Source organism: Canis lupus, chromosome 17, assembly GCF_011100685.1.
Source record: "Canis lupus familiaris isolate Mischka breed German Shepherd chromosome 17, alternate assembly UU_Cfam_GSD_1.0, whole genome shotgun sequence".
Lineage (NCBI taxonomy): Eukaryota > Metazoa > Chordata > Mammalia > Carnivora > Canidae > Canis > Canis lupus.
Window position 1 is genome coordinate 17,557,461 of NC_049238.1, and position 72,089 is coordinate 17,629,549.

General features: G+C 40.3%; 2 long non-coding RNA genes across 7 annotated transcripts; one reads left to right on the plus strand and one right to left on the minus strand.

Moving 5' to 3' along the window:
- The first annotated feature begins 8,356 nt into the window (after positions 1 to 8,356).
- On the plus strand, positions 8,357 to 33,792 carry LOC102155194. 5 transcript variants are annotated; one of them, XR_005372200.1, is made up of 5 exons: positions 8,357 to 8,755; positions 13,591 to 13,754; positions 25,447 to 25,627; positions 26,967 to 27,108; positions 31,967 to 32,085. It is a non-coding gene; the product is annotated as an uncharacterized LOC102155194 (long non-coding RNA). The 5 variants fall into 5 exon arrangements; XR_005372197.1 differs by having other exon boundaries at positions 8,360 to 8,678; positions 26,967 to 27,122; positions 31,967 to 32,087; XR_005372198.1 differs by lacking the exon at positions 31,967 to 32,085 and adding an exon at positions 32,185 to 33,792 and having other exon boundaries at positions 8,361 to 8,678.
- LOC111090526 lies at positions 31,390 to 42,700 on the minus strand. Of its 2 annotated transcripts, XR_005372202.1 has the most exons (4): positions 42,566 to 42,700; positions 41,679 to 41,722; positions 33,428 to 33,503; positions 31,390 to 32,593 (listed from the first exon to the last, which is right to left on the minus strand). It is a non-coding gene; the product is annotated as an uncharacterized LOC111090526 (long non-coding RNA). The 2 variants fall into 2 exon arrangements; XR_005372201.1 differs by lacking the exons at positions 31,390 to 32,593; positions 33,428 to 33,503 and adding an exon at positions 35,706 to 35,922.
- Between the last annotated feature and the right edge of the window lie 29,389 nt (positions 42,701 to 72,089).

Consider the following 72,089-nt stretch of genomic DNA (forward strand, 5'->3'; position numbering starts at 1 on the left):
GGTCCTGAGCTGCAGTTAAATTCTCAGTAAGAAATCAAAAGCAAGTTGACAAATGAAGAAAAAAATGAAAAGAGGGGAGGCAGACCACAGCAACATGTCATGGCTGACCCTCTTGGGGGACAGTTCACCCACCTGCAAGCCTAGCCTAGCAGGTAACCTTGCCTCCTCCCTATTTTCACCAAGGCTCTTCAAATCTATTATTGTAAAGGACAATAATTCCATGGACTCTTTGACTCCATCTCCTAACCCCACATGTTGCCAGAAGATAAAGAACCCAGCGTGTTGGGAAGGCTTATGTGTGGATGCACAATTACAAAAGACCTAGAGAGGCACAGGGGGAACACAGGGCAAGACTAAGGAAGTAGAGGAAGTAGAGAAAAGAGATGTTCTTATAAAACACTAGTTCAATGGAAGAAACGCTGAGGGCAGCAGGTCAAGAGTAGATGAAGTCACAGTACAAAGCTTCATTTCTTAAGCCTTTTGGCCCAACACTCTGCTCTGCAAAGCCTTTGTACCCTAGACCATATCTAACAGCCTGAAAGCACAACCTATTCCATCACCAGTGTGAATTGGGTTTTCTCCAGAAAGAAGGAGGCAGCAATGCAATCTGGTGTTTGTATAGAAAACACAACAGCAGAGAAAGGGAGGTACACACCAGAACATCTGCTCAGAGACACCATCTGAGAAACAGCAAGCACTCACAGGATGGAAACATCTGTACACTGCTCTGCATTCCAGGAGCCTTGAATTGCAGAACAGGAAGCTAGAGAGAGGAGCATGACAGGAGGGACTCAAACTGAAAGGAAGTCTGAAATTAAATGGCTCAGATAATGTAGAAGAAGATGCTGAGAAGAAAGATGCAGAGGATAGGGAAGGAGAAGTGTCTCTGGACTGCTCTTTTGGTCATCTTTTGGCACAAATGATGAACATGGCTCTTGTGAAAGAATCGGTACACTGCACGCTATGGAAGATCTTTCCAAAGAGTTCCAAGGAACACCAAATACTCACAGTTTACTGCTAAATGGTTAGACAAGCTACTTAAAGTTACAGATTATAAGCCGAAGCTAGGGAAATCCAGGTCTATCTGATTCAGCAACCATGCTGGTTCCTTAACACAACCCTTGAGTTTTTTTCCAGCATTTACAGTAATAACTATTCTCTCATTCCTAAAGAGTTCTCCACTGGCCTCTAGGTCTCCTCTCTTTGGGTTTTCTTCTTCCTAGTCCTCTGCACAGTTATCCTCAGCATCCTTCTCCAGTTTTTATTTATCCCTTAAATATACCCTATGCCATTTTGCCCTTCATTAATATTAGCCAGGGATGTAATATTTTGCCTAGATAATATACCTCATTCACTTCTGCTTATACATTTATGCTGATAACTCCTAAACTTCTGAATTAAATCAGACCCTTTCCTTAGCCTTAGATCTATATATAACCAATACTCTTTTTTACTTCTTCACAGGCACCACAATCAATATTTCCCAAAATAAGTTTGGCTATTTGACATTTCCAGAGGCCAGCCCTTCCCATTCTGCTCTAAGCTGCATGGCACATGCCTTTATGTTCATATAATTTCCAAAGCACAGTGTTGTTATAGTTCTCATCACAGAACACTTGAGTTATGGGTTTACTACTCTCCCTAACAGACTGTGAGCTGTTCAAGGATTGGAAATGTCTCATTCAAATGGATCTAAATATAAGGTAGGCAGTTAATGTTTCTTGAATGAATAAATGCAGAGCCTGGTCTAGTTAGAGGTACCACCACAGTATGTCACACAAGCATTCCTTTATATTCAAAAGGAAGTCATTGTAAATGCTTCATTTTCTCTCACTCTCAAGTCTAAGTAGCCAAGTTATATATTTACTTACTTCCTACATAACTTGTGAACATGTTGTCCATTTCCATTTTTAAACAGTCCCCACCCCCTGCCACACAACATTCACACTACCTCCACCCTGTTTCAACTGTAGAAGATTGAAAGGCAATTAGTGAGTGGAGAAAGCAAATTAAAATACTTAACTCTTGAATTCTGAAAAAGCCAACCAAATCCCTCTTCCTGCCCAGGGTAGGAAAAATTCCCAAAGCAAAGGAGAAAAGAACTATTAATTTTAAATAAATATGTAGCTTTGATTACTAGTGGGACTGGGCATTCTAACTACAATTAAGATTGTTTGGGGGACTAGACTGAATTAAGAATGCCAGTTCCTAAACAGTGACTCGAGAAGCCATAGAACTTTCTTTATGTTCTGCCTAAAGAGAAGGGAAAGAACTAGCCCCACAGAACAGATTTGAAAGGACAGATAAAGAATAAAGCAAAGTTGTTATATTGTTGTGTTACAAGTTCTGCTTATTCAACACAACACTTCTCTAATTTGTATGAAACTATCTTAGAGTTTAGTTGAGCTGTAGTTAACTAGTTAACCTAATTCCATGGTTTATAGGCATTTAATTAAAATAATTTTTATTTTGACTTGGCAGCTTTTCAATTATGAAGCTAATATTTCTTCTCCCCCATGTCTCAAACAATTTGAAGGCCATTGTAAAGCTAATGGGCCCTAGGCATGTGCCTGCAGAGCCTAAACAATAAAGCTTCATTGACTCTTTATATTCACTCAGCCAAAGTACACTCTTAGAAATGTAAATCTGATCATGTGATTCCTCTATCTAAAATCCTTCTATTAATCCTAGCCACCTACTGGATAAGTCCAAATTTCCTAATAGGCAAGCACGGCCTTCACAGCCTGGCCCTAGTTCCCTCCAGTTCCATCTCTTGTTAGGACATGCCACCATGTTCTACCTTCGCTGGAATTTATGCTAATGCAGGCATGAGGTTGCTTTCAACCTCCACAGTTCTGAACGTTTTTACATTGTCTGAAATGTCTTTTCTGTCTCATTATCAAGGGAAAGTCTATATTTTTAAATAACTTTTGAGAATATCACTAACTCTCTGAAACCTTCTCAAATCTCTTTCCCTACCCCTCGTTACAGTTTATCAGCCATTCCCCTATAATTGCTTGTATCTCATGCTCCTACCTAAACATTTGTTACATGGCTGCCTTAGCATCTAGACTTGGAGCATCTTGAAGGCAGGAACTAAATTTTGTTCAAGTTTGTTTCTCAAGCTTTAAGACTTAAACTTGTCATGTATTAGACACTAAACTTTGGTTGAATGAATAAATTAAAAGATGTAGTTACCCATGGTAACAGTGTAAATTACAATGATTTGCAGCCATATAGTAAATACTATACATATTAAAAGAAGGAAGCTTAGGCCAAATTAGGTGAAGAAAATTTAAGAGGAAAAAGACCTTCAATTATGAGATTATATTAGTGACTTAAACCACAGAAAATGTGAGAAAGACATAGGTGATTACAGAAAAGCAAATGTTATTCCAGAGTAAAGAGAAATGAGAGAGATACTGGAATCCAGAGACAAATTATCTTGATATCAACCCCTGGCAAGATTCCATAAAATATTATTTAATCAATTATGTGTGATTCAAAAGAATCTGTAGAGGAAACAACAATTACTGGGAGCTAACATTTCTCTCCTAAAAAGAAATCATGTCTAAAATCACTACTTATTTTTGCTCTCTTAAAGTTATTTCTCTGATAATTCAGGACAATGAGGTAGCTATAAGTGAAAATTTGTCAAAATACTTATTTGCATCATCACACTTTAAACAAGAAATAAGAGATACTGAGATATGACCTAATTCAAGTATTGTCACATAAAGGAACTCTCCTCCTCCTATCTATACCATAGGTCTAACCCAAAGTAAAAAGCAATAGAATTCTCCTATCTGGGTAAGAGGAGGAGAAACACCCTTTGTTGTGTGTTTTTATTAACACTCCTGAAAGCTAAGGGCATATCAAGAACACTAAGAAAAAGCCCTCAGCACCATTCTGTATATAAGACACAAGTAAAAACAACCCACACTAGAGAATTTTGAGGGCTATGTTACACCAAAAGTACCATGGTATAACAATTACAAAAATTAAAACCTAAAAAAAAAAAAAAATCCAGTTGAAATATTTACCAGATTGATTCTATCAACCACAGAAGATGTGTCCATTTCCTTTTGTACATAATATTTACTTCAGTCTCTTCTGTTCTTCAACATACCATCTCTGACATTTAATTACAAATTATGAGACAAACAAAAAAAGGAAAGAACTCATTGTCAAGAGATAAAATAGTCAGTATAATGAGACTTAGAGATTACTAAAACTATCAGACAGCGATAGTAAAATAACTGTAATTAATATTTTAAAGGATGTAGAGCAGGGATCAGCAAACTATAGCCTACAAGGTAAATGCAGCTTTCTTCTTGTTTTTGTAAATAAAATTTATTGTACACAGCCACATTCATTCATTTATGGCTACTTTTGCTGGCCAATGGCAGAACTGAGTAATGAGAGACTAGAGAGCCCACAAAGCCTAAAATATTTATTACCTGGCCTCTTACAAAAACAAATTTTGCTGACCTCTGGTCTGATGGAAAAATTTGACAATGTGTATAAACAAATACAGAACGTCAGCAGAAAGAAGGAAACCATAAGAATCAAATGGAAATGCTACAGATAAAAATTAGATCAGAAATGAGTAGTTCTTTCAGTGGGCCCTTCAGTGGAGTGAAAACAGCATGAGAATACATTAGTGAGCCTTAAAAAGAAAAACGATCCGGATAGAAATGCCAATAGAAATGATCCAGAAAGATAAACACAGAAAGAGAAAAAAACAAAAGAGAGAGAGAGAAAAAAAAAACCCAGAACAGAATATCCACAAATAGCAGGACAGTAATGGAAATGTATTTATAGTCCCAGGAGAAAACAGAAGAGAGAAAATATTTGAAGTGATAATATGAAAGAATTTACCAACATTCATTGTTACATAAACTTACAGCTGATTAAATGATCATGCCCTATAATCTGGAAGACTAATTAACAGAATAACATAACTTGGATAGAGGACTTTCATAGTATACATCAGAGTCCTAAATTTCATCCTATCCTTTAACATCTTTGCTCATTTCTATAAAAATATAAGTTTACTAATCATTTTTTTGATTATACTGATCTAAGTTAAAAAAAAATCAGTGAGTGAAAGAAGCAGAATCGATAGTGTCTAGATGGCTTCCTGGTGCAATGGGCCAAACTATAAGTATAACCACAAATTTGAAATATATTATACAAACCTATAAAAGCAGATGAAAGAGGCTTGGCTTAATTACATTACATAACCCAGACACAATGGAATTACACAAAATCAGGTCTAAACCAAACAATATCTGTATTTGATATAACCCAAATAAATGCATATACTCCCAAGATACCACTTGGTATCAGCAGAGGTACAGATTCTGAGGCAACTAAAGTAAGAGTCTCTTTCTAGTCTTTGACTAGCTTGTTAAAATTGGTGGAACATTTGACAATTGCATTCTTTATAGGTAGACAAACTACACTGTGTTCAAAATGTAAGTGGCCAGAATAAATGAGAAGACTTTAAATCATGCCAATGGAACAAGAAACGTATAACTCAAGTAAAGCCAATGCAGCCAAGATATTCTCACAAGTGGAAGAGAAATTAAACTTACCTCATATGGCTTCAGGAGATAGAATTGAAAGATGAATAAAAGTCAGATTCTAGTTCAGTAAGGCCCCAAAATGGAATAGGCTGGCTTATAAAGAAATAAGCCACAAACTTGAAATATATTATACAAAGCTATCACTACAGATGACCACATAAAAACTTGATCTTGCAAATGAGGCACAAGTATAGGGTAGTGGTTATGTACACAGCTTTCCCACCTGGACACTTTACATTTCTGCAATTCTGGAAAAGAAAGCCACATGGAGAAGAGAAGAGGGAAATGATAATGATGGTAGAACCAGTAACTAAAATAGGACTATATTTAGGAAAAAACATCTCATATTTCATTTTGGATGTGCTGATTTTGAATTGCCTGACAGATAACATAACAGAAATGTTAAGTTGTTAATGAGTTTTATTGTTTGGAGTTTAAAGGAGACGTCTGAGCTAGAGATAAGTTTGGGTACTTTCACTGCAAAGGTCAGAATTTCCCAATAGAAATGTAAAATTAGTTTTAATAATATACTTTATTTAACCTAATATATTCAAAACATTATAATGTTAACATATAATCAATATAAAAACTATTGGGATAACTACATTTTTGCTGTTGTTTGTTGTTTGTTGAAATCTGTTGTGTGTTTTATATTTCTAGCACATCCTAATTCGGATACCTACATTCCAAATACTCAGCAGCCACATTTGGCTAGTGGTTACCATACTGGACAATGCAGGCATAGATTGTCATTGAATTTTTTTTAATAAATAAATATAGAAAAGAAAAATGGTTAGGAATAAGCATCGAGAAAACCAAACAAAAGGAACGAAGATAAAGCTGACAGAGAGGAAGAATCTGGAAAAGCATATCATTATGGGAGCCAAGAGAAGAAAGGGAAGATGTGTATGGATAGTTATGTTTAATTCTGATGAAAGTTCAGGACGGAAAAAATATCTTGTCTATTTAGTGTTGTAGAAGGACTGGGTGCCATTAGCAGGACTGCAGCCATATGACAGTGGATTGAAAAATGACAGTTTGTACTCCACTCTTCTCAGAATGAGCAGTAATGTGCTCAAACATTGTGGTTCTCTGCCCAGTCTGCCAAGGGCTTTGGATCTCTGTTGGATAATCTATTAAAGAGAAAGAACAATTGGCAGGCTTCAGGGTGCCATCTCAGGAGACTCCTGTGCAAGGCACGGAAATGAAACAGCTGCAATGCCTCCCTTCCATGCACATCATCTTCTTTTGTAGTGGATTCTTTCAGAAGATGTAAGCTTTCTTCCTATTCTTCAGTCACAATCCAGGATAAAAATTGTTCAAAGCATAAAATAAGGCATTTCATTCTTTAAAAGAAACATTCTCTGGACATATTTGGGCAAAAATGGGATGAGGGAGCATCTTTGTGCACAGAGTTGAGATTGATGATGACTCTTCAGAACTAACAGATAAGCAACAGGTGCATGGATGACCTTGTGGCAGTTACAGGGGGAAAAGGCCATGTGAATAGATGACTTGATCTCAGCTCCCCGCTCAGGAAGATCTCTCCATTAAAGCAATGCTAAGCCCCGTTTATAAGAAACTATGAAATAAATCCTATCTGCCAACCACAGCAAGGACAAAGCAAGGTTCCCCAGTGCTCTCTCTTAGATGCTTTCTCATTGCTATCTGCAGAGCTGCCTCCGTTGGCTGGGGGCCCCCACCCTACCACCATCACAAGGGAGCACATCCTTTGGAGAAGAAATGGGATGAAAGAAAATGACATTTGCAGTGATAACATATCTTGGGTCCAGATCCAGTCTTGGTCCTGAATCATTAGACTTCTCTGAACAAAACTTCATGTTCAGTGGGTTCAAATAAACAACACATAAAGATTCTATTATATGACCAATTTGCCTGCAGTTGACACATGGCAAGTCTGTGTGCTCACTCGTTTACTTATACACCATGTTGCAAGGAGAAAAGAGGCCTGGGTTCTAGCTCTGTGTGATACTGAGCAAAACCAGCCTCTTTTCTGGGCCTCAGTCATCTCATCCCTTCTAGTTCTGACACAGTCTGGTCCCACCTCTATTGGTTCAATGGTCTCCAGTTTCCCTACTACTCCAGGTCCCCCTAGGATCTCTGTTCTCTCAAAAGCATTTTTTTTTCCTGCTCGCTCACTCAGAGGATTCATGATGACTGCGGTTGCCATAGGAATGATTCATCTATCATAAAGGTGGCTGCATGAGATCACAAATACTCCAGGGAGAGCTAGAAGTGGGGGAAGTGGTATTCAGAACCAAGAGATAGATCGGCTCTGAAAGTAGATGGCAGCTTAATGAGAGGGGGAGATAAAGTGCGGGCATTTTCTATAACTCTCATGTGCCTGTGCACTTTTCCGAGAGGCATAAGTGCAGATCCACTGTCAGATTTGTCTCCCGTGATCCCTCCCATGCCCACTCAAGACACCTTTCCACAAAAATAGAATGTAACATGTAAGCTGCAAGGAAGCCCCCTCCTCACAGGCCAGTTGATGAAACTGGAAGGTCGAGAGAGCCTGGAGCAATCCCGAACACCAAGTCCTGAGCATCCACTGCTGGCTGCTTATGATAATTCACTTGTCACTTACAAGAAAAAACTGGAGACAGTTTTGAAAGATTTAGTTTTCTACATGGATTGTTGATACTCGAACTTACCATTTTTATTCTTGAGGTCAATCATTTTTATTATAATTCAACTGCCAATACTATAATGATCATTTCCTTCTTTTCTCTCCCTAATAGGACTTCACAACAACCTAAACCCTAATCCCAATCCTAAACTGAGTATTAAAACTCAGTGGTGAACCAAATATCCTGCCAATCCTGTCTATGGACCGGGCCCCCTATTCTGGCCATAGATGGCCACTCTCTCAACCTTAGCCTCACACAGAACCCTAAGTCAGATGACAGTCAGCCCTTTGTGTGGCCAGGGAGTGACCACTATGATGGAGAACCAGTCATCTCACAATGACCCCACAAGGGCACAGAGGAGAGGACAGGTGGGAGGTCAGTGCAGGTCTGTTCCACAAGGTGCCTCAACTCATTGTACACGTCTTTCCAAGGATAGGTCAGTGGCATTTTTATTATGAAATATGATACATTCATTTCACAGTTTCCTAGCAACAGGATGCCAATCAGCAAACGGTAATTCAAGGATTTATCTTCTTTGTTATGAAGGAGCTAGGAGCTAGGAGCGGGGGCGGGGTGGGGGACAGGGAAGAGGGGGAGGTGGGGGATGTGCAGGAGGACTTCCCAGCATAAGGTAGATCTGAGAGCATGGTTTGAGGATGAGGAAACCAGGCCTGCAGAATGAGGAACGTCAGAGAGTCTGCCTTTCTTCTCGCAGGCTCTTTGAAGCAGGGTTTCATCATACTGCGTACTGCCGCAGCTGCTGGCTTCCTGCTTCCGCATTAATTAGTAGTGTCAGTGGGTCCAATTTTAAATCATATGGCATGTTCTTGAATCACACACAGAGCCTGTTCCATCCACAAAACATTGGCAGCAAAAAACAAATCAGGACAGAAACAATAAACCTTCTCGGCTACTTCCCCTAGCTGAGCTTTGGAAATGCTGTAATCACTAAGTCAGGTGGTTAGGTCGCTGAGACATTATCCTGTGGCTCATTCCCACTCTTTTTAGCACCTGCAAATTTATTACATAACATATTATTTTGTACTCAGTTTAATTAGTTAGAACTATTTGTAGTCATTTGAAATACACTCCATGTTGATTAAAATAATTAGTGTAGGGCTACTAAATATTTACCTAAGATATGAATCCAGGGGGAATTTGATAAATTTAATTAGCAAGAACTAATTATTGTTATGATAGGAGTTAGGGTTTAATAAATATAATTACAGAGCACAAATGACGGTTTCTTAATTAATAGATACTAGTTGCAAACACAAGAGCCATTATCATATTTTCATGCAGGACATGCTATTCAGCACACCTTCCAGATGTCAACTGTAACAGCAGTGGTGACTTCCAATAAGAAGAGCTAACACTTATACTGTGCTTCTGCTGTCAGGCACAGTCCTAAGTGCTGTTAGTACATGAACTCATTTAATCCTTACAACAACCCTACTATTGTCCACATTTTACACATACAGAAACTGAGGCACAGAAAGGCTAAGGAATTTGCCCAAGATTACACAGGTAGGAAGTGCCAGAGCTGGCATTAGATCCCGTGCAGTTTAGTTCAAGAGCCCACGCTTTTCACTACTCTCTGTAGCAAGCAACAACAAGCAAGCAAGCAACAACAACAAAAACAAAAAGAGAAAATGTGTGATTGTCAAAAGATCAGCAACCAGAATCAACCCCATGTTTGCTATTCAAGAGATTTTTGGTATTTGCAGATAGCATTTTCATGATTTTGGAGATTCTAAAGAGACCGTGAAGGCACCTGGCCTCTGGCTATCGCTAACTTTGCTGAGGCTGAGATGCAGAAAGGGGAGGTGTTGGAACCGATGAGCAACGTGTGAGCCTTGCTAAATGTTCAGGGCTGTGTCCCAGTAGTCTCCTGTGGTGCGCCCTGCTCCGACCCATTCTGCACATGCATGCTATTGGGAAATTTTCTACCATCGAGGTGTTTGCAAATTAAAGGAACAAGAAACTATCAAGGGCCTACATAATGACTTTGGGCAAAGTTTAGTTTGAACTCCAACAAATCGTGGGTAGAGAACACAGTTTAGGATGTGTAAGGTCGGGGCACCTGGGTAACTCAGTTAAGTGTCTGCCTTTGACTCAGGTCATGATCCCAGGGTCCTGGGATCAAGCACAGCATCAGGCACTGCTCAGCAGGAAGCCTGCTTCTCCCACTCTCTCCGTGTTCTCTTGCTCTCACTCTTGTTCTCTCTCCAATAAATAAATAAAATCTTTTTAAAAAATTACTGGTCACAGATCCTAAATGAGAACCACAAAGCAGTGGTTCTCCTACAAATCAAGTGAGCCCTGTGAGGAGTGGAAACCCAGAGTTTGTGCCCAGCTATCCCTCAGTGTTTCACAGAGCAATGCAGAGTACCCTTGATTTGGCCTATAAGGAAAGTCCTTGCTTTTTTCTTGAGGCTAGAACTTGACGCTGCTCACACATGCTTCAGGCCTCCAAGGACAGCCTGGCCTGTAGAGATCAGTTTTCTAAAATAGATTATTTGACAGCAGAGTATATGAACAGGAAACCAAATATGCCGACTGTTTGCCAAGTGGAGACATCAGCTGCAATCTTCATGTACTGCTTTTGTGTTCCCAACTCTGTCTGGCCCAGAAGTCTCTCCTCCAGCCTCCTGATCTTGGCAGCAGCAATCTGAATCAGCAGCCACCTCAGAGGCAGATTAGAGTGAGAGGTGGGCTATATCCCAAATTAATCTCATGGAAATATCTTATTCTTCACCTTACACTTGTCAGAATGGCTACTGTCAAGAAGACAGGAGATAGCAGGTGTTGATGAAGATGTGGAGGAAGGGAGACCCTCCTGCATGGTCAGTAGGAATGTAAATGGTGTGGCCATTGTGGAAAACAGGATGGAGGTTCCTCAAAAACTTAAAAATAGAAATACTATATGAACTAGTAATCCAACATCTGGTTATTTATCCAAAGAAAACAAAAACACCAAGGCAAAAAATAAATATATATATATACATATACATATATATCTTTACACACACACACACACACACACATTCACTGCAGCATCATTGACAATAGCCAAGATATGGGAACAATCTAAGTGTCTATTGATGGATGAAAGGATAAAGAAATCATGGTACATATATACAAAGGAATTTATTCAGCCATAAAAAAAGAAGGAAATCCTGCCATTGATGACAACATGGATGGAACTTGCTAAGTGAAATAAGTCAGACAGAAAAAGACAAATTCCAAATACCATAGGATCTCTCTTATATGTGGAATCAAAAAAAAAAAAATGTTCATACAGAGAACAGGTTGGTGGTTTTTTTTTTTTTTTTTTTTTTTTTTTTTTTTAATTTATTTTTTTATTGGTGTTCAATTTACTAACATACAGAATAACCCCCAGTGCCCGTCACCCATTCACTCCCACCCCCCGCCCTCCTCCCCTTCTACCACCCCTAGTTCGTTTCCCAGAGTTAGCAGTCTTTATGTTCTGTCTCCCTTTCTGATATTTCCCACACATTTCTTCTCCCTTCCCTTATTTTCCCTTTCACTATTATTTATATTCCCCAAATGAATGAGAACATATAATGTTTGTCCTTCTCTGACTGACTTACTTCACTCAGCATAATACCCTCCAGTTCCATCCACGTTGAAGCAAATGGTGGGTATTTGTCATTTCTAATAGCTGAGTAATATTCCATTGTATACATAAACCACATCTTCTTTATCCATTCATCTTTCGTTGGACACCGAGGCTCATTCCACAGTTTGGCTATCGTGGCCATTGCTGCTAGAAACATCGGGGTGCAGGTGTCCCGGCGTTTCATTGCATTTGTATCTTTGGGGTAAATCCCCAACAGTGCAATTGCTGGGTCGTAGGGCAGGTCTATTTTTAACTGTTTGAGGAACCTCCACACAGTTTTCCAGAGTGGCTGCACCAGTTCACATTCCCACCAACAGTGTAAGAGGGTTCCCTTTTCTCCGCATCCTCTCCAACATTTGTTGTTTCCTGCCTTGTTAATTTTCCCCATTCTCACTGGTGTGAGGTGGTATCTCATTGTAGTTTTCATTTGTATTTCCCTGATGGCAAGTGATGCAGAGCATTTTCTCATATGCATGTTGGCCATGTCTATGTCTTCCTCTGTGAGATTTCTGTTCATGTCTTTTGCCCATTTCATGATTGGATTGTTTGTTTCTTTGGTGTTGAGTTTAATAAGTTCTTTATAGATCTTGGAAACTAGCCCTTTATCTGATATGTCATTTGCAAATATCTTCTCCCATTCTGTAGGTTGTCTTTGAGTTTTGTTGACTGTATCCTTTGCTGTGCAAAAGCTTCTTATCTTGATGAAGTCCCAATAGTTCATTTTTGCTTTTGTTTCTTTTGCCTTTGTGGATGTATCTTGCAAGAAGTTACTATGGCCGAGTTCAAAAAGGGTGTTGCCTGTGTTCTTCTCTAGGATTTTGATGGAATCTTGTCTCACATTTAGATCTTTCATCCATTTTGAGTTTATCTTTGTGTATGGTGAAAGAGAGTGGTCTAGTTTCATTCTTCTGCATGTGGATGTCCAATTTTCCCAGCACCATTTATTGAAGAGACTGTCTTTCTTCCAATGGATAGTCTTTCCTCCTTTATCGAATATTAGTTGCCCATAAAGTTCAGGGTCCACTTCTGGATTCTCTATTCTGTTCCACTGATCTATGTGTCTGTTTTTGTGCCAGTACCACACTGTCTTGATGACCACAGCTTTGTAGTACACAGGTTGGTGGTTTTAAGGGGAAGAGGTGGCAGGGAGGGTTAGAAGAAATGGGTGAACCACTTTTATTTTAGTTTAAATAAATTGAACAATTTTTTTTAAAAAGGAATTACAAACAGTATTAATTAGCAATAGAAAGAAAGAGAGAAAGGAAACCTGGAGTAATTCTGAAAAAAATATGCCACCTGCCTTATTTTAAAGTTCTTCAAGGTCACATATGCAGGTCACCTTACTTTTAATTGACAGAAATTGCTATAAAGTTTCCCTAGGTTCTGTGCTGAGTCATACAGCAGTGACATTTTCCCATGGTCACACGCTTCTGGATTCTATCCGATATTCAATGGGAGCTCAACCCATGCAAGGCGATCCTAATGAGTCCCAGAGTCAAGCTCAGAGCACCTTCAAAGAAAAGCTCCTCCTGTCCTTGATACCGTCCGTACATCACAGGTGCCAGACCAGTCAGTGCTTCATTCTATGCCTCACTACACATATTTTGGCCACCACATATGATCCAAGATTATACAAAAGCCAATCACTTTGTTGTAATTGGAAAAGTCACTGCAAATGAATAAAACCACCTTTCTCCTTTCACAGATGCATCAAGTGAGATCCAGAGATGCGGAGTGAATGTGAGCTTCACACTAGCAGAGGCAGGCCTAGAACTCAAGACTCCTGATTCCCAGTTCAGCGTTCCCTCCACTGAATGCAAAATGATGTGTTCTTTCTAAGAACACACGTCCTAGAGGCCTCACTAACTGGTATTTTGAAATCTGTTCAATGTTTGGAATGCATGGTCTAACTTCTTCCAAAATGACCACACTATTCACATTAGCCACATGAAGCAAGACCATTAGACTCAACCAGAGCTTCCTTGAGCTTTTTCTACGAATAAGAGTTTGATTGGCTATTGTCACAGGCACCTTTACCCAGATCCTGACTCACATCCTTGCCTATAGCCTTCCCATCAAGAATCCTGTCTTTCACTTGAGCTTCTGGGACATTGGGAAGTACCCAGGCTCATTCATAAGGCAAAATGGGTAATTGTTTTCAAAATAGGCAAAAGGTGGCATTAAGGGAAGGTTGCAAAAACCTATAGAGTATCGAAGGCCCAGGGCTGTCTATTCAAAGCAGAGTTTGGGAAGGTCTGAACAGGGCAAGCCTAGGATCACCTCCCTGGGGCTCAGCCTTGTGTATAAGGAACTGTATTTCTCCCTCCAGTCAATCTGGAAACACAGTTTAATCTAAGGAGAGCTATGTGGGAGGGGAAAAAAAGATGAGAAAAACCAATAAATAGTAAAAACAGGAAGCAGGAAAAGACAGGCCTGGATGTGCAATTCTTTTTGTGCCTGTTAAATGAACTCTGGTGGGGATGAGGAGAGAGAATTATCCTATTTATATATTGAAAGGAATTTTAAATATGCATAGGCAGGGAGAGAGGATCCACAGAGATTGAAATGCAAAACACAGCGTGGCCTGTGCCTCTCCCCTTCTATCTCCCAGTACCATTAGCAAGCTCCTTGCACCAATTTCTGGAAAGCTCCTTCTAAAACTCAGAGCCGTCCTTCCACTTACTCAGCACATCTGTCTTAGAAAAGCAATTCTATTTTTATAAAGAAATGGGCCTTCACTTGCAAAACACCTTGCAAATGTATTCTCTCATAGAAACACAGCTTATATTTCTACACTGATACACACGCATGTCCAACCAACCCATACACACACACACACACACACACACACACACACACACACACCTCTACCACCACCTTTACTTCTGTCCCACAATCTCCTGGCCACTAGCCACTGAGGTTTTAGTATAGATTTATAACATATGAAAGGAAAGAACTCAGTTGGTTGGCTGGGTGGCTCAGTTGGTTCAGGTCTGTCTTTGGCTCAGATCATGACCCCAGGCTTCTGGGATGGAGTCCCACATCAGGTTCCCTGCTCAGCAGGGAGTCTGCTTCTCCCTCTCCCTCTGCTCCTCCCCCTGCTCATTCTCTCTCTTTCTCTCTCTGTCAAATAAATAAATTCTTTAAAAAAATTATTTTAAAAAAATGAAAGGAAAGAACACCTCATTTACTGAGCTCTAGCCACGGTAACATATTTACATGGCATGGGAAACTTGTCATCATTCAACTGACCACAGTCACTTTGGGAATATGTAAAAAACAGAAAACTGACCATAAATATGTTTTATCCACATTTAAGAAGCAATCTTTTTTTCCCACACAAATCTCAACTCCCTTACTAAATTCCCCCACTCACTATCCCCACCAAGCAAGTTTCACCTCCTCTAAGATGGCAGGAGCTACTGTCCTCACTGGCCTCACTGAACAGCAAATAAATCCTAGAGTAGCTGCTGCCAGCCCCCCTACCATGGACCAATACATGGATCCTCAATCCCAAACCAAAGTCATGCAAGAAAGAAGAATTGCTAAATAAAAACAATCCCTTTGTGAATCACCTCACTTGCTCCCCAGCCTCGCAATATCCCTTTCTTCCCTGCATCTCACAGTTACAAAAAGCCCCCACCCCTCTAAAGGAGGGCTATTCGTCTATGGGACTAGGCCAGAGACATGGATATTGCTTTAGGAAAGTCGCCATTCTATGGTCATTTATAGAAGAGTATTTTAAAGACTATGCAGTTTGTTAATGGACCATCAGGACTTTGAGATTTTTATTTTAAAACTTCCATTTAAGAATGAATTTGGAGAGAGTAAAGGGAACCAGGGACAGGGAGTGATGGGAGCCCATGTAACACCCCAGTGCTAGTGTGTTAAAGGCTATATATCCACTCTTCAAGTAGGAGGCGGCCTGGAGCCATCCTGCAGCCTAGCCTGGCCATCCACTCAGCAGACAGGAAGAAGTCTTTGCCCATCTTCTGACCTGTTCCTCAGACCCAACCACATTCTTCAGAGTTAGCTAACACTTCTTCATCCTTTAAGTTTAGCATTATTTCCTCTCAATATCTGTCTCAAAGCTTCCCTTCTGATGGTTGAACAACTGCAGTCTGGCGGGAGAGGGATGGATGGGTCGGAAAGATGACTATTTCCACACTGAGACATGTGGGGCTTGTCGTTTTCTATGGAAAATCCAGGTGGTGGTGATATAGAGCAAACAGTTGGTTCTCTGGCTCAGATACCAGGACCGAAGTGGGGCCCAGAAGCACCTTGAAAGGTCGCAGCATATGAGCCATCCTGAGGGCATTGATGTGGAAGGGGGTCCCCAGGGATAGCCCAGGCTCGATGCATCCCCAGGAGGCCATTGCACAGAGGGCAGATGTCACTTTCTGAGCAAAGAGACAAAGGCAGAGCTCTACGTGAAGAGTTTTCTGTAGGCCCAGATTTATGACACTGGGACAATATGAATCATCATTGCTGTAATTACGTTAATGTAACATTTCTCACTGAGAATCCAGGGAAGTGCTTACATCTACATTAAGCTTTCAGGCAATCAAAGACCGGAAAAAAAAGCCTGAAAATGGTATTAATGTGTGAAAAACACTTTAAAAAACCCACAGATATCTTGAGAACAACCGAGAAGAATGTTTCACCAGGCTGTCTACAATTCACAGCTCCAGCCTGAGCACAGGCTTCTGAAGACACATAACAATGGTGTCTTCCTCCCTGAGGAATTAGCACCTGAGTCATCCACTGCCTTCAAGTGTGGCACCTACCACAGAAACAACTCTCCCCTTGGCTGCCATAAAATATCTACCTTTCCTTAGTGTTGATTTTCAAATGGGAGGCTGAGCGGGCCCAGAACCCAGATCTCCCATGGACCCGACTATTCCTAACCAACCATGGGGCAGAGGATGGAGCCAATGAGAGCAATAATGCCATCTGTCTGAGCACCTAGATGTCCACCTCTTCCATTTCCCTAGCAGCCCTCCATGAAGTGATTCAGGCTGGGATCATGATGCTAGGAGATCTCTTCTCTGACAGAAGTAGGATGGTAGTTTGGGGGAAAAATAAATTAGACTAAATTAGTCTAAACTAGATTGGACTTTACTAAAAGATAAACGAAGCCAAATCAGACAGAGGTAGGGTATATATGTCTTCAGCAGCCCCCACCTCAATATCTATCTATAAGGACATTTGGGGACACCTGCAGGCATGTGCTTCCGAGTTCTGTTTCTGATGGTGCCATCAGAACCTGCTTTCACCTTCCCTATGCAGTAGGCCTGCCTGTGGCTCTGTGGCCCTCTGTGCTGTTCACCTTTCACAATCCAGAAGGAAGACAGCCTTTCTCATGAGAGCTGACAGTGTCTTTCCCTGGCCTCACATCCAGATACTATGTATGTCCCAAAGGATACCATCCTTGACATATCACCCACCACTGACCCTACCCCAGCTCAGAGCCCCATCCTCTCTTATCAGAATCTGAAATTTCTTTGTGTTCAGGGAATTATCCCTCCAATCCTTCTCACATACACAAATCAGAATGACCTTTCTGTAACATGTATCTGGCTTTGCCAGTCCTCTGTTAAAAATCCTTCAGTCCCTTGGAGGATCCCTGGGTGGTTCAGCAGTTTAGCGCCTGCCTTCCGTCCAGCGCGTGATCCTGGAGTCCTGCGTTCAAGTCCCACATCAGGCTCCCTGCATGGAGCCTGCTTCTCCCTCTGCCTGTGTCTCTGCCTTTCTCTCTCTCTCTCTCTCTCTGTCTCTCATGAATAAATAAATAAAAATTTTTTAAATAAATAAAATCTTTTAAAAAAATCCTTCAGCCACATCATAGATTTCCTGTGCCTGCAGGATCGTGTCGTCGCCCCTTCCATGGCTGACATAGCCCCCATGATCTGGTCCCCCTATCTTTTGTCAGCTGCAGGCCCGGTGCAAGACAGAATGTACCAGACAACTAAGGAGATGATGTGATTTAGGCTACTGCCTTAGGAAACTCATTTATGAATGAGGAACAAATCAAGGATAAAGGAACAGGGCTAGAGTTTTATAGAGGCAGTTGTAGGTCAGTCTTATGGTAGTCATGAAGAATGGAGATGGGTCTATCCAGCAATATTTGAGATTACAGGGGGTTTTGTAGTTAGTTTTTCTTAGAACAGAGAAGAGTGAGGAGATTATCTAACAGCCACTGTCCCTGGGAGCAGAGGTAAGGTTCCGCATTATCACCCCATTTCACTCAACAACTGTCCATTTTCCTCTAGCTATAGACACACTCACCCAACCTGTCTCCACACCCCTGGGACAGAGTTCAATCTGTTCTCTATGAATGAGAAGTGATTCTCTGTCTTCTATGTCTGACCAACCTCTCAAGGTTCAGTTGTCTTCCCCATTAAACCTTAATCAGGGCCTACTTTATCCAGTTGCTATAAGGATGAACAAGGATGATGCAAGCAAAGCCCTTTGCATGGAGCACTGGTGAGGGCTCAAGAAATAAAGACTTAGAGGAGCCTTTCCGGGCCAGGCCCTGCAGATGGAGCTGCCTCCGCTGTGCCCCATGCCAGGCATCTGTCTTTATACCTGAGATGCCAGGGCTCATCACTGCCATTTGTACCTCCTCTCCTCATCACTGCCATTTGTACCTCCTCTCCCTGCTGTCTATTCATTCTTTTTATAAATATTTATCAATCCTCGCCAGGGCTGCAACAGAGAACAAGATAGTCCCACTGCCAGCCCAGGTGGAGATCAGACCTTATGGGGCTCCATATGAGTGCATACACAATCACAATGCAGGGAGATATAAGCAAGTAAAGGCTGGGGATGAGTGCTCAGGGGCACAAAGGCAGACATCTGCCCTAAACCAAGGTGGGCAGGTATCTAGGAGGAAGCAATGGCAAGGCTTTGATGAGGAGGACTGTTCAAATATAATTTGTGAAAGATCTAGAAGTTGGAAGGGGAGAAAGAGGATGGAGTGGGAAGAAGGCCTATTTAGGGCAAGAGAACTTGTCCTACCTTTCTCTGCATCCCTAGTCCTCACACGTATGTATGCACACACACCTCACATTCACACATACACATGCACACACATCCCACACTCCTGCACATGCGCACACATGCACACACATGCATACACACCCCACACTTGCACATATACATGCACATGCATACATATACACCATTGACATACATATACACACAGCCCACACTCACACATACACATGTACATACATCCCCCCAACACACACACATGAATACACATGCTCCACACTCACACATACACGTGGGCACACATACATACATACCCCATTCACATCCACACAGCCCACACTCACACACAGGAACACGCAGATGCTTCCCTCATAGTTTATTGTTTTGCCTATAAGCACCAAGGTGTGAAGAATGAACCTTTTATGCTATGCTTTGGATGGATTGTCTGTGTCTGAATTTTTTGTTTCAGTGCTGATAAGAATCTAAGTCATTAACCCCGCTAAGCACCCTTTTAATTTTTTTTTTCTTAGAACGTAAGTGGGACTAGGACTTTACTCAGAGGAAGAACTGAGGGAAGAACTGAGAGAAAATAAGAAGGTCACATGATAAGCACTCGATAAACACTTCCTTCCCTTGTTCCTGAGCCAAACCTTTCAGGCAGCAAGTGTAATGAAATTTGTGCACTGAGTGTATAGTAACGCTATATTGTCAGGAAGGAACCAGCATTTGGAAAAGCGTGTTCCAAGCATTACACACAAACTCCTGGGACTCAGGAATGATGAGGGCAGGGTTGCTGGTGAATAAGTGTGGGGGTGGACCACTGCCAAGGAATGGGTAAGGGGCGGCCAGCAAAGGCCCAAAAAGCCACTCAGGGAAAACTCTTCTCCTTGAGTCCCCCTCCACCTTCCACTTGGAGGGATTGCTAAAGTACTATAGATCGGCAACGTAGCAATAAAGCTCACAAGCCCCCACGTTGGCTGGCACTGTGACTGTTTTCAAGAGCCAGTAGCACATGGCATACCACCCCCAGCCACTGAGCGTTTTCCATGCACTCTCCTCCACCAGGTGCTTCTCAGCATTTGCAGACATGTCCTAGGCACATGTCGCCAGCCCAGAAGCTCCTCTCACTGTAAGGTCCAGGTCAGCTCACTGCCCCTTTGCCACTGCCAACGGGCACTTCAATGGCCAGTGATGCAGAGGGAATTGTTAAGGATCTATCCAGAAGCTGGGAAAGTGTAACGAAAAGAAGAACCCTTGGGAGACAAGATCTGCCTCCTATTTTGCAGGGTCCTATGAATAATGAAAATACGGGGCTCTTGTTCAAAAATTATTAGCAATTTCAAGACAGCAACAGCACATCATGGAACCAAGCCTGAGACCTTCTGATCCTGGGGCCCTATTTAACTCTACAGGTTACACACCCACAAAGCCAGCCCTGCTTATAAGTCACATAATCCAAAACCCTTATTTGATAGGCAAGAAAACTAAAGCCCAGAAGTGAAAACTATTCTCTTATTCCAGTCCTGCACCATGTCAGTGTTCTAGGAGGCCTTCACACTGGGATTCCTTGGCCATGAATTTTTCTTACCAGTTGTGTGACCCCAGACAAGTTACTTAAACCTCTTTCCCTCAGTTTCCACACCTATAAAACGAGGATAATAATAGTACAGACCTCTCAATAAACAATCACAATTTTAAATATTAGTAGTAGCAGTAATAATGGCTGTGATATTACAGTAAATACATCCTCTTTCTCCTCTGAGTGGCCTTTGCTTTTCTGTATTGGGGGGAAGAACACACCTTCCAGAGGCTTACTTCTCCCAATGCCTTGATCTACCTTGACATGGTAGGAGGCAGAGGTAATTAGCCTAGAGAAAAGCTAGGCTCTAAAAAACTGGCTCCAGTAGCCCGGCTTCTGAGACTCTACACCATGTACTACCACTCAAGACCGGACTGCCTTAGAAAAGAAAGAAAATCCTGCCATTTGCAACAACATGGATGAACCTGGAAGGCATTATACTAAGTGACATAAGCCAGACACAGAACAACAGATACTGTACGATCTCAATTATATGTGGAATCTAAAATAATCAAACTCATAGAAGCAGAGAAAGTAGGATGGAGGTTGCCAGAGGCCAGGAGGAGATTGGAATGAAGAGATCATGGTTAGGGTGCAAAGTTGCAATTGTGTAAGACAAGTAAGTTCTGAATATTTCCTATGCAGCACAGCGCCATAGCTAACAATGCTATATATCACTTGTACTTAAAATTTGCCAAGAGAGTAGATCTTATGTTAAATGTTCTTATCACAAAGTCATAATAATAATTAATAACAATAATAGGGGTGGATGGAAACTCTGAGAGGTGATGATATGTTTATGGTCATGATTACGGTGATGGTTTCACAGGTGCGTATGTATCCCCAAACTCGTGGAGTTATATACGGGAAATATGCACAGCTTTTCACATGTCAATCATATCTCAATAAAGTGGTTTAAAAAAATGAAGTTCCTGGTAGATTAAAAAAAATCATCATAAGATTGGGCTGAGCTGCATGAGGGCAGGGCTTCTCATACTTGTATCATCTCAAATAGAATGTTTTTGCCAAAAATCTAGATTTCTAGACTCCAACCAAATCCCAATAAACCAGAATCTCCCAACAAGGTATCCAGGAATCTGTCCTAACAAGAACCTATGGAATGTTTATTTATACCAAAGGGTGAGAAACACTGGCTAGGGTTGGCTGCCGGTGCACAGCCACCAGCAAGCTCTCTGGGCTGCATCACCTGCATTCACTGTAGTGTCCTCGTCTATGCCGTTGAACTATTTAGCCCTGTGGTAATCTTGCATGGGCAAGGCACCCAGCAGGCACCAATTAAAGCATCTTGGTTGGTTGTCAGATGGTTCACTGCACACATCTCACATCTAACACACAAGAAAGGCTAACTGCTGGGCCAGCTGGTCAGGCCACTCCATCTGGGCCTTGTCCAGGAGGACTCTGGCTGGGGTCCTGAGAACAGTCCCAAAAACCCATAGGCAGCGCCTTGCTCTCTTACAGCCTCTGCTGGCGGATATCTCTTCATTTCTGCTATTTCCTCAAGCTTCATATCTTACTGCTAATGCTTTTGAGCTCTATTAAAGGGGACAAGGGACATTTTGAGATTCATTTTAAATAAGCTTCAAATGGATGAAGATAGCCAAACGTACAAACTTCCAGCTCTAAGATAAATAAGTTCTGGGAATGTAATATGCAGCATGGCAACTACAGTTCTGTTTCATATATTTGAAGGTTGCTGAGAGAGTAGACCTTAAAAGTTCCCATCCCCCCAAAAAATTATCTGTAACTATGTATGGTGATCACATCAACTAGACTTACTGTGGTGATCATTTTGTGATATATACAAATATTAAATCACTGTTGTACACCTGAAACTAATACAATGCTATCTGTCAATTATATCTTAATAAAACTGGAAAAAAATTTCTCCCACCAGATACACAGGCTTATATATTGCTTCAGTATGGTTATGTTATCCTGCTGGTCCTTCGTACCAACTGTAACAAGCAAATGGCAAACAGTCCTCACTGTAAAGTTTCCTGTCCAGCCCTTTCTGCCTGTCTTCCCTGCTTCCCCTAGGGAAAGGGGGAGAAATCCATTTGAAACCAGGATATGGTCATCACCAGGATGCCTGAGTGTTGCTTTAACATCCTGCACTAAGTCCCTCTCTCCCGGCACCCAAATATGCCTTCTTTCAAAGCAGTTAGTTTGTACTTTTCCTTTATAATTCTTCAGAAAGTTGTCAGAATTTAAAACTCATTTTGCTAACTTTTTTTGGTTGGAGTCTCTAATAAACCCAATCTCATCCCATGGGTGCTGTATTTACAAGGAAAGTGAAGGCGAAGCATGGGGATGTCCTAGAACATTGCAGGGAAAGAAGCAGAGACCTGAGAAAATGTGGCTTATACCCCCAGGGACCCTCACGGGGCTCTGGAGCCTAGATCCCTGCTTTAGGACATCCTTGAGAGTTGATGTCAATTCAGTAAGCCTCCCTGAGTGGATCCGAGCCTGTGACCACTACCCACCCCCAATAGAGCCCTTCCTATAAGTGCACGTGTTGCATCCATCGGCACTAAATCTTCCCTACAGATCATGGAAGTAACCAATGTAGACAATGACAAAAATGGGTATAGTGTGAGTGAAGAAATATCATAGGCCCACCTCCTGAAAGCTTTATTTTTCATTATTTTGTTTCATAGTACTTCTCTTCAGGTTTTATGCTGTTTTGTTTTTATCTACTGTTTTATACTACCACTACCATTTAAGCTTTACAAGAGTGGGACTATAATTTGCTTTGTTCACATTTTAAACATCACAAGATGCAGAGGTGCTTAAAATGTGGTTATTAAATGAAAAAATGAACTCATTTAACCTGACCCAATCTTAATGAACCCCCACAAAGTGATATTAGGTGCTCTTCAGATGATATAGAATATTTAATGAAGACGAGCGATATGGAACTTGTCAAAATTGTTCTTCTTTAAAAAGTCAAAATATACATAAATACATTACTTTTTTGTTCCAAAAAAGAGATAGGCAATAGTCTAAAATGTAACTGTAACACTGAGAAGCATGTGGCAAGTGGCAATGCTCAGAGGAAGGAGACACCGGGTCAGGGGAGATGTGCTGAATGTGGGGGGTCAGCTCCTGGGTTATTAATTGAGAAGAACCTCTCTTCTGAGACCTTGCAGGCCAGGCTGAGCGCCCATGCAGCCTTGAATATGCTGCCAATCATGGCACTTGCCATGAGTTATTTTAACACCTTTGTACTTACCCAGGAACCCATGAAAGACCACGTTTTATTCATCCCTGAATCCTTGAGCTCTTGCACTCAGTAGGTTCTCATTAAATCTTGGCTAAACAAATGAATTGGCAGGCTATGGTGGGCGAGAGGAATGGAGGGAGCAAAGGCTCATGGGATGGACAAGGAGTATGTGCTTGCCTGTTGCTATAAATGAGACCCCTGAGCAATTCAAGGTCATAGTGACAAGAGGCATCTTAGATCAATGGTCTGGACAAAGAGTTGCAGTGAGAAACCATCCCTCCAGCCTGAAGGTAACTTTGTGGCTGTACCTAGGGCATTAAGTCATAAAGACATCTCTGTTTTCTCAATAGTTTTGTGAAAAATGAATCCCAATTTCTACATCTTTCTCACTGGGGTTTTCCCTACACATCAAGAAACAAATGGGTTCTAGCTACAGGGAGGGAAAGCAGGATTGTGCTTCAGATAATGAGATTCTGGGGTGCACGTATAAACCCTGGGCAAGTAAGAAATGCTACCAAAATGTCAGGTCAGAGATGGGGTGGTCATGGCAGCAGCTCTTCCTCCTGCTCTCTCCTCCTCACAGGATTTCCAGAAGAAACGGACCCTTGCACTTTCTAACAATAATCTAAACCAGAGGCATCTGCTTTCATCTTTCTCAGCTGAAAGGCCTTTTAAGCTCCCTACTGTTTGTTTTGGTTTATTACTGAAAGGCTAAAACCATAAAAAAAATCATTGTTGTGGGTATTTTCCAGTTGAGATGAAATATTTAACAAGGGTAAGGTGGGGAGGAGAGAGTTTGCAGAAAATACCATTTTTTAAAGGTCAAAAAATGCATAAACCCATTACTTTAATATTTTTTGTTCCCATGAGAGACAAAGTGTTCAGAGCCCTCCCCCCACTTTCCCCCAGACTTCAGCACACAAATGCACACACATGTCAGGTCTGTCCCGAAAACACAGCTATGATCCTCTTACAGCCCTTAGAATCTTCCATGGCTCCACCCAGCCCAGAAATGAGATACAGTCTACTATCCAGCACAAAAATCCAACCACAGTCCAGCACATTTAGTTGTACATACTCACTGACCACAGGGTTCTCAGACCCCCTCTCCATTTCACCTGTGAAAAAGATGTATCCTTGTGCATATTTTCAACATGTGGTTTTACCTCCCTGCACCACAGAATCACGCCAGTCTCTGTTTGAAATAATCTCCCTGCCTCTCCTTTCTCATCCATGGTGACACATCAAAATCCTACCCACGCTTTCCATACTTAGTGCAATTTCACCTCCTCCAAGATATCTCCCTGGTCCCCCCAGTCAGAGCCCTCCTAGCAACACATGGCCACACTGGCATCTGTCCACGTTGTTCTCCCCTTTTAGGATGAGTTTCATGAGAGCTGGAGCCATGGTCTGTATAACTTGTGTCCCCCACTGAACACCATGCCTCCACATAGCGTGCACTCTATTTTTTTTAATGACTGAATTCATGAAGACATGAACAAACCCTTTTGTCTCTGCAGCATTTGCTCTGCTATTTGGGTAAAAATTAAATCCTTAGAACATGCCAAAGCACTCTACATAATGGATGCATCTTCTGATTGGATTATAATTAAAATAAGATTTTTTTTTTGTAATAACATAGTTACCTCGATTGGCAGAAGGGAGATGGCAGATGTAATGGATAATTGATGAACAGTTTGAATGTTGCCATAACGTATATCCTATTATGTTTCCTGTTTCAGAAGAGAGCTTTAGAGGAACATCCCAAGAAGCCGCTGTTGAATTATCATCCCCAAGTGTGGCCAAATTATACAGTATGAGAAAGTCAAAACTTTCAAAGAGCTGACATAGGACACAGAGCAAGAAGGCTGTGGGGCAGAAAGAACATGGAATTTCCTTAGGACACCAAAAAATGGCATGCAGGTAAGCTCTAAGCAGCCCAGAGGCATAGGCTGCTCTGCACACATTCTAGATCTGGCTGGTCCAGTACAGTAGCCATCAACCATATGTGGTTGTGGAGCACCTGCAACATTTGTAGTGTGAATTAAAACGTGCTGTGAATACAATAGAAGTCCACACTGGACTTTGAAGATTTAGGAATGTAAACTATCTCATTAATGATTTTTTATATTGATTGTAGGCTGAAGTGATAAAACATTGGATATGTACAGTTAAGTAAAATATACTATTAATATTCATTTCAACTGCTTCTTTTTACTTTTTTAATGTAGCTACCAGAAAATTTAGTATGACATATGGGGATAGCATTTGTGGCTTGCATTATATTTCTATTGGACAACACTGTTCTAGACTAAGTTTTCTATAGGGAGTAGGATGTCAGTCTTCTCACACCCTAGAAGGAAAAAGAACATCATTCATGCTCACAAAAAAAAAAAAAAAAAAAAGAAAGAAAAGAAAAGAAAAAAAAGAAAGAAAGAGAAAAAGAAAAAAAAAGAAAAAGAAAAAAAAGGCAGATGCCAGAACCAGCCAGCTTTATAATGACACGAGAGTCATTTTCTGGCCAGATGTCCATACTCATTTTTCTAGAGCTCTGAGGCCTGGAACTGCCATCTGAGTCTAAAGAGTAATAAATAAACAGTGTGACTATTATCACAGCCTCAGGATCGCTGACCATCTTAAGCCTTAAGCAGGAAAAGTGCCAAGAAGTATTTATCATATTTGGATGTGTGAACAAAAAAAAAAAAAAAAAAAAGAGTTTCTTTAAGCAGGAGCGGTCATGATTTAACTTGTATTTTTTTTCTATCATTGCAGGGCTCATTCATATTAATGGTTTATTTGACCTGGTGTCTCTAAATGGGCTAGTAAATATGGCTTAACTGATTCATTGTCAGCTTTGGATACCATTTGCAGTGATGATTGGGCCTAATTTCTTACCAAAACAAACAAATGAAAAAAAAAGCTCAAAATTAATGTATAACCAAAAGGATCTTCAAAGACAAAAATTTTAACCATCACTTTGCTTCTTCATTCTAAGTAAACAGATTTGGCATAGCAACCTATCATGAGCCACGTGGCCATGTGTACTCCTGGGCAGGTGGCAGGTGTGGGTGGGAGATGGGGGAGGATACTTTGAAGGTGAATATGCTTAGTATCAACAGAAATATCTTCACTATAATTGACTTAGCCCTCACTTAAGTTATGCTTATCCAAAATCTTAGGTGGTATATTTGTTATTTATTGCTATGTGACAATTACCTCATAACTTAGCAGCTTAATACAATACCCATGTATTATCTCACAGCATCTTTGGGTCAGGAGTTCAGGTGTGGTTTAGCCAAATCTTCCAACTCACAACTCTGCGATCAATCAAGGTCAACAGACAGTGACTGCAGTTATCCAAAGGTTCAACCAAGACAGGATCAGCTCCCAAACTCATTCACGTGGTAAATACTTTCATGTATGTACATATGTATGTATGATAATGAGACAATTCTTACAAATATTACTAGTGCCTTTTCTATGAACTGGACAAATGACTTACCCTGAATTTATACCTGTTCACCACTCCCTTATCCTACCTCAGTGCTCCTTCCTTCTCCGCACACACATAGACTTTTAATCAAGCATAAATTTGTTTCATAAAAGACTGAGTCAGAAGTTATGTAAAACCAGCCACTCTGTATCACATGTGAGTTCTACCAAAAAAATAACTTTGCTTGTAATGCAATTCTTTGTGAGTTTTCACTTGAAATTATACTAACAAATTAAGGACCAAATAGGGAGCAGTCCCTTGCAAGCAGAATGTTAATGGCCTCTGGACACTAAGTTATTCACCTGTTTGGGGAGAGATTGCCAACCAATTCATTCCACCCAAGAAACCACCTGAAGAACAATCGAACTGAACATGAAGTTGCAGCTTTTGAAATAACAAGGAAAGGCAAAGCCTTTTAGGACAGGATGTGTTTTTATTTCTCCCATACATTTCTGTTTGTTGAAGCTTATCAAATCCCTTCACCAGTCAAAAGACCATGAGGGTGGAGCTGGGAATTTATGGCAGAGAACAATGATCAGTGGTGGCAGCACGATTCAGGGCAGACATCCTTAGTAGTACCTTGCGTAGCAGGTGCAGCAGAAGGAAGTCTGGACCCCAGGATGAGCCACACGTTGAAGTCTCTTCCTAACTCACTGCCTCCACTCTGGTCCTTTTGCCTAATCATGAGGGGACTCCGGGACCCAACATTCTACTCCCCAATGGCTGTAACATCACATTTTAGTTTTACTGCAAAACTCATTTGTATTTTGATTATTTATAAAACCTACCCATTATTTCTTTGCCTAATTAGATCTGACTTTCATATATATAGCCTTTTACTGATGACTCAGTTACGAATGACCTCAGGACCACTGAGGATGTGTGTCTAGTTTTTCCTGGTCAAAATGGCCTCAGATTTTTGTGTTTTTATGTTCATGTAGCATTTCCTATAGCTTTGCTCTCTCCTCCCAAAACTGGGCACCGGCAGTCATTTCTACATATGGTTAATCCACCTGATCAGAACTCTCTCCTGTATGCAGCACACAGATACTTATACTCACATTCCCCTCAAGCAAAGTGCTTCCCATTGGATGTGGGCTTGGGGGAAAAAAATACAGCAACAACAGCAGATATCTATGCAAAATGAGTTCAGAGGTTTTGATTAAAGATCTCAAGGTCTCTCTTATGAGTTTAACACCATCTCTACCTTTATTGTTAATTTGCAAGGATTCTCACTTACAGTTAAACAGCTTTGCCCCTAATAGCTAAAAAGAATGGCAAAGTCTGGATAAGTGATTAAAGCTCAATTTACCCCTTAATTTTATGCATATCTAATAGAGGTTGGTGTATAGGAGGGTGTATGTGTGGGTGTGCATTGTGTTGTGTTTTCCCTGCACATCTCCCACTCCATCATCTGGGATCAGAATACTGACTCATTACTGACTTTACTCCTCACATCCGATCAGTCACCAAGTCCTTATGATTTCACTTAGAATATTTTTCAACCCCATCTCCTCTTGCATATTCTCTTGACCATGGCTACATGTATTAGTTTTCTGGGGCTGCTGTGATGTTTAATTTTATGTGTTAACTTGACTGTACCATGGGGTGCCCAGATATTTAGTCAAACATATTCTGGGTGTGTCCTGGAGGCTGGTTTTGGACGAGATTAACATTTAAAGCAGCAGACGGAGTAAAGTGGATGGTCTTCCCCAATATGAGTGGACTTTAGCCAATCAGTTCAGGGCCTTTATAAACATGAAGGGTGACCTTTTCTCAAATAAGGTTGAACTCCTCCTGCCTAACAGATCGAGGTGAGATGTCAGGGTTGTTTTGTTTTGTTTTTTAAGATTTATTTATTTATTTATTCATGAGAGACACAGAGAAAGAGTCAGAGACATAGAGGGAGAAGCAGGCTCCCTGCAAGGAGCCCGATGAGGGACTCCAACCCTGGACCCCGGGATCACGACCTCAGCTGCAAGCAGACTGTCAACCACTGAACCATCCAAGCGTCTGAGACATCAGTTTTTTCCTGCCTTTGAACTTGAACTGAAACACACTGGCTCTTCTTGGATCTCAAATCTGCTGGCTATTGGACTCGAACTTGAACCATCTGCTCTCCTGGTTCTTAGGCCTTTGGGCTCAAACTGGAATTACACCATTGGCTCTCCTGGGTCTCTATCTTGCCAGCTACAAGGACTTCTTAGCTTCCATAATTATATGAGCCAATTCCTTAAAATAAATAAGTAGATAGGTAAATAGATATATCCTGTTGGTTCTGCTTCTGTAGAGAACTCTGACTAATATAGCTGCCATAACAAAATATCAAAGACTCAGCAGCTTAAACAACATAATTTTATTTTCTCACAATTTTGGAGGCTGGAAGTCCAAGATCAAGGTGTCAGCAGGTTTGGATTCCCTTGAGGTCGCTCTCCTTGCCTTGCAGATGGCTACCCTCACATGGTCTTTCCTCTGGACGTGCCCTGCCTGGTGTGTCTCTTGTGTCCTAACTTCTTCTTTAAAAGCATCAGTCAGGGATGCCTGGGTGGCTCAGCGGTTGAGTGTCTGCCTTCAATTCAGCGTGTGATCCCAGGATCCAGGATCGAGACCCACATCGAGCTCCCTGCAAGGAGTCTGTTTCTCCCTCTACCTATGTTTCTGCCTCTGTGTGTGTGGGTCTCTCAAGAATAAATAAATAAATCTTAAAAAAAAAAAAGTATCAGAGTGAATGGAACCTATCCTAACAGCCTCATTTAACTTAAGTATTTATATAAAGACCCTATCTCCAAATACACATTCTGAGGTACTTCAATAGGGCTTCAACATAAGAATTTTGAGGAGACACAACTAAGTCCATAACAATATGGCTTTTGCCTTAGTTTATGGAAATAATCTTCTACGATTTTTCCCTCCTCCACTATCACCACCTTCCATCCATGATTATTAATGTTACCTTTCTAAAATGCAAATCTGATAAGGCATTGTTTGTTTAATTTGGGCTCATAGATCCTTAATGCTTCATTTCTTATAGGACCCAATTGGAAGTTGTTAGCCAGAAACTACCAGAATATTCTGGGTCTTGCCCCTACCTTTTCTTTTCTAGCTTCATTGCTCAACATTCTTGCTCATTTGCCCAATATCCTATTTGTAGCCACTCAAAACAACTCTCTGAAGAGAACATGTTTTGTTTTGTTTTTCAACTCAGAGGCTTTTTCAACTATATCCTTGAGATTTGCAGCCTCCCTGAACACATACCTTCTGGCCATTGCTACATAATTATGAGTAGATGTGAATCTTTTTTTCCCTGATAGAATAGAACTCCAATATTGCTTTTTGTCCAAATAACAAACCATACTAATTAGTTAACCCATTAAATATTTGTTGGGGATCTACTTCCAGTCTGGCCCTTTTCTGCAGACTAAACTTCCCAGTCTTGGGAGGTGGGAAGTATACATGACCTAATAACAATAAAATATAACAATAAAATTTATACTCTCTTGGCCTTCTCCCAAAGATGGCCAATAGAGATAACTCATTCACATCTATTGCTAAGGATTTAGTAGAATCAACGGTTTAAAATAAATTGAAAAACACTGTCTAATAGAATAGCAGCTTTTCTTCTGGTATAACATATACAACCAACCAGTATAAGCCAGCACCTGCAGTCCAAGATTTGCCATCTAGAAGTGATATCTAGAAATAACACAAGTGTGACAGTGTAAAGATTCAGACTATCTATCAGGACAGTGATTTCAAAAGCTCAGTGTAGGTGGATTTATAGGACCAATAAGCCACCACTGCCATATTCTATAATAAAGTAATATAGGTCCCAAGAGAAGTGTGGGGAGCTGAGGACATTGTGTGCATATGGTTATGTGGATAGGGGTGATAGGGTTGGGGGATACCCACCTGCTGAAATCTACATACTGAAAATTTCCAATACAACTTCAATACCTTAAGTTAAATTAAGGCAGTTAAATGCCATCAATCAATTTCTCCTTCCCTGTCAAAATAAGGCACAATATCACTATTGTTAATTGTCTGAACAAGCTGCTTACATGGAGAAATAATACCATCACAAAAGAGATCCACAATGCCTTCCTTGAATTTCCGATTTTAATTTTTTTTTAAAGATGTTAAGGTCAGGTGAGTAACATTTCACCAAAAGGAAACAGCCTTTTTTTGAGTTTTAACTAATTGACCAACCTAAAGAGAACAAGCACAGGGTAGAGTTTCTATGGGGAGAAAATATGCAAGGAGATTTGAAGAGGTACTATTGGTTGGCTAAATATTACCCTTATAAGGTACAAGGGAGAACTGATGAAGTCATGGTAGAAAAAAAAATCTTACCAATAATTTCCAAGCTGTCAGCACAGAGGCCATAACTACCATATACAGAGAAAGTATGCAGACATGATATATTAATTTCTGGGTGAATGACCAGACCACATAGCTCTGGGTGTTCTAAAATGTGAAGGCAATTGTTGTCACAGCATTCTTGGAGTAATAACTCATGTAATGTTGCCCTGTTCAGGTGATGTTAATGGGGGCTGAAATGGGAATAACATCCCCAGGAAGTCCCCCATGGTCCAAACGATGGCAGTGCCTGTGAATTTTTCTGGTCTACCGCTCAGCTATGGGGCCAGTGTATTGAACCTTCTGTTTTGAATGCATCCAACCTTGAATATGAAATGATGGATCTCCTTAGATTTTAAGCCCCCGACACTTTATTCCATTAATAAATATTCATTTTCCTTTTCTCCCTTCAGTAGCATTTTCTCATCAATCATGGTTGAAGCCACAGCTGTGAAAGCCCTTTATCCGTTACTGTTCATCTCTACATGATTCTGTGTATCCTTACAAAATTATGGAATTATTGAAAATTGGGTGCGAACCTTTTGTTTGGTGTGGTTTTTAATCGTCATTGAGTCCGTGTTTATTCCCAGAATGAAACCACTTTGTTATTTTTTTCTTCATTTTCTTCTAGTACATGTATAAATCACTCCATTGGATTCTACTGTCTTGTAAAAATAAAAACGATCCCCAAATGTTCAAGAATTACTCAGGGACTATTCAGTGTTCAATATGTCAAAGCAGCCAAGACAGACAGTCAGGAAGAAGATTAGAATCAATGAAGAAAAATCCATCCCGGGCACAAGTTGTCCTGCTGCCAGCACTGTCGGGGAAAGGCCTGCTCGCTCGGCACTCTCATTACTGGGAGAAAAAGTCTTCAAGCATGAGACCAAGGAGGAGGCCACAATCCCTGCTGCCTGAGTTCTTCGGACAAATCCACAGTCTATTTTGTCAAAATGGATACTCCCATGGAGTGGCCGTCTGCTGCGTGGTTTTAAAGAGCTCCTCTACGTCTCTGCTGCCTCCAGAGAGGGATCAGTCACCTGGGCCCCAACAGGAGCTCAGCCATTACTCAAAAAACTGGAATGCTAAGATTTCCACTTATTCCCTGCTGACTACCAGCATCAGAGGCTCTCTGCCTGGGGCAGGCTTTCTGCTCACTTCTGCTCCCCTTCCCCTCCTTCCATCCAGGGTTGGATATCATCCAGTCCCCTCCTATCCCATTCAAGCTCCTTCCACAACAAGAGGAACATTAGAAGGTTAACATCTGCCTGGATTTTAAGGAAGAAAACTTGCCCAGGTGTTGATAGAGTTGATAATAATAGATTAAAGTTGTAAAAATGGGATAGATGAGCACACTGCAAGCTGATATTGCATGAGCACCTTCTGTGGGCATGGCCCTGTGCCAGGCTGCACATGTGCAAAAGCAGCCTCTGGAAGCTATATGGTGGCTACAAAGGGTGAAGGCAGGAAAGAAGAGAGCTAAAGCAATTGGGGCAGAAATTGGAGAAAGCTAGGGATAGACTGTTCCTAATGCATGCTAGGCACACAACGGCAAAAGGAATCTCAGCCTTAGCATCTGCCTGATGCTGAGATTTTCTGGAAGGGAAGTAAACTTATTTCTTCTGGATGGATGACAGGGACTGCCTGACCCTCCACCCCCAATCAAAGACTCCCCAAACTCCTTAGAGATGAGTGACAAGGGACATGTATCAAGTCAGCTTCCTCATTAGCAGATCAGAAATGTAAGTCCCAGAGAAGATAATAAACTAGCCTAAAATCATGCATTCAGGTGGCCACCGGCTAAAAGTGACTTCCACGACTGGGAGCCATGTCTATGGGTTTCCATTCCTAGGCTCTTTCCCCACACAACTTACCTTAAGTGGGGATGATACAGGCAATGGGTTGATCCTTCCTACTGAAAGCTACATGTCGAATACAGTTTCCATCAGCCTGAAAAATAGAACCAGGGTGGCTGCAAGACTTAGCCAAGAGACCCCATGGCATGTTATTGAAATACAAGGTTTTTAACAGAGACCTCCACAATTATGTCTCAGGAAGTCACACCAATACCTATTATGGTTTTGAGAATGTGACTTGCAGCTTTGCCCCGGTTTCCACATTTTAAAATAAGACAAACTACTGCTCTTACAAAGATGTTCAGTGACCAAATTAATGATTAATTATGAGTACACAGAATTTCATGGAGATTACTCTTCAGTTTGACATTATTACTTTCAATAAACCTGTTGTTATAATCATGCGTCCAACAAGTAAGACTAAATATCAGAAGGTTTTTTTTTAACTTAAAAGATGACAAATGCAATCTGAAGAAAACAAATATAGTAAAATCTCATAAAGGATTGTACAGTTATTCTTGACATGCACAAATCTCCAATATCAGATGCCCAGTGAGATAGTTTCTGACAGGCTTCCAGTTCTTAACCTCGTGGCCAACAAATACCAGCTGCTGGCACCCTCCCCAACCAACTATGAAGACACCAGAAGAGAAAAAAGAAGCTTGTACATTTAAGGGGGGTGGGTACTTAAAAACTAAGCAAAGTGTGTGTGAAGTGTCCAGGAAGACAGAAGATTAGTAGTTGAATTTGGGCAGAGGCCTATAATGGGGCAGGCCAGGACTCAATGAGAAAAGAGCTGGTATCCCACTCTGAACCCCAGTATGGTTCCAGCATATCATTTCCTGGCTTGTTTTCACACAAGGTTTAACACAGGAATGCAGTTGCTTATATCTCCCTAACCAGCCCACACATTACCACAGTGGGCAGGGAATACCCTGGAATAGGGAGCATGGGGAATTCTCTGGGAAAGAGTACAAGGGATGATTAAGCATAAATATCAACACCAATGCCTCCACATCTTCCTAAACATGCCACGAGGAACAATCTAGGACCTAAGGTTTGTGCCTCCATCCTGATGGCATTACTAGTCAAAGCAGCTAGGTCCCTAGGGTATATAAGGTGAGCTCTAGAGAGAGGTGAGATATCTGAACACAATATACACTATAAAAAAAGACAGCGAATGGAACAACCAATAGTAGAAGATAGAATATACACGGAAAAGGAGACAGGTCTTCAATACACTTGGAGTTTCTTTTCTTATCAAAACGATCTAACTCTTCCCAACACTTACTAAATGATCTATTCATTTTTTCATTGGTTTGTGATGCTGTGTCTGTCATATACCACTTTCAGACATATATGTGGGTTAAGAAAACATTGTGAAAGGCAATAGTATTAAGTTAACAGAGGAAATGTAGTAGAACATATATTTACGTAAGATTGGACAGGTATTTACCTTATAGTGAGAAAGGCTTTGTTAAACAAAACTCAAAATACATAAACCATGAAGGGAAAATCTAAACAAAAAACGATTCCTGTACCTCAAATGTCACTCTGCAAAGTCAATAACAAGAAAAGCCTGGAAGAAGATATTAATAAAGAATTACTATTTAGATACATGAAGAATTTCTATAAATCATCTAGAAAAGATAACAAATCCAATACAATATAGACAAAGGATAAGAATAGGCACCTCAGAGGGGATCCAAGAGCTAATAATAGATGCTCGCACCCAGTAGTTATCAGTGAGTATCACTTTGCAAAGCAAAAAAAATGATAAGTAGGAAAAACGAAATGTTGCAAATAGAAATATTCATGCACTGCTGGTGACTTCCTGGAGAGAATCCAGCAAAATTTAGTGAAATTAAACATATGCATAGACCATGGCCCCAAGTCATGCCATCCCTGAGTGGATATCCCGGAGTCACCCTCTCATAGGTCCACAAGGAGACATTTACGAGGATGGCCACATTATTTGTGACAACAGGAAGCTGAGGGCAACCCAGATGCCCATGACTAGAAAATAGTTACAGGAAACATGGTATAAGCTCATGGTGAAATACTTGGCAACAGTCAGAAATCATCAACTAGTTTTGGATAGAATAACAGGACGATAATAAGTAAAAAGAGAGGGATTTAATCAATATTATTTATATGAATTAAATATACATATCAAAAGATTTTTTAAGGCCCCAGAGATGAATAAATCAACATGGAATCTGAATTGGGAGGACATTTATTACATCCACTGGAGAGCGTGCCTAGGCAAGGGAAGTGGAGAGCTAAAATTGAAAAGGAAAACAAAGTTAAATGAAACAAAAGAGACACCTTGCCTGAATAATGCTATTACACTATTCATCTGTGCATGTGTTCATTCATTGGTTCCTTGTAAGAACACTAGGGTTGTGCAGGTGAATGGACAGGAAGGTTCTTGCCCTCACGCTACTTTGTCATCATGGACTGAGGAACAGAAGCGCCAGCTGTTTGTAAATTAACTCCGGGCTTCTATGTTTCTAAGAGAAATGGAGAAGATGGTGATTATAAACACGACGACATATCAGTAGTGGCATATCCTAAAATGAATAATCCCCAAATCTCACCCAAACTTTAAGTGAATTTTCACAAACTGGATTTTGAAGCTGGGTGAACTTCCTCTGAGGACTGCGTCACAGGAAACAGGGAAATTCTCTGCAGAAGGACCTCCAGTTATCTGGTGCCCAGCAGCTTTTCTCATGCCCTGCTCTGTCCCCCAGATGCACACGGCACTCATACAGCAACAGATGTAGAAAAGAAATAAAATACCACCTGATCAGTTAATTTTTCCCAGCATTATCCCTCATTAGGTTTCTCCCCTGGAGCCAAAATACAGCCCAGGCCTCTAGTGCTGTGCTGGATTCTGCTTCCTGTGAGTAGATCTGTCTTTAATCCAAGTGGCCAAAGGCAAAATGAATTTCTTCTAAAAAGGAAGAGTGCTAGTCAGTGAAAAAGGAGTCCTTCACCCTACTCCTTGGCACTCTGGGTCCTACCCTCAAAGCTACTCAGGAGGAATGAGCTTTGATGAAATCTTACCATGCAATCTGCATTTTCAGGACAAAACAATAGCTTTGTAACCTCAGAAAGTGGCACAGGACTGTAGTATGCGTGTAGCTTGCAGACACTAGAGATGGTTGGAGGTAGGGAATTAGAAGACCCTTTAGAGACAGCATCTAACCTCAAGTTTGGGGTTAACATATCTATCTCAGCCTTAAAGATCCTTCTCAGAAATGCAATTTCTCACAAAACAGGCTAGTTTCCTTTAAGACTGAGCCATTTACTACTTTCATCCTTCCTTCCTTTTTTTTTTAAAGATTTTATTTGTTTATTCATGAGAGGCACACAGAGAAAGAAAGAGGCAGAGACACAGGCAGAGGGAGAAGCAGGCTCCATGCAGGGAGCCCGACGTGGGACTCAATCCCAGGTCTCCAGGATTACACCCTGGGCACTAAACCACTGAGCCACCCAGGGATCCCCTACTTTCATCCTTCTTAGACACAAACTATCCTGGATCCTTCATTTGTCCCCTGCTCCCTCCTTCCTCCTACTCACACATTTTCTGCCCCTTTCAGATAGGGGATATAATCAAAAACCCCCAGACAAGAGATACTGGTTGGGGCTGCAGGTGGACAGGGATTTGCAGAAGAAAACATGGACATTTTCTCAGGGTCAGTGCCCAGGCACTTAAAACCTTCAAAGTTTCTGAAACATCACAATACCTTGCCATGTTGGCAAGGGCATGGGGAAGTGAGCCCTGTCACAGCAAATGGCAATGCATTTTTAGGGCTTTCTATATGTCCACAACCTCTAGACCAGTAATTGCTCTTATGGGAATTTATACATAGGGAATTATCAGAAATATGAGCAAAGATTGACATTTAGGAATACTTAATGCAACATTTTGTATATGACCCACATGTCATGAGGCCTTCCTGTCTTCTGAAAATTAAATAAAATCATCCCAGGGCTCTATCTCATAGCCTATGGAAGTTCCAACATCTTCCTCAAGATTTCTGATGACTTTCAGTGCATATCCTCAAGTTCCTGTAACTAGTGAATCCTAAATCTTCCCAGAATTATTCTAAATTCAGAGCTTTAAACCAACTAAGGCCAGGGAATGTGGTCCCTTTTCTCAACTTTGTCTCCAAAACAAACAGATAGAATTTACATATGCTTCAGTCTTTAGAGAATAGTAAGGAAAATGGAGGGATTATAGAAGACAGAAATATAAAGACATTAAATTTCAAAACTAAAAACATCTTAAACTCTCAAAACCTTTCTTCAACCTCCCAGATCCCCTGTAATGTCACTCAGCTCACTGTTCTTTTTGTTTTCATCTCTTCCCTTTCTCTCTCATACTTCTCTGCTCCCGCCAACCCCAGATTTTACCTAGCACCATAAACGGAGCCATGTATTGCTCTGTGTTTTGCTATTTACAAATAGATTACACCCTCGTGGCCACACCAAAGAGCCTAATGAGATATTTTTCTAAAGATAGTTAGCTAAGAAGAATTTCTTTCCTAAGAAGGACATGCAGACATCATCACGGTTCCCTTTTTGTCAGCTGACATCATCATGGTTCATGTGATGTCTGGAACTGTGGCAGTCATTTTGTAATCACAGGGAGAAAAAGCAAGGGCCAAGAATGGAAGAGTAGAAAGGGCCTGGGAGCTGAAAAATTAACCCTGGATGGAATACCACCATAATTCTTTTCATAAGAAATAATAAACATGTCATTTTTTTTGTCATTATTTGAGACTTCTTTAGACAAGTACATCTGGCACTTTCTGACACTATTTATCTAGAAACAATGTCAGATCCTACACATTAAGGACTCAGTCCCACAGAACTGCCACTCCCTACAGATATCTGTTCAAGCTCCGGTTATCCCCTGGCTGTGGTCAGAGATTATAATGACCTTTCCTTGCATTTGACTGATTTACAGAATGGCTCATGGAACTTACAAAAACACTTCAACCTGAAAGCTCTCCAAATCCTCCCTACTATTGGGATTTTATGGAGTATTCCTCACTTGGCATGATTAATTGCCAACTCCATTTCTAGCCCTTCTCTCTTCTCTGGACAAGGGCAGAGAATGCTGAAAATTCTAAGATTCTAAACATGGTTTGGTCTTTCTTATGAGCAGTCCTGAAATGGGAGCCCCCTGAGAGTCATCTCATTAGAACCAAATCACTACTATTCCACCAAAAATTCCAAGGGATTCAGAAACTCTGTGTCAGGAACCAGAGTCAAAGACCAAACATCACAACACAAGATGGCCCTGGTGCTCTTATCACTTAGAAAATTATCAGGGTTTTTGGAGCTCTGTGTCAGGAACTGGAGCAGAGACCAATATATGTATTTTTTATTTATTATCTCACAAATATACCCTTACTTGCAGCCAAAGGTATCTCAATAGATGCATAATACATCAAAAGCTTAATATTGCTAAGCCTCAGTTTTCCTATCTTTACTATGGGCATACCAATACTAATTCACTATAATGAGTCCATGCAGTTATAATGATCTCATGCCCATGTAGAGTAAATAACCTATACACATGATACTTGTTATTCTTCCATTCACTAATTCACTCCCTGAATATTCTATCCTAGATAGCATAATAAGTACTAGAAATTTTGAAGTGAAAAAGAAAAAAAGATTTAAGATTTTTATCATCTAGCACCTTTAATAGTCTGGTTTTCCAGCTTCTGTTTTTGATAAATCCCACCAAAAAGCCTTTGTTATTAATCCAGTATCTTCTCATGTTATCCACCTAGGATACTATGCTCTTTCTTGATTCTTGTATGTCTTCTGCCCTGCTCCTTCTTCCCATTCTTCAGGACCTAGGAAACTCATCCTTCCCTTCCCTATTACCTGAAAGATATATTGGTCATTTTGTTTTCCTCTGTATCCATAAAATGTGTGTATGCTTCCATAGGCACATTTTAGAATACTGATGGGAATTGGATGGTATTAAGGCAAGAGTCCAAAAAAGAAAAAAAAATGAATCCTATTAATCAGGGCTTCTCCCCAATGATAATCTGGCAGAGACAAGTCTTGAGGAACTGTAGCCATATGGGTAACAAAGTATTATTCCACTGTTGGCTCAGAGAGTGTCCCAGTGCTGAATTCAGGCTCACTGTCCAGTGCTGAGCTCCCCTCAAAAATGGGTGAGTTTGGTTTAAGCCTCACAGTGCCCCCTCATCTCTGTGAAGCCTAAACTTAGCCACCTAGAATCATCTTATCAGCCATATAAAGAAGACCTGACCAAGGAGAAAAAAAAATGGATGGCTGGGCACCAAAGAAGGTGCCACCTTGGTTTGCCACTTCTATCAAATATTGTGGAATATAATGAAAGGGACACAAGCTAGCTCTTTCCTTAAGGATAAGCTCTATCCCAGTCTCATTACCTCAGGGCAGCAGGAGTTAGTGCCTTGAAAAATTATCAGGCATTTTAGCAAGTTTTCCTTTTCAGGACATTTAAGAAGGGAAAGGAGACTAAAGCTTCCTCTTCCAGTAGTATGTGGGTGACTGCCTTTACATATTTATGTGTTTTCTACCTGTGGTAAACTGTGTTCCTGTTCAACAGTATTTACTGCCTCCCTTATACCTTCCTGCTTTCCTGCTTGTGGCTTTCTTTGGCCAGTGAAGAATGTGATTCAAACCAGATGACAACACTCATGGTTAGAAGCGTTAAGAGTAGCACTTGCTCCCCCAAACTCTATTTTCCCACTGTCAAGATAACCAGCAATATTCTAGAACTTAGCTGCTCCATCACTCTGGGCCTTGGGATGAGGAAGGGAAGGACACAAAGCAGAGCCCTGAGCCACCTATCAGTAGGCAAATGGTGTGAGTGAGCAGGACAATGGGTGTTCTCAAAGTGACCAAGACATTCCATTTATCTGTAACAGAAGCACAGCCTAGCCACTGTTGATGTCCCTGGAAGCCCCTCTAGGACTGTATCACCGTGTCATCAGCCTAATACAAAGCCAAGCACATATGCATGTTCAAAAGACCTGCTGAACAAACTGATGAATGTTTTTAATCAAAACTATCATTTTCTTCCCTGAGAGGCAATATTGCACAGCAAAAGAGATTAGGCTTCAGAGTCTCAGAGACTCACTTTAAATCCCATTTTGCCACCTACCCAGTCATGAACCGTTAGGCAGCCCAACTTTGTAAGTCTTAATCTCCTCTTTTAAGAAGAAATTTGTTTGAAATTACTTCCTTTTAAGGGGTTTTTGTGAGTGTTAAATGAGATAGCATCCATAAAGGACCTGGTATGTTGTCAGGACATCATAGACACTGAATACTTTATTGTTGAAGATACTGGCCAATTAGCCATTTCTTTGTTTTTTATTCAAAAAAGCTACACTCAGTAGCAGTGGAGGTAAAGAAAAACAGCAATATATTACAGATACTTCTGCAGGATAATCAATAATACTAAGTACTTGGTTGGTTGGGAAGGATTAAGGAAAAAGAGGTAAGAGGAAATATAGAGGATAATTACCAGATTCACTAAGAAGATGGGTGGGCATTGCTATATGATCTCGGCAGGTCGTATATGGCTTGACTTCGTGGTTGGACAGGGGTATGGATTATAAATTCAATTTTAGGTTTCCTGGGTTCCAACAGAGCTGTTGTTAATTGAATATGCAGGTCTGAAACTTAGGAAAGATATATGACTACACATATAAATGTTTGTTGATTAAATGAATTGTTAAATGGAGGTCAAGAGAGGTAAGTTAATACTAAACAAGTTCTCCAGTAAGCATATTTCATATTTCATGTGTATATTTTTGCATAACCAATTGTCTATGGATAAAGGGATTAGCCTACTTTAAACCTGATTTGCATATGTCCTATTCTGAAGGAAAGAATTTTTGACTATTGTGAAACTTTAAATTTACATTAAAGGAGAACCATATCCACTTAACCAAATTCAAAGATAGTCACTGAAGATAAACTATTTGGGAAGTATGAAAGAACTAGCCTCATTAAGCAAAATTTTCGGAACCTAATCATTTAGCACTGATTTTTTTTATAAGTTTTAGTCAGAAATATCTTAATTAATACTAGTTATTAACCACAGATGGAGATGGTAGTTAGAAAATGAAGTGACTTTCCCCAAATCATCAATTCAACACTATTTTTTTAATGCATCAACTCTGAGAAAGGCACTGCCCCGGTCAGATTGTGAAATGATAAATTAAAACCGGCGGGTGATTCTCACCTTCAAAGAGATCACAGCTTCAGACGGACCCATGATAAGGAATACTAGTAGGAGAGAGATGCAGGTTAGTTGACATGGTTGGTAGAGTGGGGAACAATTATTTCCAACTGGGGAAGTTAGTTAAGTCTACGTGGAGCCTGTGATTTTTGAGCTGCTTCTTAAATGTTAAGCATAATCTGTATATGTGGGAAAAATAGTTTGAGGAGAGCATTGTAAAGGGGAGAATCGCAGGAGCAAAGGTATGGAGGTGGAGAAGAGTCAGGTACTTATGCAGAAGAGTGAAAAAGTCAATTTGATTATGACTGAATGTTAAGTAGTGAGGAATGAGACAGAAAACGTAGATGAGGGCCAGGCCATAAGGGATTTTGAATACCAGGCTAAGGAACGTGATCTTTATTCGACATTAGATCCTCGGACTCCATTGAAAGAACTTGAACACAAGAGAGATTGACTCTTATAGGGAATTTCAAAAGAATGATATTTAGGGACTTTCCTGGGGATAGTTTTTCTCATCATAAAGTAAGGGAAATAATGTTTACTGCACAAGGATGGTTTTAAATGAGATAACCTATATAATGTGTTGGTTGGTAATAGGTTCCCTTCCTATCCTCTTTCCTGAAAGTGACCTGATAATATCCACCTGCTCCTCATTAAGACCCCAAGGGCAGCAACTGCAACAACACAGAGATATTAACAGGGCCAGGTGCTATAAAGGCAGCTGGAGACCCACAAGCAGGGATTTAGCAGATAAAGTAAAGGCAAGCAATAAAAAGAGAAAGGGGGGGGAGAAATGTTTGCCAAGGGCTGTTGAAAAGAAATAAATTGGAAACCTGTTATGCATGTATCTGGGACACTGCTGTTAACTCAGGAAGGGAGGGAGGGCTTACAGAGGGAGCTCTGGTGGATCCTAGAGCACCCAGGAAACTGGACCCTCAGGCTCTGTGTGTGCGTGCATATGTGTGTGTGTAGACACTGCAGCCCATCCCAGCTGTACTGGCTGGCAGAAGAGAGCTAGAGCTAATCACCAGGATTGTTTCATTTAGGAAAATTGCTCTCATCAAGTTGCAATTGTGACATCATAGCAGAGCAGTGTCTGCAGGCACATTGACATATGCAAAGTACCAACAGGAAAATCTGGGGAGATACGGCAGGAGCCCTCAGGGCACCAGTAACAAGAAACATATAGCATGGAAACGGCAGAAGATGGGCCTTACTGCCACAGGGGTTAAGGTTTTACCTGTACAGAAAGCCCCCTGAAGTAACCTCTGAGTGTGATCCAACTACCTACCTGCCCCACTGAAGTATCATCAAGTCAGTAGTGCCATGGAACAATGTGTCCACTGTTCAAGAATAGAAAAAGAGGGGCAGCACTTAATGTTTGCTCTCCAAGGAGACCAGTCTAGACAGAGAGACAATATGTCCTCTATGACCCATGAAGTCTCCATGAAATATGCAGACAAGTACTAAAGGATGGTGATGCTCAGAAGGGCCATACATAATCAATCTGCCATAATCAGGGAGTTTCCTGGGAGAGGCAAATGTGAGCTGAAGTCCAAAGAATTGAGTACCAGGAAAATAATAGGGAAGTAGGATTTGATAACATGAGGTGGACAATAATAAAGGTGGGTGATTAACAATGGTAAAGCTAACTCAATGACACAATGACTCTGCTTCTCCTGCTTCATGCTTTCACAGATATATAGCCGTGACCTACGAAATATCTAGAGAGAGGTTTTTAAGGCAGGAAACATTGCCCTTTTTTCCTAGTGTATCTCTTCCAAAGCAAAGAGACACCCATCCTTCTGGAGGACCCTGTGAGGCAAACCTTCTGCCTGGCTCTGGAAAAAGCCTCCAGCTTAAGTGTCTCCTAAGCAGCCATGAATCATCCCAGCTGTACACCAGACATTCTAGGCAAAGAATTTGAGTTCTTCTAAAGAGCTGTGTAGGAGGGTGCAAACTCCAGAGGGTAAAAATGTTATTAAATGAACAATTGAATGAACAGGGTAGGTAAACCTTCCAGGAGAACTTAAGCTGGGGGCCCCATACATATCTCTGTGAGAAGGGTTAACGAACCGTTTACACATGTAAATATCTGTTGAATTACTGAATTAAATAATGCAAGAATCAATGATTGAGGGAATAACTAAGTGAAGGAATGTATGATGCTACTTTAAAAACTATCAAGAGTTTTGATCCCAAGAAAAGTCCCCCTGAAGGCGGACAGTGGGCAAGCTTTACAATATGTATACAGCAGCCCAGATGAAATTTCCAGTACCCCTCTCAGGGTCCTACAGGACACCTAACCCCATTCATACCCCGCACCCAAACTGCTTGTGTACATACAACCCACCTCATACCATGTTTCACAAAACCTAGTGAGTTACCTAGTGAGCCTTTACATGCATCAAAGCCAACCCATTTTATAGATAAGAAAAATGATGTTGATACAAATTGAATTTGAGCTGCAATAATTTTAGGAGTCTAGAACTCTCCTATAATAGCTTTAATTCTGAGACCCGGGGAAAATGGCAACTATTTGCTCATCACCAAAATGTTGCTGACTATGCCCAGTGTCCATGATGATCTTGCCCAAATCCCTAAGGAGTAGCTTTCAACTCAAGCAACCAGCCCACCAGCATACTTGGACAAGCTCAAGCTTTCTGTGACATTTAATCTATTTAACCTACATAAAGTACACACCTTGATGTGGCTCCTCGTGGTAGATATTCTCCTCCATTCACAAATCCATGTTTAAAATGCTGAAGACCCACACCCTTTAGTGTCCTTATGTCTCTACTTTGTGTGAGAGCTTTGTTTAGCTTATAAAACTCAAGCCCTAGCCTCTGTCTTCTGGATATGAGCAGACTCTTTCCCTGGAAATTTTTAGTCTAAGAAATAAGCACAGCTCCATGCTAGGGAGCGACACGAGAATGAGCTCATCCCAGCAGAAAAAGATGGGCCCATTAGATATTCCTCTCAGTCTTAGCCACAGGCAGAGCAGGAGGCAAGCAGAGTGCCAACTGCTATTGAAGTCAATGATGAGACATGGTGGCCGTGACCAGGAGGTGACTCTGGTAAGGCAGAGGGTGGCAGGAGGGCTGTGAGGTGGGCTGGCTGCCTGGAGCGCTCAAGCATAATTTCCTCTACCTTCATGCTGTCACTCACAGCCCTTTATATAACACCAATGTCATGCCACATCAGCTGCACCTGTGCCCGTGTGATGACTTTCAAACTCAGATAAATACCATCAACAGACGTCAGGATGATGGGCACAATAGAACACCCTAGTGATTGATCTGTTTGTTTCCATCCTAGGACTGTGGGTCTATTAAATAAACACTGGTATTTTGAAGGAAAAGCAGGAGAAATGACTATTGGGTGGCTTTTATATTTCTTGTTCAGTTTGTTGGATGTTGCTGTTGTTTGCTCTTTGGATTTTTTTTTTTTTTTTTTGTAGGAATGATTCTTTTCAGACAAATAGATCTGGACATAAGCAGCAGGACTTTATTTGCCAGCTCTAATTCCTTAGTGAATATACTCCACAGCTGGCAAGATGTCAACAATTAGTTGATTTCCCTGCATTTTGATTTTGCAAAATTCTGCTCTGTGGCCAAATTAGACATGAGAAGTAGAGAGTCCACATTTTCTTCCCTAGAGACCTTGCCCCTGAATGCTCCCAAGGCCAGTCCTCTCATGTCAGGTCCATAGGTAGAGTCTGGAATGGAATGCACTTTTTTCCTCATTTTGCACAAAGGCAACTATGGTTTGAGAGCAATATTACGCCTAGACATTACATAATCCATTGCATTTTGGATTATTTAATTTCAAAAGGAAATCATTTATAAAAATATATATATTTATAGTCTTTGAAATATATAGTTAGGGGCCCTTGGTTGGAAGTTGGTTGGGCATCTCACTCTTGATTTCAGCTCAGGTCATTATCTTAGGGTCTTGAGATCAAGTCTCACATGGGGCTCCATGCTTAGCATAGAATGTGCTTCAGATTCTCCTTCCCTCTACCTCTTTTCCTTCTGCTTGTGTGCACACTCACTCTCTCTCCCTCAAATAAGTATTTTTTAAAATAAAATAAAATATATGGTTACATTTATTAAGAAATTCTAGATCATAAAAAGCCACCCTCCTCCAAAATTTGAAAGAGGTTTTGTTTTCTAGCTTTTAAAATCCTGGGGAAAAAAAAAAATCTATTCAGAATTTTAGAATCCTTTTTCTTATCTTTTCACCCAAGAGAGTTTCTTAATTAGTATGACACTCTTTCTTTACCTGTAAGATGCAGATGATATCACTGAGAATTTCATAAAGGGGGTGACTTAAAACTATTTTAAGAGTCACTTCTTCTTTATACCCTTCCAAGAATACTGCACCTTGGAGAACCATGATATCAACACTAAGTATGTAAGAACTTACAATACTTCAAGTCAACTCTGTCTGCATCCTCCCCACCAGGCCCTGGACTAAATGACCCTAGAAACAACATGAAAGGAACCTACAACCCCTTGCAGCAACTAGTAGATTCTAAGAGGAGAGGTGGTGACTCCCAGATTCTGCTCATCAATTCTCCTGTGATCAGCCTAAAATCAAGAAGTTGGAACATAAGACAGTCTGCACATTATGAGAAAGCTCCCTCCAATTTTCTAAGTTTTGTTGAGAAATGCATGAAGAAGGGCAAATGACAACATGATGTCCTCCTGAACTGCTCCCTGTCTGTAGTTATGCTACTCAAAGAGTGGTCTGTGAACTAAAGCCAGTGTGTAATCTACTTGTCAATGATCTGCAATGAGGTAAATACAGACATTAAAAGTAAATGTGGGGATCCCTGGGTGGCGCAGCGGTTTGGCGCCTGCCTTTGGCCCAGGGCGCGATCCTGGAGACCCGGGATCGAATCCCATGGGCGTCGGGCTCCCGGTGCATGGAGCCTGCTTCTCCCTCTGCCTGTGTCTCTGCCCTCTCTCTCTCTCTGTGTGTTACTATCATAAATAAATAAAAAAAAATTTTAAAAAAAAAGTAAATGTGTCAAAATCTGTATAGTAATTTGGCAGTGTCACAACATTCAAGGAGGAAATCTACAGACTCCTCTTTTTTGAACAGTTTGCAGAATAGTCTGAGTGTTGTCAGATTTGCATAGATTGTATTGCTCACCTGTATTCATCATGTGTAGTAGGACACACCTATTCATAACAGATTGGAAGTCAAAATGCTGTACAGATAAGTAGGTAGATAGATAAAAAGGAAAAATGAACACGTCCTTTGTCACAGACAGTTTGGGAAGCACAAAGCTATCATATTCATCAAACTTATACATTTCCCATCCATTGTCTTTCCTGATAGGTTGATTGTGAGCTTCATGAGGGCAGGAACTGTGCCTGCCTTCTTCAATGCTCCACCATCAAAATCTAGTACTATTCCTGGTTTATTGATGAAGGAGTGTTTAGGATTCGTCTCCCCTCTTGGGTTTGGCGGCTATTATACATCAAGAGAAAGCAACTGTAGTGCATTTGTCAAGTCAAGACAGGGACTACTCACAAGCCCTCACTCTCCCCACTTACCTAGTCTTCAGTGTCAGGGCAAGGAGACAGAAGACTCCAGAATGCATTTCCAAATGTATAAGTCATGCCTCTAGAGAAATACAGTTCCCTCTATAGAATCCATTTCATCATCACCTTTTCAGGTTCACAGCTGAAAACGCAGAGTACAACTGACATTTCTTATTATAAAGTACTTAGTTTGGAAGTTATCTGTGTCCCATAAACATGCCATGGTTCTTTGTTGGCTTTAGAGAGTAAATGAGGCTAAAGTGTCAGGGCTGCTGACATTACAAAAAAACCCCACAAGAGTCATAACCTCCCTCCCCCAGAGCACACAGGAGAGACATACCACATTAAGCATACCATAATATTTTGATTTAAAATATATTTTGTTGGGGCACCTGAGTGGCTCAGTTGGTTAAGCATCTACCTTCAGCTCAGGTCATGATCCCAGGGTCCTGAGATTGAGCCCTATATCATGCTCCCTGCTCAGTGAGGAGCCTGCTTCTTCCTCTCCCTCTGCCTGCCTCTCTCTCTCTGCTTGTGAGCTCTCTCTCTCTCTTGCTTTCTCTCTCGCTCGCTCTCTCTCTGTCAGACAAAATATTTTTTAAATAAACTAAAATAAAATATATTTTGTTGACAAGTAGTAGAAAGATAAAGCATTAGGCTAGAATCCATAGTGGCTCCCACCTGAGGTCACACAGTCCCTTCAGGGCAACTCAGAAGGGAGCCGAAGCTCCAGTTACCTCCTGCTGCATGGCAGCCCCAAATTAAAATGACATAAAATAACATCCATGTTATATGCTCACAGATTTTGAGGATCAGGAATTCAGAAAGGGTACAGTTGTCTCTGATACACAACACTTGATATTTTAGCTAGGAAGATTCGAATAGCTGAGAAGTTGTCAAATAACCAAAGACCAGAGTCATGTGGAGATTTCTTCACTCATGTTTGCCACCTGGGCCAAGATAACCCAAAAGCTGGGCTTAGCTGGGACTAAACAACTATAGCCAAAAGCTAAAGCTTTGACTATAGCCAAAGCAACTATATGGATATATGATCTCTCTATAGGGACTGGGTTTCTTCACAGCATGACAGTCCCAAGATCGCCAATTTCTTACATGATATCTTGGGTTTCCAAGATTAAGATTTCCTGAAAACAAGGGGGGAAGCTACCTGGCCTTTTAGCACCAAACCACATAATGTCACTGTGGCTATACTGTATTGACCAAAGTGGGCTTGGGCCACCTATATTCAAGGGGACACATCTAGGTCCCACCCAATGATGGGATAAGTATCAAAGAATGAATAGCCATACTTTAAAACTTCTTCTTCTTTTTTTTTTTTTTTGGGGGGGGGGGGGGGTGTTTCTAGGACTTGGATGTCCAGAACCAGCTCAGCTCCCTGTTGATTTTAAGCATTAGCCTGACCACAAGCCATGCTGGTTGAAGCTGCTTCTCTCTTCCTTTTTGTCTGCTAATAAACCTAGTGATCTTAGTGTTCATCCCCATTGGGCAATGCAGAAATTTGTGAAAATCAAAAGTCAGCAATAAGGAAGCCAAGCTTCAGAAAACAGCTTGAGTTTCCAGAGTGTCATTCTTTCTCAGATGGTGCTAGAAGCTTCCTGAGTTCTTTCTCTTACTCATTCATAAACACTGAGCCTTGTCTCTGGGCCTACCTAATGTTGGGTGCTGGCTTTTGGGTACAGGTCCTTCTCTCAGGGTGCCTTTAGGTGAGTGGTGATCTAAGGGCCTTCCCACTCATGTCTATGTGAGGTAAGCCAGCCCCAAAGCAGATTAGAGTTGGCAACACTGCCAAACGGGACTTTCATTCTGACCCTTCCAGAGTCTTCCTGCTGTGTCAGTGTAGGTATCCTGGCCCCTTGAATGCTGATTGTTTCCCCCGGTCTGGCTCTTGTCACTCCTTTCAGAATTTCAGAATGCCTGCAGAAACTTCTCCAGTGTAGAAAACTTCTGAAACTTGAGTGAATAACAGCCTGGGATGCTAAAGATACTATAAAGCATATGAAGTTTTGCACCTCAAAGAACTCGTCTCCCCAGGAAGTCAGAGTACCTATGTCTGCAAACTCCAGATCCTTGAATTTAGAAAGCTAGAAAGAAGCCATTTCATCCAAGAACACCACCCCTCCATGCATCTGTTTTGCATAACAGGAAATCAAGGTCTGGAGTTGACTGTTTGAAAATAGACTCCAGACCTCTTTCTTTTTCCACATTAGATAGTCCTAAACCCTTTTTGAGACAACATACTTTCTCCAAGTAAATCCATGTTAAAATTCCTAGGTATTAAATCATCAGTGGATGTTAAAACTGGTAATGAATCTATGATGAGTAACAAGATATTTACATGGTTTCAAAGTAGCTGTCCACACTTATTTACTAATAAAGAAAAAAAAGGGGGGGAACTTTACAATAGAAAGATCTAGTGAATACCTCTCTAACTCAGTGATCAAAGTGACAAATGGGCATCACTTGACTCCTGATAGGAGGCACTGAGAAGGCACAACATCACTTCTATGACATTTCTGCCCAAAATACACAAACTAAATCAAATCATGATTGAGGAACATTCTACAAAATAATTGGGCTGTGTTTTTCAAAATGTGCAATATCATGAAAGGCAGTCCCCTTACTCTCAAGTAATTTTTAAAAGATATTATATTGATAGACACACACACAAGAGGGGAATGACAAGGTAAATGGATACAGTAGAAACAGCTGGAAAATTTGAAAGGGAGTTTTGCAGAAGTTCCTGTAATATTCTTGCAACTTTTCTATAAGTTTTGTATGAGGTTGAAATTATATCAAAATAAAAAGTTACACAATCAGCAACAATAAAATGGATGTTTATGAATTTCTAGGTGGTGTTCTCCCAGCTACTGCAATCAATTCCATTCCTTCAGCTTTCCAAGCAATAATGGTTTAAACAAACCACAATGAGCTCTGTCCTCACATACTCACACAGCAGCTCTGTCTTGTCATCAGGAAGTAGATCTGCGCTTTAGGTGAAGATATCAACCAGAGTACTGCAGGGCACAAATGGGCCCTACATGAAGATCTTTTAGGCCATGTCTTATTTAGGTTCCCGGTAAAATTGCTTTAATGAAGAGACTCCAAATATAGAGGCTTAAATAAAATAGAAATTCATTTCTCTCCCACCAAATAGTCCAGAGAGGTTGGGCAGCTGTGCCACCCTCAATTTGAAGCTTCTATCTCTGTCCAAAGGAGCAGCTTCAATTTCCATTTCCTAGCCAGAGGGGAGAGGAAAAGAAAGAGTGAAAGACACATAGCTTCATTATACTCAGTCTGGAAGTTTGCATACATCACTTCCATTATCACTTTCTTGGCCAAAATTTAATTACATGCCACAGCTAGACTGTAGGGAGGCTGAGTAATCAGCCTCTAACTGGGTGGATGTGGGCCATGTTCCCAGCTAAAACTCAGGGTGGGGGTAATGTTGTATTATTAAGAGGGAGAGAGTAAGAAAGGATAATGGTAGGTAATTAGAGACTCTGCCCAGGGAACAGAGATTGGAGGGCTTCTATAGACTAGCAGAGCATCTCAGTGATGTTTCCAACAGGGGTATGGATTTCAGGGGGAGGTGGGAAATTCATGGAAGAAATGAGGCTCCCAAAATAGGAACGGTCCTGGTTGGTACCCATCTGAATAAATTATTTAAGTAGCTATAAGATTTCCAGAGACGCAATGTGTTCTATTCTGGAGACAAAAACCAATCAAAGCTTTCTTTGCCATGGAGAGTCAAGATTGCCATGATCAACTTATTTTCATTCTGTCGACAAAATAAAATGTCTTTACACAAACAAAGCTGTCCTCATTCATGCCTGCATTCACACACACATGCAAATGCACACGCACCCTCAGACATGGTACCCAAGGCTGTTCCAGGACACGCTCAGAGTGCTCTCTTAGGGATTCTCTTCATTGATTAGGAGTGCTAGGAATATTTATACTCCCTACTCTCACTTACTTTATATGGTTACTAAGTGGTTTCCGTAAAATAACAAGCAAATTACTCAATATTGCTTTTTAAGGGACTGTGTCTTGACTTGTCAAATTTATGAGTGCCTAAATTGCTTTATGTACATCTGAAAAAAATAACTTATCCCAGAACAGGCAAGCTAACACATTTGTATTCCAGTTGATTAAAACTTTATTTCATTTTTGAGGGTTTTTTCTCAATACAGCATTCCAGAATGTGACTTTTTCTTCCCTCTTTTTTTTCCTCACGTCTCTGTAGGACACAGTCATGTTCATGGGCAAACTTCAGTAAGTTCTGCCTTTTCTGTCCAGCTTCGCTCTACCCTAGGGAGGCCAAGAGAAAGCTAACAAGGATATTGGCGGGGGGCAGGGTGGGGGGTACTGTCTGCTTTATTAGAATCACCCATTGGCCATTTTAACCAGAAGATGTGTGGACCACCAAGGATATTAGGCATAGAGCCTGATGAAAAGGTAGGGACACTTATGCCCCAGGAAATTAAAGATCTTGAAGCCTCCAAAGTGCCACGAAGAGGCTTTAAAAGTCACCATGGTCCTCGTGGACCATCCTTATAACCCTTCTTGTGCCCTAGATCTAGAGAAACTGACCCCTCCTCTTTGCTGATCATTTGTCCCCACACTTAGCTGGCACCTGGCTCTCTGGTGCCAACCTCTTCAGCCAGTGCTTCTGCATATATCCAGTCAGAGCTCCAGACCAAGGACTTTCAGAAAGGCTGCCAACCCTGGATCATGCCACGCATTTCTCCATGTCAAGGGGAGCTACATCTAATTGTCAGCTCCCCTGCTTGAGCATACCCACCCACTCTGCTTTTCAAAGCCCCATGCTCAATCAGTTTGTCAGTGGAAGAAAATCCACATCTACCGGAGGGCAGTCAAATGAGGAGATAGCATTATGTAATGGTTACAAGTGTGATGTTGGAATATGATTGCTTGGGTTTGCATCCTGGCTCTGCCACTTTCCAATCCTATGACCTATGGAAGGGGCACCTCTCTCCCACAGTTCCCTTGTTATTAAAATCTGATTAATAACAGTACCTATTTCACAAAGTAGTGCAAATTTAAATTATTTAATGTATGCAAATTACTTAGAGCATTCCTGACACAATTAAGCCTCAATAAGCATTAGCTATCACCCTCATTATTATTGTTACTATTATTATGGAATCTGACAATTAGAAGATCATTAGTGACCTTGTCCAAAGCAATTTCAGTGAATCTATGGGGATATACAGGCCAGCGTGATGTGGACATATGAGTGAACAGCCATTGAGAAAGTACAAACATGGAATTTGGTGAAGAGGAGGACAGATAAGATATAGCAAAAGGAAAGGCCAAAATGGAATCAACTCATTCTTTCCCCACAAAATACTCTGACAGAAAAGTTGTTATAGAGCTTTGGTAATTCTGATGAATTTAAGTCAATCTATTAATAGCAATGAAAATATTAATCACAACTTACACAAAGTACTTCAAAATTTACAAAATAGGTTATGTATATCCCACTTTATTCTGAAGTCTGAGGATACAGGAGAGGCTCCTTGACCCAATTTTACACAAGGGAATCAAGTCTTAGGTGAAATGCCTTATCCCAAGCTACACATCCTTCCTGAGTAACCCTCTCTTTCATCTCTAAATCCTTAATATTTCATATATGCTTGTGTGTGTTACCCCCGTACTCACAAACCTCAGAGAATCTCTATTAAGAGAGCAGGTCTATTTTCTTAGTTTGCAATTAAGGAACTGCCACAATTTGCCAAGAGTCTGCTTGCCCAAGCTTCTTACTAAGGATGGGTCCCCTAACAGAATCTCCCACGTTATTCCTTCTTGCTGACCCAGGGTCACATGAGCAACTGTATTTGCTCACAGTCTGCCTGCCCCTCCCTCATAGAAACTCACCAACCTCCTCTTCTGTTTACTTTGTTCTTTTTCCATTCAGAGCCCCCCACCCCTTGGACCCCTGAGCTGAGGGTGAAAGGCTCTCCTTTGCATGCCAAAACAGTGCCCACCGGAGCACTCATTCATGACTTCATCACCATCCTCCACACATGCTTGTCTGCAGGAGGTCTTATCTCTGTGTTGGACTCTGAGCTGGGGAACTTTCTGCCTCCTCACAGTCCTCTAACTTCCAGTAGCAATAAGCCTCACACCTGTCGCTGGATGTCTTGCTCCCTGGTCTGCTTCCTTGGGTGATTTGTACAAAGCCCTAGTGACTTAGCAGTGCATGTTCCCTTCGGCATTTCTCCTCCTTGAAACTCCCAGGGGTCTCTTTGTCTAAATGTAAGAGGTTCTGTGCTGATAGACAACACTGGCCAAGATAAACTTGGCAGCAACTGGTGTTTACAAGGTCACTCTGGGAACCCGTCCAGCAGGTCTGGGGCAGGGGCACTGGCTGCCCTGAGTGGCCCTCCTACCAACAAGTGGTGGGGTCTGACACTTGCTCACCCAGGTCTTTGGCTTATCAAGCATGATACATTGCAGAGCACTTCATGCTCCTTGCTCTTTCTCCATCCATGACAGAACTGCTATTTAAAAGCTCTCCTTAGATATTTGAAGCATTTTAAACATTTTGTTGTAAAGAGATTTGGCCCTTTGTTTTACATTCCTCTAGACACAAGCAGCGGCTTTAAAACCACATTTAAATACATTGGGGAGTAGAAAGGGGTTGTAAAATTCAGAGCTTACATTAAAGAAATCCTCTAAATGATTTTCCTTTATTAGGAAAAGGGAGGATGTTACAGAAGTAAGAGGGTAGGTGCATTAGATGCCTATTGTTGCTATAGCACATTATGACAAACTTAAGAAACACAAACCTATTATCTTGCAGTTTTGGAGGTCAAAAGTCTGAGGCATGGATCACAAAGCTAAAACCCTGATGCAGGCAGGGCTGCATTCCTTTATGAAGGCCCTAGGGGAGAACCTTGCCTCTTCCACCTTCTGGAGAGTGCTCACAGTCCTTGATTCATGGCCCCTTCCAACCTCAAATCCAGCAGTGGCACACTGAATTCTGACACTGAATTGCTCTGAGCTTCTCCATGGGCACATCTTCCAACTCACTGCCTTCCACTTTTAGGGACCTTTATGATTCCATTGGGCCTACCAGGTAATTCTCTACTTTAATGTAAGGTGATTAGCAACATTAGTTCCATCTGCCACCTTAATTTCCCTTTCCATGTAATATAATATAGGCTCTAAGGATTTGGATTTGGACATCTTTAGGGAAGGGAGAGAAGGATTCTGACACAATAGGTATAATTGGAGATATGCTGGGCTCACAGTTTGCTAATCCTGGCATTGAACCTGAAATTGGGAAGACAATTTCAGGGTAGTCTGAACCAACCCACCTCCTCCCAGACTCCCACATCCAAAATGAATCTGCTGAGATTCTAGCCACTTAGGCTAATCAAGACTCAGGTCCCAGGGAGGCAAGCTAGAAAGCAATGTCCTCTATGATGTGGAAAGAGCTCTAATGACTAATCTTTATAGGATTCATGGAAGTGCAAGCTCTCTAAACTACTCTCCCTTAAACAACTGCTTGCTTAATGAGTCCTCTACATGTCTTGGGTAAATCGTATTGAGTGATGGCACAGCACACTGAAGGCTCTCAGCTAGTTGGCTAATTTCTGATATATACTAACACTGTCATTTCCACCAATTGAGTTGGATGCTCAGCCATGTCAGTCGTGATTGTACCCCAACCTATTTATGCCAGTGGTACATGCTCTCGTAATAATGTAATTTAACTAACTGTCACATAAACCAATGAAAGGTAAACACAAATAGAGTTGTTTTTATGTATATCAAGCGGAATGCCTTAGAAAGACATGATGAGTGACTTCAGCAACAACATTAAAAAAGAGGCAGGCAAATTAGCTGGTAAAAACAACTATAAAGGATAGGAAAGAAAATCATAAAAATTTCAGAGAATTTTGCCAAAAAGTACAAGTGCAGCCAATAGTGGGAAACCAGAGACCGTGAGAAAATAGGGCAGAGCTGGAGTGCAGTGGAAACAAGGTGGGAGGAGTCCCTGCTGATCTGAACAAGCAGCATGAGGGGACCAAGCCTCAATCTTACTGGCTGCAGAATGGGTAAGTTAGGCCTGACTCATGTGAAAACCTTATGTAAGCATCTGACAGTTCATTTGAGGAAGGCTTGAAAAGTGCTGTACAGATAAGAGGATTATTTCTAAAAGGCAAAGAAAGGTGAGCAGCATGGCTCCTTCTCTGTCACAGCGGTTGCCGCTCCTTCAAATTCTTTTTGCCTTCCTGCCTGGAAGTAGCAGGAGTTATTGGAAACTCTGCTCTGTCTGCAAAGCCTGTGTGTGATCCCAGGCTGACAGATGGGGCCACTGAAATCATGCTTCTCTTAGAAACTACTTCCAGAAAATTCTAGCTCTTTGCTTGGTAACCTTACCCCTTTGAAGACAGTTATTAATTTTGGGAATATCAAAGAGCATCTGGTGGCACATCTTCTGACCTCATCCTCCTTCTTGCTCATGAGCATATCCAAAGAAGAAAATAAATACTTTCTTTAGTCATAGCCTTAAAGCCTTAATGAGCCCTGTGCTCATACACACAAAGGAGTCTGATGCAAGTGCATTCAAGACAGTGGAGGAAGACAAATCTGGAGGCCCAATGACATGTTTTCCCTGCCTTGCATTTCCCTGTGGGTTTTCAATCAGTCATAACGTGGTCTGCTCTTTGCTCTAGAAGGAAGAGTTGGGTCACTGAATGAGCTAGAATTCTGGTATGTATGTGCAGATGCCAAGCAAAACACATGGAATCCATTCAGATTCTATGGAACCCAAACATATAGAATCTAGCCCTTGACCAGCCCCCGTCCTCAGGGAGCAAGGTAAATGCAATTGCATGGAGATGAGTCAACACATAGATGTTTTAATATAATTTCAAAGCCAGAAAATAAAACAATAGACTTAAAACTAAAATGTGATGATTGAAGATTGAATGGAGAAGGAAGTAGCAGGGATGCTATAATGTCCCATATACTGAGCAAATTAACAAATGATATATGAAGTTAGTAAATCAAGTCTAGATTACCACCGGGATAATTAGAACTTGAAATACTGAAAAGAACATGTAAGATGGTGAAGGAGCGTGTACTGACTGAATTTGCATGGAAGTAATAAACAGTCCAGAAAAATGCACATTAAACATTTACAAATGTGTTCACGTAGAGAAGGAGGCAGAAAGTGGCTAAGAAGAGAGTCCTTTACTTCTCGCTTTGCCTGACTTCTGTACTACACCCACTGAGCAAGTGTTTCCATTGAAATTAAAAATTTAAAAATTGGAAATAAGTGATTATATACTTATAAAGCAAAATATTATGAAACTATTTAATGTATCATTGCTGTGGAGGACTAATAGTTTGGAAGATGTTCATAATATGTGGCCAAAAATTTTTTTTAAGATTTTCTTTCTTTCTTTCTTTCTTTCTTTCTTTCTTTCTTTCTTTCTTTCTTTCTTTCTTTCTTTCTTCTTTCTTTCTTTCTTTCTTTCTTTCTTTCTTTCTTTCTTTCTTTCTTTCTTTTTTTCTTTCTTTCTTTCTTTCTTTCTTTCTTTCTTTCTTTCTTCTTTCTTTCTTTTCTTTCTTCTTTCTTAGAGTGAGTGGGGGGAGGGGCAAGGGAGAGGAAGAGAAAGAATCCCAAGCAGACTCCACACTGAGCACAGAGCCTAACATGGGGCTCAATCCCACAACTCTGAGATCATGACCTGATTCAAAATCAAGAATTGGCCACTCAACTGACTGAGCCACCAAGGCGTTCTGTGGCCAAACTTTGAAGAAGAGCCTGAGGCTCTGTTCACACATGAGCAAAATAAACCTGACCACCTTCAAACAACCTATTTGATTCATGGCCTAAAATGTGTTTTAAATTACTTGTTTTATAGTTATGAAAGTTCTTATAAACTTGCTGGAAATAATCAAGTTAAAATAAAAGTATAAAAATTGTAGCAAAATACCCACATTGATGAGGCAGGCGCCTAGGTATCTCAATCAGTTGAGCATCAGACTCTTGGTTTTGACTCAGGTCATGATCTCAGAATCATGAATTTAAGCCCCGCATCAGACTCCACCTATGAAGCCTGCTTAAGATTCTCTCCCTCTCTCTGTCCCTCCCTGCCCTGCTCATGTGTGCTCTCTCTCTCTAAAAACAAACAAACCAATGTTGTTGATCCCTTACTGGTAACATTCTAGTATACAGTCTTCTAGATATTTTTCTATGAATTTATAAATTTTGACTCTATGCATACATACATATATATATATATACATATGATTCAATTAAGCAAAATGGGATGATTCCTACTGTTCTACAAAATTAATAGGAATGCTTCAAAAATATTTGTGCCATTCTTACACAAGGATTTTGATAATTTTTTCTGTACCCTTCTAAGCTTATAACATGAACTGCCACATAGTGAAGATAATGTTTAAAATATTATCAAAATTATAAAAACTTTTGAATTTAAAATGAGTTCAAAGACAATTAGCTTAAAAAGCCCAAAAGGCTTTATGGAGTTAATAATAAGTTTAAAAAATGAAATTAATTTTAAAGCATTGATTTTTTTCTAAAAGAGTAAGACATTTAAATTGTTTTTTAATTCAGTGTTTCAACTCAAGAAATAGAAATTAACTCAATTTAGTTTTACTATAGTGTTTGCAAATAGGTCTTCATATTCATGTGGCCTAAACACCACAACATGCCAACTCCTGATTGGTTTCTGTTCAGCAGAAAGATTAATTCAATAGGCTAGCCTTGAACAGAATTGTTTGGGAGATTGGTGGTAGGGGAGGAGTACCATTTAGTGCTTGAGAATCCTAAAGCACTGTTAAAAGTGACAGTTCTGTGCACACATCCCTTTAAAGGGAAAGGATGGCATTGAAGTTTTAGGCTAAACTTTGTTCTAGGGAAATCCAGTCTTGGAAAAGTTTCAATCATCAGCTCTAATTATTGCCACCCCCTAGAAGACTGCCACCTGGCTTCAGTATCAGCTATCTTCTGTGTGCTTCCCCTTGATGAAAAGACCCTGCCTTCACTGGAAACTGAGTCCAGTGGCCCCTCTGGGACACTGACACTATGACCTTCTGTGAGTAGAGGAAGGGCCCCTAAATGAGGCAACAGAGTGGGAACCCAGGCTTCTGACTGGGTAGGGTGATTCATGGAAGCATTTAATAAACCTCTCTGGATGTGTAAGACAATGGACTTGAAAACCTATCTATCAGAGAATTGGATTTTTGTGTTGTAAGTCTAGGGCCCTCTGGGAAATAATGAGATGATCTTGGGTAATTGATCTAACCTCAGTGTAACTCAATACCTTAAATGCAAAATGGGGACAATAAGGAATACCTGGGTAATATAGTTTTTAAAATGCTATTTTGACTCCGTTTTGAGGCCCAAGCTAGAGGCCAGTTTCCTTTCTTGAAAAGCCAATTGAGTCTACACCCCAAACTCCTCCCTTATCAAACACTCATACTCCTGGCCTTCATAACTCATCCTAAGCATTCCAGGGCCAGGTAACAGACGGCCTTTAATAGCTCTTATGACCCAGAGCCTGCTAAACATATTTAAATTAGACCATCCTAAACCTGCTTGCCTTGCTTTGCTCTTTCCTTCCTGTAAAAACTGCAAGGAGCTCACCCATAGTTCTCCTCCTTCTCTCTGCTTGGTGACCAAACCTGATGCTTTCCCGGAGTGATCCTGCATGGCACACTGTATCCTCCCCGGGGAATTATAGATATACAAAACTGTAAACCCCTTCCTGGCTTCTCTCCCTAATCTGTGTCTGGACTCACCATACTTCACCCAAGGTAATATGGTTCAAAGAGCCTGCCCTGCATAACTTACAGATTGATTTGGAGACATATTAAGATAATGGATATGAAAGCCCTTAAACAGCTGGAGAGACTACAGACATGTGACATGGTCTGAATTGCTCTAAGTAGTGGAGAGAAGCATAGTATCAAGTGACACAGGCAGACTTCAGTAGACACCATTAATGCTCATCAATATTGAATCCTCTCCTTACTGGTTACACTGAAACCTCTATCTCCTAGTTCTCTTGTACCTGGACAAAGCCAAGTGACTTTCTGGCCAAATGTTATGAATATAAATGACATGTTTCACTTCCCAACTGAGGCAAGGGAAAGCCCTGCAAGACATTTTAACTCTAACTTCATTTAGCAGTGGATATGGGAACCCTGCATGGAGATTGCAGAGCCACAAGATCTAATAGCCTAGATCATTGACTCAATATATGTTTGGAAGCCACTAAAAGTTGTTAATACAACCTCTAGCAAATTTTACTTGAGTGAGTACTAGGCAAAATGCTGCTGGAATTCGGTATATTTTATAGATATTTAAAAGCTATATATATATGTATAATATATATAGCTATATATAATTATATATATTAAGAACAACCATATCGCTATAGATTCAATAACTTAAATAGAATGGGAAACTTTTTTAACAAACAAAAAATTACCAAAAGGGCAGAAAAAGATAATTTAAAGGGCAATAGGTCTATTAAAATGATAGAACTTTTAATTAAAAACCTACTGATAAAGAAAATTCCAAGTACAGATGTCTTCACTGGTGAAGTCTATCAAACATTTAAGAAAAAAATAATATTATTCCTACACCAAGACCCTTTCTAAACAGAAATATAAGAATATTTTGCAATTCTTTTTCATGATATTTTGCTCTTCCTTATAGCTAGCTCATTTGTTTTCAATTTTTGTTTTCTTGTTTTTCTCTTTTTTTTTTAAATTCCAGTGTAGGTTGTGTACAGTAGTATATTAGTTTCAGGTGTACAATATAGTGATTCAGAGGTTCCATATATTACTCAGTGCTCATCATAGTAAGTGTATTCTTAATCCCCATCACCTATTTTACCAACACCCCTCTGGTAGCCATCAGCTTGTTCTCTGTTTAAGAGTCTGAGCTGTTTTTGTTTTTGTTTTTTTTGTTCATTTCTTTTGTTTCCTAAACTCTACATATGCATGAAATCATATGGTGTTTGTCTTTTTTTTTTTTTCTGGGCTTATTTCCCTTAGCATTCCACTCTCTAGATCCATCCAAGTTGTTGTGAAATGAAAATATTTCATTCCTTTTTTTAGAGAGATAGATAGATCACTTCTTAATCCATTCATCTATGAGAGAAACCTGATGTGCTTCCATAGTTTGGTTATTATAAATAATGCTGCAATAACCATGGGATGCAGGTATCTCTCTTAATTAGTATTTCATATTCTTTGGGTAAATACCCAGTAGTAGAAATATTGAATCATATAGTATTTCTATTGTTTAATTTTTTGAGGAAACTTCATACTTTCTTCCACAGAGGCTGCACCAGTTTGCATTCCCACCAACAGTGTATAAGGGTTCCTTCTTCTCCACATCCTCACCAATACTTGTTTCTTGAGTTTTTGATTTCAGCCATCCTGAAAGATGTGAGGTGATGTCTCACTGTGGTTTTGATTTGCCTTTCCCTGATGGTGAGTGATGTTGAGCATCTTTACACGTCTGTTGGCCATTTGGATGTCTTCTTTGGAGCAATATCTGTTCATGTCTTCTGCCCATTTTTAAATTGGATCATTCCATTTTTTGGTATTGAGTTGTATAAATTCTTAAGAGATTTTGTATACTAACCCTTTATCAGATATGTCACTGCAAGTATCCTCTCCCATTGAGTAGGCTGTCTTTTATTTTTGTTTGTTGTTTCCTTTGCTGTGCAGAAACTTTTTTTTTAATGTATTCCTAATAGTTTATTTTTTGCTTTTGTTTCCCTTTCCTCAGAAGACATTATCTAAAAAAATGTTATCATCACTGATGTCAGAGAAATTACTGCCTGTTCTCACTTCTAGAATTATTATGGTTGCAGGCCTCACATTTAGGTCCTTAATCCATTTTGAGTTTATATTTTGTGTGTGGTGTAAGAAAGTGGTTCAGTTTCATTTTTTTACATGTAACTGTCCAGTTTTCCCAATATCATTTGTTAAAGAGACTGCCTTTTTTCCATTGGAAATTCTTTCCTCTTTTCTTGAGGGTTGACCATATAATTGTGGGTTTACTTCTGGGCTTTCTATCCTGTTCTATTGACCTGTGTGACTATTTTTGTGTCAGGACCATACTATTTTGATCATTACAGCTTTGTAATATAACTTGAAGGCTGAAATTGTAATACCTTCAGTTTTGCTTTTCTTTTTTAAGATTGCTTTGACTACTCGGGGTCTTTTGTGGATTTTTTTTAATATTGTATTTATTTATTTATGAGAGACACAGAAAGAGAAGTAGAGACATAGGCAGAGGGAAAAGCAGGTTCCCTGCAGGAAGCCTGATGCAGGTTTCAATCCCAGGACCCCAGGATCAAGACCTGAGCCAAAGGCAGATGTGCAACCACTGAGCCACCCATGTGCCCCTCTTTTGTGGTTCTATACAAATTTTAGGATTGGTTATTCTAGTTCTGTAAAGAAATACTGCTGGTATTTTGATAGGGATTGCATTATATCTGTAGATTGCTTTGGGTAGTACAGACATTTTAAACAATATTTGTTCTTCCAATACAAGCATGGAATGTCTTTCCATTTCTTTGTATCATCTTCAATTTCTTTGATCATTCATCATAACTTTTAGAGTACAGGACTTTTACCACTTTGGTTTAGTTTTTTTCCTAGGCATTTTGTTATCTTTTGTGCAATTGTAAATGGGATTGTTTTCTTAATGTCTCTCTCTGCTGCTTCATTATTAGTGTCTAGACATGCAACAGATTTCTGTATATTGTTTTTACATCCTGCAACCTTACTGAATTCATTTATCAGTAGTTTTTTGTTGGAGTCTCTGGAGTTTTCTTTTTCTCAAAAGATTTATTTATTATTTATTTGAGAGAATGAAAATGGGATGTGAGGGGGACAGAGGGAGAGAGAAAGAATCTCAAGGAGACTTCCCACTGAGTATGGAGACGGCTGCGAGGCTTCATCTCACAACTCCGAGATCATGACCTGAGCCAAAATCAAGACTCAGATGCTTAAGTGACTGAACCACCCAGGCACCCCTTTGGGGTTTTCTATATATAGTATCATGACATCTGAAAATAGTGGAAGTTTTACTTCTCCCTTATTTCACAATTTATTTTAGGAGATTGGTATTAACTTGATACCTAAGACTAGATGAAGATAGTATAAGAAAACTAAAAACCTTCATGAATATAGAAGCAAAATTCCTTAACAAATTATTAGCATATCAAATATAGAAATATATAAAAAGGAATAATATATCATGGTACTTATTCAAGTATTAGAAGATTTGCTTAAAATTTCAAAATCGATCAGTATAGTTTATCATATTAAAAAATAGTGGAGAAAAAAACCATATTATCTTATTAATAGATGCAGCAAAATAATTTGACAAAATTTAACATCTATCCTCTTCTTTTAACTTGGTAAAGAGCGTCTATGAAAAATCTATAACCAACATAATAGTTAATGGGAAAAACTAAACCATTTCCCATTAGGGACAAAGACAACGCAAGGATGTTTTCACTCACTACAACTATTCAGCATTGCACTAAAGATCTAAGCTAGTTCAATAAGGATAGAAAAAGACAAAATGTATACAGATTGAAAGAGAAAGAACAAATATGTTTTTATTCAAAGATTACACTAATTTTATATGAAGAAAATTCTAACTCTAGAGAAAAACTTTAGAACTAATAATGAGTTGAATAACAATTCAGGAAACAAGATACCAAAATCAATAGTATTCTAAGAAAAAAATTAAAAATTGAATTTTAAAAATACCATTTAGAATAGCACCCAAAATTAAATACTTAGGAATAAATCTATCAAAATATGTGCAAGTTTTGTTCATTTGGTACTGTAAAACTTTGCTGAGAAAAATTAATGACTAAAATAAATGGATAGATTTTACATGTTCATGGCTTAAAAAGACTCAACTTGTTGATTCTAATTGATCTATAGATTCAACTCATTACTGATCAAATTCTCAGTGGGCTTTTTTTTTTAAGTGACTTGATTGCAAAATGTATATGGAGACACAAAAAAATATAGAATACCTAAAACAGGTTTGAAAAGAAAAAAAAATGGGGGAATTGCAGAACTTGATTTCAAGATCTATAAAGTCCAAGTAAGACACAAGGGTAAACAAATAGATCAATGGGAAAAGTATTCTGAGTCTGAAAATAGACTTATACACATGATCAATTGATTTTTCAGAGGCCAAGTTAATTCAATGGGGGAAAGATAATCTTTTCAATAAAAAGTGCTGGAAAATTGGGTATCTGTATAAAAAATGCCTGACCATTACCTCATACCATACATAAAAATTAACTTGAAATGATTATAGGCTTAAATGTGAAAACTTAAAACTCTAAATTTGTTCTAAAACAGAAAAACCTCATACCATACATAAAAATTAACTTGATTATAGGCTTAAATGTGAAAACTTAAAACTCTAAATTTGTTCTAAAACAAAAAAAAAACCTCATACCATACATAAAAATTAACTTGAAATGATTATAAGCTTAAATGTGAAAACTTAAAACTCTAAATTTGTTCTAAAACAAATTTTAGAACAATGCATAGAGGAAAATCTTTGTGACATTCAAGTAGGCAAAGAATTCTTAGATTGAAGAGAAAAAACACAAGCCATAAAAGAAAACATCGTTAAATTGTACTTCATGTGATCATAGGGATGAGTTACAACAAATACAAAGGAATTTTCTGAAATGAAAGAAATTTCTATCCTTTATTGTTCTTGTTGTTACAAGGGTGTATATATTTACCCAAACCCATTGAACTGGACACTTATAATAGCTAAATCTTAATTATGTAAATTACATGTCACTAAGTTTATTTAATTTTTAAAAAGGTAATCAGTGGAGGGTACAATAGATTTGTCAATATGAAAACAAACGGGACCTTAAATGTATTTTGAATCCATATCTCACGGTAGAAACACAGTTAAAAGGACTCTAATCATGTTCAGATGCCTGTATCCATCTCAGAGTAATGTGATTAGAGAAGGAAGTTAGTCCTCATGCCCTAGCTGCCCCTTTAAAAGAATTATCTGAAATAGGAATATCAAAGAACATCTATGAAACAAAAGCTTGAGCATCTTCTTTTACCGAATCAACGCAGACTTTCTGGAAGCAACAAAGGACTTGAAGAAAGATGCATCTTCTTTCACTGGCACCACCCAACCCCTTCAATGAAAAACAAAAGAAATCAAAAGAAGAGGATAAAGACCTGCATTAGAATCACAGCTCCTCTACTTGCCCGCCTTGTAATTTTGGCAAGTTACTTTTCCTTTTCCAGACTTGCTTTTCTCATATGTTAAATGAGGACCAGAAAGTATAACTGACAAATTCTTTGCAAATATTAATGGAATACCATATGGAAAATGCTAAGCAATGCTTGAAATATAATATACCTGCAGTAAACAGTAGTTAGAAGAAAAGAGGTAGTAGCTCTTATTACATGACTTCTGTTTTATAACAACATGTGTTCCCTCGAATTACTGGGGTTTCAACAATGCCTTTAAAAGCACCTTTAGCTTCTGCTGTTAGAATATATTCAAATCCTTAAAGAGTAAAATAATACACAAATATTTTATATATTGTGCTGTCATCCTCCCTTTGTTTATTATCTGTTTCTTCTGCAGGAAAACTGAAGGAAATGCAAAAAGAATGTATGGATGATTAATTTCATCCAGGGAAACCAGAAAGGACAGGTCCTGCAGTTTAAATTCAATCTGGATTTACTTTCTTCTGCAAAGTTTGAGGGAAATGATGTCACCAGTTGGAGTATGAGACAGTCAGAAATTCTTATCTCACCTTGTGGACGATGACTACATGAGCAAATCCACATCTGTAAGTCTTAGATGAATACAATGGCTGTCCATCCCCAATGTTGAAATCCTACCCATCATTCAGGCTTCTTCAACAATTTATTTACAGTTTCTAAATTTATTGAAATCTGTTCAACTGTTTTCAGGCAACAAACAGATGGAGTTTAGGATTGGTGAATTCAAATCATCAAGCTCACAAACTGAGAGAGGATGGACTGGGTCTAAGAACAGACTGCATTGTTGAAGATAAAATGAAAGAGTAACCTTTACACACCAGCATTTTACTGCTAGGAAGTTCCAAACTGATGAAAACAGTTGGTTGTCCATCTGGAAAAGGTATTTAAAATTAACTTAAATTCAAAGTGCTATTTTAAGGTAGCAATTGCTTTCTATAGATGTCCATTCTGTTCCAATGAAAATATAACATTGGAATCTGCTAAAAGATAAACTGAGGCATATTCAGAATTTTAAGTGTTTATATGAGCAAATACTGACTCAAATTGGGCAGCATCAAATCAAAAGTAGTTGGGAGCCCCCTCATAGACAAGAGTTCTGGGTGAGATTCTAGAAAAGACAAAAGCAAAGCAAGGAAATTTTTGACTGGCTATTGATTAAAGCCTAATTTGCTGTTTGTGATTGATTGCCAAAGGTTTCAGTTTTGTAAACTTGATGCATTTACAGGGTTAGATTTTGGTTTGCTTACACAGGCTGCCATAGCATCAGAGCCACATCAGTCTAATGGCACCTTGTTTAATTAAATTAAATCTAAATAATCTCAATGCTGAGATAGCTTCTGCAACTCTAAAAGATACCATTGAATCACTTTAAAATTCAGAAAGTTTGGAGATAGTAATGAATATCAGCAATTTATGGTGACTTCAGACTGTGAAAATGCCAGACATTAGGCTATAAGATGTATATGATCGCATTTAACAAGTTTTTCTTTTTTGCACAATTCCAGTCTTTTAATAAAGTGTTCCAATCAATAGTAAAATGCCTGACCAAAGCTATTAGCCTCAGCATTAGAAGGCTAAAAGGTAATGCTATCCCAATTATATCATAGCTGCTAAGATGGCATGGCAACAATTAGCCTGAAAATATGGTTAAATTACTTAAGTGTTATCCTGAATAAACCAGGGTTCAGATGCACTGGTGTCTAGAGTCAAAATCACAATGTCATATAGAGGCTACAGCTGGTTGGGAAGTCCTTCTGGGAATCTTGTTCTGCCCCAAAAATATACAAGTTCACCACCCTGGCCAGAGACTTTTAAGTCATTGGAGCAACATCAAAGTAGCATTATCTCTTCCATGACGACAAGGAATCCCCGTATATCCGGTAGCCAGATACTCACTTTAAGAAAGGTTCAGCAGGCAGGGAACTCACCCAAGACATCCCTGGGCTCCTCCACACATCACAGCCCCCTTATATTTGGGCTGAGGCCACATGACTGGGTTATGGATAACAGAATAGGGGTGGAAGTGATAAACCACTTCCTGGCTTGACTATTAAAAAGCATCTCACAGGATCCAGCCTTTTCTTGCCCCCTCTGAGGCAATGCAAGAAGTCATGGTGTAGCTAGGAGAGAGGAGCAGCCTAGAGCTCAGAACTCACTGATTGTAAGAGAAATGCCACAGACATGCCAGGTGTCATGTCAGAGAGATAGGAACATCCTCTTTCTCTAACTGTTGTTAAGCCAGTGGGATTTCAGGATTTATTTCTTATTGCAGCATAGCCCACCATATCCTGACCAGTACAAAGCTAATGAAAAGGACCTTTCTGTTTTGACTCTAACACAACAGAAAATACTCTTGGTTCCTTTTATGCCTGATATGTCCCTGAGAGATTTCTGTTACAAAAGATAAACTCTGCTTGATATTCAACCAAGAAGAGGGCTCAGATGTGTAAAAGAGTAATTTCAGCCACTTTCCAAAATTAAGAATCACATAACTTTCCATTTATGCAGCAACATCAGCTTTTTTCATAATTCTTTCATGTACAGTCTTCACAACACCCTGACAACTCTCTTTTGTTTTCAATGTATAAAATCCCAACTTTACGATTGAACAAAGTGAGTAACAGCAGGATTTTAAGTGAGGAGTCCAGTCACCCAGCTAGGCAGAGCACAGATGAGACAGGCCGCCGCCTTTAGTTCTCTGTAATCAAGAAATGCTCCAAGCTTTCAGCCTTGTTGCAGATTTTTACAAGCTCTGCTTTTAATAACCTTTCTCCATTGCATTCCTGACTTATTACCTCCCTGGCTCCCAGCACTCTTATTTATATGCAGACTCATTCTAGCTGTACACCCCAATGTTTATGCTGTGTTTACTGTGTTGTCTCCTAACTAGAGTCCATTATCTGCTGAAACAAGAAGGATGTTCACGAATAAAACACAGCTTGCCTGTGGCTGCTGGACCAGCAGAGCCCATCATGGGGGGCAAAGATGTATCTCTGCTGATGGGGAGTAACATGCTGTTTTCACATGAGCTTCCCCTTGGGTGGCTCCAACAGTAGGAGGAGGACGAGAGAGCTGAGAACATGTGACCTACTTCAGGGAACAAGCCAACTGCCTTTTTAAAGACAAACTCCCAGGCAAGCTCTGCCCTCTGACCAGGAACCCAGGCTTGCGGTAGATGGGCCCCACTCAGCAGAGCTCCTGAGAGACTCCACGTCAGTAGGGTTGTATTTGTAGTCAAATGGACTCAAATGGAAGAAAGGAAGACATTATGAAGGTGGCTGGAAGATTTGGGCTACGGGGACTAGTTAGAGGATTTCACATGGCCCAAAGCCAGGTTCGGAAGCCGTCTCTACTTCCTGCCCGGACCACAGACTGGCCCATTAGAAGAACAAGGAGAGGTGCCTGGTTTAGGCAGCAAGTAGGAGGGTCTGAGAGGAGAGGCTGAGCACCAGTGAGCCACTCTCACCAAAAGTCATAGGCCAGGTTGAGGCCCTCTGTCACCCTTCTGCCAAGTAGTAATGGCCATTGTGGAAGATGATGAGATGTAGGTTAATGTAGGTGTGATGCATGCTGGCTTTGAAGTCAGACAATTATGTTTTCAAACCCTGGCTCAGTATCTGAGAGCTGGGTGACCCTGGCCAAGTGATGTGCCCTCCCTATGACTTGGTTTTCTCATACAGAAAATGGGACATAAGAATAACTCTCTTTGCTGGGTTGCTGTAAGGACTAGGAGTTATGTATGTGATCACTCGTTCACTCGTACACATAGAGAATGCTTGGTGTGCCATAAATCCTGGCATAGGATTGGACCTCTGGTAAATAGTGGCTTTTTCTAATTGTTGTTTTTATAATTATGATTATTAAATGGAAAACTGTTTATTTGTGCCCCTGCTCTGATCCACCTCTCACCATCTCTATGAAACCATCTGTGTAGTGCCAATCCCTAAAAACAAGCAAACTCTGTTCATAGGGAACAGAAACCGGCACAGTGCCCTGTGCCTACTTAGTAGATACATATATTTGTTGAATGGAATTGAACTGAACTGTGCCCAAAATTTTACATCCATAGGCAACTTCCTTGGTTTGCTTCTTTGGCTTGATATTCCCCTAAAAATTAAGCTTGGCTTACGGCTGCCCAGAGCTTCTGAGTGTTTTGGCTGCAGTTATAAAGTGTTTATGACTTTTTGTGTATGAAGCGCTTCATATTTGGTCATGTGCTCTCACATAATTATATTACTACTATGATGCAATTAAAAAATAAAAAGCAAGAAGAAAATTGATGGATCACATTTCTGTCTACAGGCTGCACATTTTGAATCAGTCTCCTGGAAAAAGTGAGGGAAACCTACAAAAAGTCTTTAGAATGATAGGTGGGGTGAGAGTTTACTATTGCAGAAAATCAGGGTCATGTCTTCTAAGTTCATCACAGGGTCTTAGATGAGAAGGGAACTTAGAGGTCATCTATCCCTACCCCCACCCAAGCCACATGTGCCAGCTCATGTCGAAACTGTAAACAGCTCTGGCTCCACAGGCACTGGCATCGACCCCACTTCACACTTGCCAGGCCCTGGGACAGCAGATGCCCACGGCTAAGGAGGGGCAAATAGGCCAGTGAGGATTGTGTTGACCATTGCACACCAAGGAGTCTGGCCTGCTCTTCTCCAGTTTACAAAATTAAAGAGAAATACGTAAGGCCGATTGAATTGAATATATTTTCAAGGCACACAGCTCAAGAGTGTGAGAGCATTTGTACAAGCACGTGTACATCTCAAGACCTCGATGCAGCTGAGAATACAAATACACGGGGGCACAATACATTTTACACATCACCTTCTGTTCCTGAATGTCAAATACTTTTTTTTTTTTTTTTAAGAATATCTGCCTTGGTTATTAACCTAGACTTCATTCAGTGCACACTTTCTTCAGGAAACTGGATCACCAGGCCTTCATTTGTGATGCTTCCTTCATATCCTTGAGAGTGAAGAGGTGCAGGTAGAGTTAAACAAACTTCGGTTGTCCTTCTGGTCCAGGCAGTGACGGGTGAGTGCCTGGGCCTTGGTTCTGTCCCTGCAGGTCAAGATGCCACAGTAACTAGTCTTGGGTGGGGCTAGCTAGTTCCTTCTCTGCATGTCTGAAGCTCTATTTACATTTTAAATCGCAGTTGTGTCATAGGGTTACATTTTGATAGCTGCCAAGTAGTTAAGTTCAGATTTTTTCCCTCTGAACAGTAAATAGTTTACTTTTCAAATAGCATAATTTTTGAAGTTTTTATTCCTCACCATCACTGTGTTAAGAAAGCTGTCAAGTTTTGTAATTTCATGAAGAAATGTGAAGTGGCCTTTGTAAGCTCCAGAGGAACCCTCTGAGGCCTGACATTCTAAACGTGATGGCTCTATTTACATATATATTGTCCTTCCAAGGAAAGGCTGGAGGTCTGGATTTGGGATTACTGTCTGTAGACAGTTTCTGCTGTCATAGGGGCCTTGTCTTTCTTATATTCATGTATACATTCATTCATTCACTCATTTATTTATTCATTTAAAAAGAGTTTATCGCTTTATCTTTGATATCTGGGGAGGCTGGAGCTTCTGTTCTGCTATTAAGGAGGGCAAGAGGAGTCAAGAGTCAGAGCCACATAGAAGAGAGCCCAAGCACCCACAGAGATAAGCAACATGTATTCGGAATGATACTGATCCCACCCAGAAAACTTTCAGGCGAATCAAGAAATTCTATCTGCTGTTCACCTATGGCTCATTTGATTTAAACTGTGATTGTCTGAGCTCCTTCTAGAGGACTTCCCAAGAAAACCAACTTGCACTTATCCTTGATTTAGACTTTGGTTTTGTCTTCTACCTCTGTGCTCTTTGGCTTGAGTTTTCTGGACTTGGTTCATTGAGTCTCACCTAGAAGTTCAGTGAAATTCCAGGCAGTTTGCCCTTGCCCTAATTTCAGAAATGGGGCTGAAGGAGGGAGCAGGATTTCAGGGAGTGTCACCCCTGGGAAGAAACAGTCACACCGGTGTCCAGTACCTACCTCAGCTGGCAATAACTCCAACAGGAGCTGCTTCAGTGACATTAACAACAATAGAGCCGCAATGATGTCACACACTCTTGGTTAGGAGCACACTTACATCATCCCACAAGATGCTCACAACTACCCTGAGAGGCAGATTCGGTGTTCCCTTTTTGCAGATGGTAAAAAGAGTGCAGAGGTTACACAGGCTACCCAAGTCCCTCCTAGTTAGCAGGTGGCTGAGTTGGGGATTTGAAATAGCCATTGACTAACATTGCTTCCCACAGGCAGTGACCATGTTAGAAAGGCCAAAAAATGAGATTGAGGACATGACTGAAATTTTTAAGCTTTTGTAATTTCCCCCTATTTGTTCAGTATTCCCTCATTCTACTTCCCTGCAGTGATGGTAATAGTAAAATGATCTGGAAGAGATGGAGCTTCCCACATTGAAGAATCATATGGGATATAATGGGGATAAGCACAATAAAATGGAAGTAAGGGTAGACAAATGTGATGCCTAGTTCAAGACAGGCCACAGTCCACAAATGGGGTAAGATTTATATTTCCCAATCAGGTCATATATGTGCTGGGTAATTGTGTTAACTTTTATGTTTATGTCTTTTTATTTTAAATAGTATAAAATGACAATGGAGAGCTGAGGCCTGCAAAGACTTCACTAATATGATAATATTTTGTGTTAATATCAAAAGACAGGAAAGAATATATCAAGGGGGATAAAAGGCAGAGAATTCCAAGTGGAGGAAATAGTAAAGCAAAGAAGGTGAAGGAGAACAAAGCAATTTATCTTCCTGAAACTCAGGGGTGGGCCTTTCTTCCACTCAGGGTCATCTCAGGTACAGAAAGATTCTACTGGGAGGCGGTATATCCGGGTATGTCCCCCACAATAATACTGACTATAAAATACATGTTATTTTTCTTTTGCATAAAACTGTACCTCAACCACCCAGCTCTCAAAGTGGAATCTAGATAATTTATATTTAGAATATTTATGGAGCACTTATAATCCTGGTCCTATGTTCTGATAGGGTACATGGGGTTAGTACTAATATGGAGGCGGAAATCTGGGTAGGAGTGACAGAGCTAATGTTATACTTCATACGGCATCAAGCTAACGGTCAAGTAATATAGGCAGAAGATACTTAGATTTCTGAAAATAAGGCAGTGGGCAATAGAAGCGAAGTAGTTAAGACAAGCCAGGTCTTTAAGAGAGCCAAAGTTGAAGGCATTGAAGGCACTCTTTCTTTGCCGAATAAATTAGATGACTTGACAGGGAAGGCATAGAAGAGAGTGTTGGGCATCTCTGATAAAGACCATGTAATATGACAATGTAAAGAGCCATGGACTGGTATAGATTTGGGGATGAGAATTTTGAAGTATATATTAGGAACTTCTGGGAAAAAAAAAAGATTAGAGCCAAATTCTAAAGGGGCCTTAAAAGATAGGCTAAGCTCAACTTTTAGTA